The sequence below is a fragment of the Physcomitrium patens genome, chromosome 8 (genome assembly GCF_059467195.1).
Source record: "Physcomitrium patens ecotype Gransden chromosome 8, ASM5946719v1, whole genome shotgun sequence".
NCBI lineage: Eukaryota > Viridiplantae > Streptophyta > Bryopsida > Funariales > Funariaceae > Physcomitrium > Physcomitrium patens.
The window spans coordinates 975386-1046094 of record NC_143417.1 but is presented as its reverse complement, the minus strand read 5'-3'; the positions used below and the strand labels follow the sequence as shown (position 1 = coordinate 1046094).

The 70709-nt window shown below is 35.7% G+C and overlaps 7 protein-coding genes across 21 annotated transcripts in view; 4 read left to right on the top strand and 3 right to left on the bottom strand.

Annotated features, from left to right (window-relative positions):
• Positions 1–82, top strand: part of LOC149988410 (uncharacterized) — a 1029-nt gene extending 947 nt beyond the window's left edge. Inside the window, exon 1 of the mRNA XM_090252782.1 lies at positions 1–82. This exon is cut by the window's left edge and continues 947 nt beyond it. Within this exon, the coding sequence (XP_090108908.1) occupies positions 1–28 (28 nt within the window). The 3' untranslated portion in view covers positions 29–82.
• Positions 83–13118: 13036 nt separating this feature from the next.
• Positions 13119–21249, bottom strand: LOC112285470 (uncharacterized). Of its 4 annotated transcripts, none has more exons than XM_024526325.3 (9): positions 21051–21249; positions 19317–19413; positions 17109–18963; positions 16490–16818; positions 16164–16337; positions 15841–15985; positions 15342–15601; positions 13661–15017; positions 13119–13571 (listed from the first exon to the last, which is right to left on the bottom strand). In XM_024526325.3, exons 2-9 carry the CDS (start codon positions 19341–19343, stop codon positions 13372–13374), a joined length of 4347 nt encoding a protein of 1448 aa, XP_024382093.1. In that variant the 5' UTR covers positions 19344–19413; positions 21051–21249; the 3' UTR covers positions 13119–13371. The 4 variants fall into 4 exon arrangements, with proteins under 4 accessions (XP_024382093.1, XP_090108409.1, XP_024382094.1 ...); XM_090252283.1 differs by having other exon boundaries at positions 20983–21058; XM_024526326.3 differs by lacking the exon at positions 21051–21249 and adding an exon at positions 20208–20786.
• A 5613-nt stretch (positions 21250–26862) lies between these two features.
• On the bottom strand, positions 26863–30533 carry LOC112285919 (E3 ubiquitin-protein ligase SINAT3). Its single transcript, XM_024527302.3, has 3 exons — positions 28835–30533; positions 27923–28309; positions 26863–27633 (listed from the first exon to the last, which is right to left on the bottom strand). Exons 1-3 carry the CDS (start codon positions 29045–29047, stop codon positions 27313–27315), a joined length of 921 nt encoding a protein of 306 aa, XP_024383070.1. The 5' UTR covers positions 29048–30533; the 3' UTR covers positions 26863–27312.
• A 3402-nt stretch (positions 30534–33935) lies between these two features.
• Positions 33936–35114, bottom strand: LOC112285659 (uncharacterized). Of its 2 annotated transcripts, none has more exons than XM_024526642.3 (2): positions 34677–35114; positions 33936–34548 (listed from the first exon to the last, which is right to left on the bottom strand). In XM_024526642.3, exons 1-2 carry the CDS (start codon positions 34981–34983, stop codon positions 34484–34486), a joined length of 372 nt encoding a protein of 123 aa, XP_024382410.1. In that variant the 5' UTR covers positions 34984–35114; the 3' UTR covers positions 33936–34483. The 2 variants fall into 2 exon arrangements, with proteins under 2 accessions (XP_024382410.1, XP_073391681.1); XM_073535580.1 differs by having other exon boundaries at positions 34287–34548; positions 34766–35114.
• A 43-nt stretch (positions 35115–35157) lies between these two features.
• Positions 35158–39076, top strand: LOC112285657 (isopentenyl phosphate kinase). Its single transcript, XM_073535900.2, has 12 exons — positions 35158–35461; positions 36073–36291; positions 36574–36671; positions 36788–36830; positions 36940–37001; positions 37169–37225; positions 37410–37445; positions 37562–37655; positions 37743–37829; positions 38096–38161; positions 38424–38530; positions 38719–39076. Exons 1-12 carry the CDS (start codon positions 35347–35349, stop codon positions 38827–38829), a joined length of 1095 nt encoding a protein of 364 aa, XP_073392001.1. The 5' UTR covers positions 35158–35346; the 3' UTR covers positions 38830–39076.
• Positions 39077–40833: 1757 nt separating this feature from the next.
• Positions 40834–45177, top strand: LOC112285656 (dihydrolipoyl dehydrogenase 2, chloroplastic). The gene is made up of 15 exons (XM_024526635.3): positions 40834–41372; positions 41505–41651; positions 41796–41930; positions 42162–42279; positions 42372–42496; positions 42613–42738; positions 42868–42948; positions 43067–43129; positions 43263–43337; positions 43486–43564; positions 43712–43812; positions 43953–44066; positions 44278–44391; positions 44538–44609; positions 44762–45177. The coding sequence occupies exons 1-15, from the start codon at positions 41037–41039 to the stop codon at positions 44822–44824; spliced, it is 1749 nt and encodes a 582-aa protein (XP_024382403.1). The 5' UTR covers positions 40834–41036; the 3' UTR covers positions 44825–45177.
• Positions 45178–48112: 2935 nt separating this feature from the next.
• On the top strand, positions 48113–54172 carry LOC112285941 (uncharacterized). 11 transcript variants are annotated; one of them, XM_024527349.3, is made up of 13 exons: positions 48113–48956; positions 49388–49486; positions 49868–49918; positions 50125–50204; positions 50405–50502; positions 50607–50661; positions 50781–50987; positions 51187–51952; positions 52111–52649; positions 52762–52871; positions 53058–53116; positions 53256–53443; positions 53630–54172. In XM_024527349.3, the coding sequence occupies exons 1-13, from the start codon at positions 48893–48895 to the stop codon at positions 53822–53824; spliced, it is 2511 nt and encodes an 836-aa protein (XP_024383117.1). In that variant the 5' UTR covers positions 48113–48892; the 3' UTR covers positions 53825–54172. The 11 variants fall into 11 exon arrangements, with proteins under 11 accessions (XP_024383117.1, XP_090108411.1, XP_024383120.1 ...); XM_090252285.1 differs by having other exon boundaries at positions 48224–48364; XM_024527352.3 differs by having other exon boundaries at positions 48224–48364; positions 52753–52871.
• The last annotated feature ends 16537 nt before the right edge of the window (positions 54173–70709 follow it).

The window sequence follows — 70709 nt, the reverse complement described above, 5'->3', positions numbered from 1 at the left end:
GACTACCTTAAATATGAGAAGCTGCTGAAGATTGACATCATTGCCAAATAAATTAGGTAACCTTATATCTTTGACTATCTTAAATATGAAAAGTTGCTCAAGATTGACATCATTACCAAATGAGTTAGGTAACCTTACATCTTTGACTATCTTAAATATGAAAAATTGCTTAAGATTAACATCATTGCCAAATGAATTAGGCAACTTCATATCTTTGATTATCTTTGATATAAGTGATTACTCAAGGTTAATATTATTACCTAATGAATTAGACAACCTCGCATCTTTGACTATCTTAAAAATAAAGAGGTGCTTAAGTTTAACATCATTGCCAAATGAATTGGTCAATCTCATATCTTTGACTACTTTAAATATAAAAAGTTGCTCCAGATTGATATCATTGCCAAATGAATTGGACAACCTCACATCTTTGACTACCTTTGATATAAGTAATTGTTCAAGCTTAACATCATTGCCAAATGAATTGAGCAATCTCATATCTTTGACTACCTTAGATATGAAAAGTTGCTCAAGATTTATATCATTGCCAAATGAATTGGGCAACTTCACATCTTTGACTACCTTGAAAATAGAGGGATATTCAAGTTTGACATCATTACCAAATGAATTGAGCAACCTCACATCTTTGACTACCTTTGATATAAATTGGTGCTCAAGCTTGACATCATTGCTAAATGAATTAGGCATATCACAACTTTAACTATTTTAAAAATAAAAGGATACTCAAGCTTAACATCATTATCAAATGAATTGGACAATCTTACATCTTAGACTACCTTAAATACAAAAAGTTGCTCAAGATTGGCATCATTGCTAAATGAAATGGACAACCTCACATCTTTAACTATCTTTAATATTAAAGGTTGTTCAAACCTAGTATCATTTTTAATCAATATATTTTTAAAAAATATACTTTTAAAAAATATTAAAATAAATAAATAATTAAAAAAATAGTACATTTATAAGTTAGTAAGAAATGTAAAATCAAATTAAGATAAGATATGTATTAAATACATTAGTTCAAAAAAAATAGTAATTCAAAGAAGATTAGATTTAGAATATACCTAAGAAACCAAGACAATAAAATTATTATAAGTACATATTTAGATTATTTAACTTGTTTAGTTTGTAAAATCAATAAAAACTTTAAGATTTAAAATTTATTTTTTTTAAGTTGAGATTATATTGGTATTTTTAAACTAAATATTTAGAGATATATAGATGTGTTTGATTTTTTTTATCCTTTTGTTTTTGAATTTTAATTTGACCTATCTTCTATTTTTGTTATCTATAATTTTAATAATATAGATAATTTATTCTACAAGTTTTTAATTTTTTATATAAGATATTATTAAATTTATTTATTTTTATCAAATTTAATTTATTTATAATATCTTAATAATTATTAAACTAAATATGTATATTCATCATACATTGCTATGAAGTTGGATAATAAAGAGGATTAAAGAAGTCATATCAAGAAATCTTTAATGTACTTTTCAAGAGTACCAAAATTAGAAATAAGATAGATATAAAGTGTAGATGAAATAAGACACATTATTAATAGGAACCTTAGGATAGTTTGGAAGTTATAAAACCTTATACTTTAAAAGAATATTGAAATAAGGAATAAAAAAACTACAAAGTTTTCATGAAGTAAAAAATAGTCTTAATATCAAGGATATAAATTTCAAACAAATGAAACTTCAATATACTTTTGTGCCACTTAAAATGACTAAATATTCACTTAAAATCAATATAGTATTGAAACTAGAATGACTAATGCCAAAGCCAAGAAGACTAAAAAGACTTGAAATAAGACTAGAAACTAAATAGGTGTTGACAAGAGTAAAGAAAGCTTTATTCTTGCCTCCATATGTATCATTTAATTAAGAGCTAAGTAATGACATTCTATAGGACTTCCAACACGTGTTCAATTTACAACACATGTATCTTAACTTATAAGGAAAGTGTTCTATATGTGCATTATATAGTTAGCTTGTACCATAAGCTACTAACATGTGTAATATATGGCTAATTTATTGTCTAAGTGTTCAACCTATTACTCCCCTATGGATACATATGGAGGTGATTTGTTGAATCAATAGTCAATGTTGATTTCATTGTTTGAAGATAAAAATGCTTTTGCTTCAAAAAAATCATTTTTTATTAATTAAAAGTTATATCTTCTTCTTTTGATGTAAAATAAGAATGTTTGAAAAAAAAAATTGACAAAGCTTATTGATTTTTTAATCAATAAGTGAGTTTTAAATGAAATCTTCATAAAATTAGGCTCTAAAAAACTTAGTGACAATTAAAAATACATATTTCCATGAAATATTCAAGGTTCTTATAATCTGTATATAAAATAACTGGATTAGAATTGCCTTCTAAATAATGATGTCATTCTTGAAATAAATCTATAATTATACAAAGCTCTTTGTTAAAAATTTTGTAATTGATCTCTAAGAATAAAAAACTATTGAATAAAGATTATTATTTGTTCTTATTTGTGATAATATTACATCTAATATAAAGTCTAATGCATCTATTTTTACAAAAAAAAAAAAAATAGAAAAATTAGTGTAATACAAAGTTATTATAATAATAAATATAGATTTAAGGTTTTAAAAGATGTTCCAACTTCTTTGCTCCACTTAAGTTTTTCATTACATGTCAAACATGTAAGTAGAGCTATAACTTGAGAAAAATTCGTAATGAATATTTAATAATAATTGATAAATTTCATTAGCATCTTTTATTATTTTTGGAACCTTCTAATCTATGATAGATTGAACTTTTTTACTATCCATCATAAAGCTTTCATTTGAAATGATATATTCTAAAAAATAAACTTGAATAATATGAAATATACATTTTTTTAATCTAGTATATAATCATGCATCTCTAAATTTTTATAAGACATAACAAACATGAAGTTTATGCTTTTTTATATTTTCAAAATAAATTAAGATGTCCTCTAAATAATAAACAATAAAATCATCTAAAAATTCTCAAAAAACATCATTTATAAGATATTAAAAATTAATTGGAATATTTGTGAATCTAAAATATATAACATTATATTTAAAATATCTATAGATAATTAAAAATATTTTCTTGTATTCATCTCTTTCTTATATGGATATTAGATTGTATACTCCTTATAGATCTATTTTAGTATAAATCTTAATTTGATTCAATTGATCAAAAAGTCATGATATCAAAGTTAAAGGATATTTATTTTTAATAGTGATCTTGTTGAGTGTTCAATAATCTACATACATTTGCATAGATTTGTCTTTTTTCTTCACAAATAAGATGGAAGCTTCTTCTAGAGATTTTGAATGGCATATGAAGTTCTTTGCTAAGTTTTTGGCAATGTACTCCTTAAGTATAGCCAACTCATTTTGCAATAAGGAATAGATTGATCCAAATTGAAGTTGAGTTTTTTCTTGAAGATCAATTGAATAATTACATAGACAATGTTTTAGAAAAATATTTTTATTTTTCTTTTCAAAAACAACTTAATAATCTTGATAATGGCTTAAAATACTACTTGAAGTTATTTTGCCATCAAAATGAATATTGCATATATAACAAAAGATTACATTTCTTTTGTAGCATGCGTAAAAATTCTTGATCCTATTAATAAAGGTTTGATTGTTTTAAATTTATAGGTTTTTTCTTGATTAAAAAAATTTTGGATTAAACTATGAAAAAATATAAGATTACAAAAAATCTAATTTATTTGAGGATTATACTTCTTTATCAATAATAATCCTAAAATAACTAGGTCAAAAGAAGCTCTAATCACATTATATATTCTTAAGCTATTATGATCTTTGATTGATATATTTAAAGAAATCATTTCATGAATAATATTTTTTGAGGATAATAAATGAATATCTATTATTTTTATATATATATGTTTAATTCTATTAAATTAGGATATTTTTATTTTTAACAAAGTCTTTATTTATAAAATAAATTAAATTTCTTAAATCTAATAAGATAAAGATTTTATACTTTTTGTGTCCTTAACAAATTTCTATTATAAAACAAGATGAAAGATCTAATGAAAGAATAAGATCTTTACTATATATTATATAAGGTTTCAATCATATGGTCCCTATTATAGCTAGAAAAACTTGTTTTTCAATACATCATCATCTTTGGAAATCATACTCCTCATTTTATAATTATATTACTTCTATGAAGAAAGTTAAATAATATACTTAGGTTCTCTATAGTATAAGCACAAACCTTTTTAACGATATTAATTATTTTCTTATTTATTAGGTGCTTTAAAATATACCATATCAATTTGTATAAATTTTGGCCTTAATAAATAAGCTTCTAAAAATTTAGAAGTTATTGCCATGATTTAACTTGTATATTTCCAACCAAACCTTTGTTCTTAGCATCTTTTGAATAGTTAATTGTTGCATGAAATGTCTTGAGCAATAAATTATCATAATAAAAAAAATTGATATTATTAACAATAAATCTTCGACATTATCTTTTAACTCATTTTGAAATTGATTGATAAGAATTTTGTCATTGCATTTCACATTACAAGTAAGATTTTGGGAATTTTTTGCATATATAAAGGCTAAATGTGATTCTTATTATAAATATATAAGTTTGGTAATAATTTTTTTTAATTATTTTCTCTAAATATAATAGAAATAATTCTAAAAATAAACTTAAATCATAAAAAAATTATGAATCATTTTCTATCAAAGGTACAAACCAAGAGAGAGTACTCTCAAATAGAAGTTTACTTATGAATCCAACTTAAGTAAATTTTTGAATATATTGGAAATAATACAAGCATAGATAAAGCTTTACTTATTATAAAAATTCTCAAAAAAATTATCTTACTCCATCAAATTTCTATGGCATACTTATTTTTATCTCCTTTATATTTGTAGTAACAAGACTTCTTATGAACTTATAAAAGAAGTATAAGCTATTTTTATTTAAAAAATTATATTGATAATAAATATTTTATTTCTTTACTATTTTTTATCCATATTTTTTAAAATAAAGTTTCATGGTATTTCTAAATAAGCTCTTTTGTGATATAATCTTTTTATTATTTTTTCATCAAAAATCCATATTATAACATAACATAACTTTCTTTAAACTTATGTATTTTTTGGTGTATATCAATTATTTTTTAATATATTGATATAAGATCTTTTTAACTTTCTTAAATTTTTTTTATCTTCAAATTTCTTCTTAATTCTCATTTTGATATCACTTAAAAGATTTTTTTCTTCATCAAAATAAAAGCATTCATTTTTGTATCTAAATAACTTAACTTGCTTGCTTTCTTTAAGTACCTTCAATTCAATAAAATTTATTCAAATTCCTTGATGCTTCATCGACCAACTTTCATGGAATTCCTTAAAAAACTTTATTTTGAGCTTTTGAATCACATATCATCTATTGTGATACATCTCTATTTGCTTTTAATGCTTCTATAAATATCCATCATATAGAAAGTATCTATTAGCATATCTATAGATTTTATTAAACTTTTGATTTGTCCAATCTTTTTATTTCTTTAATATTCTTAAATATGTTCCAACATCTATCTATGTACTTTTATATAAATTTCTTAAAATAATTTCAATAATGTGCTTGAAATTATACTTTTTTTTTTGACAATGCATTAAAATAAAAATTTGAACTTATGTCATTTTTCAAATCAACCATATCTTCTTCATTATGGTTGTAAAATTCTTTAATTTTAAGACCGATTCTTGGAAGGCATACAAAAACCTCTATATCTCCAATGATAAAATTTAAGATAAGATATTGATTTGCAACACATATAAAGTAGGTTAGGCAATGATCTTAGTTAATTTTGCTGTCAAAAGATGGCTCTTGAATCTAAGTTAGCAAAAACCATAGATTGATTGAATAAAGATGCTCAATATTTCATAAAATAAAACTAAAAAAACTAAAACTAAGAAAATAAAATTAAACTAAATTAAACTAAAAATATAGACAACATATTGTAGAAAAAAACAATTGTAAGAATAATTTTTATAAAAATAGATTTAATGTTATATAAATATTGGTTTAAATTTTATTTTTTAAAAAACCAAGATAGCAATAAAGAAAATTAATGAAAAATTTTGAAAATATGTTTAAAAAAATCTTTCATTTCATCCACCTCAATCATTTTTAAATTTTTATTTTGTTATTGCATTTCTTTTTATCATCTTTTTTTGATTTTTTTTATATTTATGTGATTTGAAATGAATTTTAATTATTCAGTATTTTGTTTTGATGTTGTATAAATGAAATGAATAATTATGTATAAGGTACTACATATATAAGGGTGATGTCAAGCACATCACCTATGATAAAAATCATTATTATATTCATCTCTATTTTATTTCACAAATTTATAGACTTTATTATTTTTACTTCGTTTATTTCTTTTTATTTAATTTAATTGTTATTTTTTCAACCATGTATTATAACTGGTTCAAAGAAGTAGATATTTTTAGAATTATAAGTTGAAAAAAAAACATCAAATAATTTATGATTAAATTAATGATTAGAAGATGTTTGTATATAAATAGATATATATATATATATATATATATATATAATCAAGATATTTTATTTATTAAGTTTTATCCAATCAATCTATAGTTTTCTTCTTCTTTACAACCACAATATCAATAGTATAAACATTTAAATTCACTATCACCAAAAATGTATAAATTCTTCTATAACTAAGTAGTCAAGCTTTTTTTTTTTTTTTTTCAGTTTGCCAAATGATCTTTCAAAGAATTAAGACAATTTTTTGTAATAAGATTGATTTGAGATGCCAACCATATTATGCAAAATACAGCTCATCATAGGCATTGAAAGTGCATATAATTTAGATGCAAGGAGGCATGTAGATATATTGGTTCTATGGTTATGAATACAAAGGCTTGTAATTGACGTATTGAATGTATATAAGTGGGAGTTAGAAGTTCTTTGAATACAAAAAAATGCCATATTTTGAAGGAAATAAGGATTTAAGGATTTCAAGGAAATAGGAATTTTTTTTTCATATAGTTTTTGTTCCAAAGGCAAAAAAAAGTGGATGCTAATTAATTGAAGTGCATTAATTTCCTATATATGATGACATTTACCTAAAGAGAAGAATCTCAATCCATCACTCATCCATCTTTGATAATCTTTTGTATTTAGGTGTTATATGGTTTATGCACAGACTTCAAAAGTAGTTAGTAAACCTTAGAAGTTGGCTACCTATTGAGCTGCTTACAAAACTTAAAGCAGTTCAGCTTGTGTAAATAGAGCATTATTTATCATATCATATATTTTCTTTTTTTTGTTCTTACCATTACTTGTATTATATATGGAAAGAGTTTTAGAAATAGTGGTTGTATGATTGGCCATAATTCACTTGCTTAATCCAATAAATCTATTTTTACCTACAAATCTTATTGAAGGGCTTTAGTAGAGCAAGGGCAAGACTTGCAAATGGGTTGTTTAGTGAACATGTATAGGCCAATCATGTATGGAGATATTTACTTCTCATCTCTATGTCTTCTATTATAATTGGATTATTTGGTTCTTTTAGAGGTGATTCATTTATTTGGTGAAGAACTATTAGTAAGGTATATAGATTAATAAAGAGTTGAGCTATTGGAGCATCTTATTCTTTAATATCTTTAAAGATGTTTGTGAATAATTCATCAATGGCTATTTTAAGTTCTTCATCATCTAGTAGAGTCAAATTATTTATTTGTAATTCATATCTTATAGATGTTGTATAAAAACATTGTAAGAGAATTGTCGTTAGATGATTTGGTAGATGATATAGAGGCAAAAATTGCCATTTGAATTTGTTGCCTGTTATAGTCGCAAATATCCCTAATTTAATCTATAATTTCTCAAAAACCTTATGAAGTTAGACTTGTTATTCAACCAATCAGGTTTGTTAATTTATAGAGTTTCAAGAAGCCATTTCAATATGTCTAGCTATTTTTTAATCATTGAAGAGTACTATTCTTAAGCTGAATAGAATTTGGTCCAATTCATATCCGCACTTTTTGAATCTAAAGGTATTAGAGGAGTATAGTTTTTAATATTTTCTACAATATATTGGAAGTAACCATACATGCCTTTCCAAAGTGCCATGTTGATTCTTTGGATTGTATATTAAATTCAAGTAGCTACTTATATAATAGATTTGATCATGTAATATAAGTTGTTGGATTTTGACTTAAGGTGAATAATGTATTCAAGTAATTCCAAATGATGTGCGCTTTGGAGCAATTCATCAATGCATGTTTTGATGGTTTTATTGTTGGGTCATTGTAGATCTGACAATGTCCTTCTTAGCAAGCTTGGCTTTGCCATAATCCAATAAGCAAACTTTTTGCAAGTAATAATCAATGTATTACAACAATCTTTTGAGGCAGCCATAGATACCATACTCTAATTAATATCTATCAACATTGATTATTGATATATCTTTCTTCTTTCAACTTTATGATGCCTTTCATCTTGTTCTTTACTAAATTGAATATAATACAATATCTTAATTTTATTGTATATGCATAAAAGTTGTATTCTTTGACACATCCAATGTCTTTCCATTATTACTTGTTTAGGTTCCATAGAAGGTGTAGGATGGATATGAAAATAAAGAATCATATTCTATATTAGTTTTTAGAGTAGAAAAAGTTTGCTTTAAGAAAACACTGAGCTTTTGGCTGTTACTAATTACTCAAGTAAGTTAAAAATTTAAAAAAAATAAAAAAATAAAAAAAAACCAAGTCTATATGTAAAATTATCTCTTTAGTGGTAATTATATCAAATACATAAGTCTTAAGTATCCAAGAACATCTAAAATATGATAAAATATTTTAAAACCTTAAATATCCTTATGGAAAATTTTTTCTAAACTTCAATTGCTCATATCTCCTAATTAGAGTATCAAATGGATTCAAATTTTACAAAAAGTATTAATGTACTTTAAACAACTATTAAAAAAAATCTCAACTAAAAATTTATTATGGATCTTGAGATATTACCAAAATTCTAATAATAGCTTTAAATCCTTATTTATATATACCTACATGTAATTTTCTTTATACCTCATAAATTAAATTTTTAAATGCCACAAAATTTGGTATATAAATTTTTAATACAATAATTAATATTTTCTAAAAATTTGAGCCAAAAACTCGTCTAAAAAATCAAGATATGATTCCAATCATTACTATCAAAAAAATGGTTCATTTATTACCTTAAAATTGGATGCATTCTCTTCAACTTTCTATAACTCTTTCCTCCAAATGTAAGAATTCTTCCATGAAAGATGTAGATCTTAAAATTTTCCTTCTAGATGTACCTCCTGATTTCCATAAGCTGCTATAGAATTCCTTGTATCCTCAAAAGAGCAATAGTATGTCTTAAAATAATACCTTAACTTCAAACAACTATATCTTTTTTACCTTAACTCCAAATCCTCTAATTTTCATATGTAAATTCTAATCCGAATTCTAAATCTAATAATCCTTGCTTCTAATTCCAAATGTCTTCTTTAAAATCACTAAAAATCCTTGTTATGGCCGTGGACAACCTAATGGAAGCCTATCGAGCATAATCATTGACCAATGGAGATGAAGATCTCTACCTCTTTCCTTCATCACTCCATACCTTACTTTCATCCTTCCAAATAAGCTTCTTAGTAGTTTGGATCTTCATCTTTGAGTCTCAATCTTTTCTTAAACATTTATACTAATCATCTAGGTTCTATGTAATTTAAATGTCATAATCAAAATAAGTAAAAATCAAAATAATGTTTCTTACATCAATTCTCTTTATATTACCCTTCTAACCATTCTAATATATATCAAGATTTATGAATATGTTATATTAATTAATTAATTTTTATATATTATAAGCAATTAAAATACAACATCTACTTCTTCCAAACCTAGACATCCTCTATCATGAGGCAATTTAACCATCTATGTCTTCTTCATCATCTCCATCTCTTTCTGCACCTTTCATTTGATCCAAATTTAATGTTTCAAAATTTGAAAGATTACTTAGAATAAATCTACCATCCTTTCTCTTGAATGCCTTGATCTACTTCTCAGCCACAAGTATCTTCAACATTATACCATCCAACTTGTAAAGCAAATAGGTGGCATTGTCATGCACTGCTACCACCATATATGGTCCAAACCATCTTCAAGCAAACTTTCTAAGAGTGCTATGTTGATGCTCTGAACTACTATCAAACACTGGCATCCAATTTCCAACTTCAATTGGTTTGGATCTTAAATGGTCAATATTGTCAAACCTCTCTCTGTTATTCAACTTAATAGCCTTTAGTTTTTCCAATATAAACTCTTGATCTTCATGTAAACTTTTAAGTTGCTGATTCTAGAACTCCAATAATCTCTCTCTTGTAATGCCATCCTTCCAATCTAGTAACATCCGAATAGGTACAAAATCATCCATAGGCATAATTAGTTTTTGGCCCAACATTAGTTCAATAGGCATATAACTAGTAATAGTGCTACAAGTGGTTTTATCTATCCATAAAGTAAATGATAGAAGTCTTAGCCATTGCCTTGGCTTATCTCTATAAGCTTTGACAAGAGCATTAATTGTGTTTCACTAGTGCAAATTCAAGCAATTTGTATTATCAGCCATATATAACAAGTAATTTGGTTGAACATAAATTTATACATTAGTAATTTTTTTTTCTTCTTCTTCTTTTTTCTTTTGGCAAGCATTTTAGCTAAGTATAAATTATCTAATAGAGTTGCATTTAGAAAATAAAAATCTTGTCTACTATAAATTTATATTGGATCCTTTGGCAAGCAAGGATTTTGGCTACTTGCATATGTCTATACTAGCATACATATGATAAGTAACAATTTTAGATAGTTATCTATATATGGACTTACATTTATTTGCTCTTGTTAGATCACCATGTTGGAGGTCTAAAGTGAAGCATTGTTTCTTGATTTTATAATTTAAATGTAAAATTATCATATACAAGATAAGATAAAACAAACACACATTTACTTTGCAAACAGTATATTCTAGTTTGTGAATATAACTCTTAGTTATTGATGCCAATTTTTAATTAAAAAAATAATGACTTATTTAGAAGCATAGTTTAGATTATTATGCTATTCTTGAATTAAATCAAAATAGTAAGAAGTTCTTAGATTTGAATCTTATAAATATTCTTACTTGCCAAGATTTTGATGTTTTTTATATTACTCCAAGATTCTACTATAACTACTACTTAAGTAAAAACCTAATAATGCATAAATGATAAATTGACCTCCATTTTTTATTGCTTGTATAAATATCCTAATTCTAAAAAATATAAATTTGATTTTTTTAATATTATTTATTTATTTATTTATTTATTTATTTATTTATTTATTAGACAAATAAAGTATAAATTTAGTAACATAAAATATTCCATCTATTTAAAGAATATATTATTTTAACCACAATAATCCTAAAATAGTAGAATTTGTTAGACATTTATTTAATACTATCAGACTTTTATGACCCTTTATAATTACTTTTATTAGTGAAATTTTAAAAATAATATTTCTAAAAGATAAAGATTATTTATTTATAGATTTTACATATATAAATTTAATATTTCTTAATAAAACTATCTTATGACACTTAGCATGATTATAATGATAAAAAAGAATTAGAGGCATTAAGATTTTTAAAATAGAAGTTTAAACTATAGGATTTTTAGATTCAAAACAATCTTTTATTAAAAATAAAAGCAAAGAGGTAGAAAGATAATAAATAGCAATAATATTATATATATATATATTTATTTATTATATAATATATAATATAAAAAAAAAAAATGGATTTTTCTAATACAAGCTTAATCTTTCTTCACAACATTGAGTTTTTTCTTGTGTTGTAATATAATTAAAGAATTCTCCATTAATCAACATATCTTCAACATTTGATTCTATGTTTTAATTACTCTTAAGCATGATTTTATGATAAAAAATTAATAAACATTGATAAATAATATATTTAAAAAATATTATGAATTTTGGTTGTATTCCAAAGTTTTGTATAATAATATAAAATTTTTATTTTTAGAAGTATATCAACTAAAAATTTTTTAAATTATTCAAAAATAGAATGTGTTAAACTTTACAAACTTTGTGGCACTTGTAATGCAAGAATTTATGGATTAATACTATTTTGCAATCCATGGATGCCAAATGTATTTAATTTATGAATAGGAATGAACAATGTAGTAAAAAAATACTTTATAAAAAGAAATATTATTTTTGTATTTAAAATTACACATCTTTAAAAAAATAGTTTAATTTAATAGAAAATATATTACAAACAACATAGATAATACACCAAACAATTATTGTGTTATTATATGTATTTGAAGTCAAAATCTACTATTGTAATTGTTGTTTTTAAACTTTGACATTGTAAAATTGGAATTGACCTTATTGCACTTATAATTGCTTAAATGCCTTTTTGGAGAAATTTGTTACATGCACATTATAAAATATTATGATTTAATTCTATGCTAAAGACACTAAAGACAAAAGACTACATCTATAATATAGCATTTTTCTTCTATACTTATTTACATAATATTAAAAAATTGATGAATACAATGTCATAAAAAACAAAAAAAGCAAACAAAAGCAATCAAAAATAAATTGTATTTTATTGTAGTGGTTTAGGATTAAAGAATTCAAAAACAATCCTTGGTGTTAGAAGATATCAAAAAACATCTACACTAAAAACAATCAAATTAAATTTCAAAAAAAAAATTGCATAATAAAATTAGTGTTAGCAACAAAAAAACGATCAGACATTTTACAAGTTTTAGTTAAAAAGATCTGTGAGAAAGGAAACCAAAAGACAATCAAACACTTCCGAGCATCATAAGTTGGCCCTAGACAAGTATGACCAGATAACAAGGTGGTTTACAGGCCAAAGCATGCAGATCCTTTCTGAGTGAACACTGTACACGGGATCGAATTGCTGATCTGGGCTATTAAGAATTATAAAAGAACCGAAAATATTATTATACATTGCGAAGGATGGTCAGTCAGGGCCAGAATTACTACATCTTATCAATAAAATCACAGATCTTTGGTACAAATGTTGATCTGCTCGACACAACTATTTGGATCTAAGCGTCCCATTTCTGTGCCCAAGTACAAACAAAATCTGCAACAATCCCTGGCTACCTCCTCGTTCTCACATCGAGTGGTTGTGCTCACACGATCCCCGCAGGTGGTCTACGTTTGGGGCTTACAACCGCCTGCGACTCCGCACTTCATCACGTCTGTCGCTAGATCCTCTATCATGAGTGTATTGCCGAGAGTCTCCACGAGAGAGCCAAATGTCCCTACCTCCAATGTTGGGTTCAGCTACTTGCTTCACTAACTTTTCCCTAGTTGATTCTTCTTCAACTTTACTTGGGATTTCGGCTACTCCAGAGGGTTGACTACCTGCAAAAAGGACGAAGCAAATGAGACAGGGCTCTTGTTGGGTACTCAATCCAACAAATGTCTGTAACCAAATAGGAAGAACTCGTTACCTGGAGAAAGCTGTGAATTCAATCCTAGATCTAGCTCTGGAATCATAGAAAAATCCACTCCTCCAGCATTAGTCATCTCATTTGCAGTTTTCTCCTTCACAACTTTCTTTGCTTTTCTATCTTTGTTGATTATCTCCAATCTTCGGAAGAATTCGTATTCCTCACGTACAGCATCATCCAAGAAGTTAGTCTGCTGCTTCTCTTGGTCGCCACTCCAAGGGTCCTTCAGCTCAGAGGCCTTCTCTGAGGTACCAGCCTCAGAATCAGTGCGTTCATTCATATATGTGTCTTCCTCATAGTAGATATCTGCCTCAACTCCATCATCCCTCTCTAAAGTAGCAAGAGCTGTTTGTGCCTTCTTAACTAGCGAATCAGAGCCGTGCTTCGACTTCTCTACAATCCGCTTAATCAACATCCTTCCGAACATCTCTTCAGCCTCCAATATTAGATTGTCCTCGCTAAAGATATTAACATCATCATACTCTGAGTTTTCTGCACACTGATGCTCAGGCTCTGATGCTCGAGATTGGCATTCCCAATCAGCTCCTAGTGCAGGACCAGGAGTTTCTCCTTCCATTAGACCTTCCCATCGAGCAATCTTTTCAAGCACCGTGGGACTTAGTTCCCCTGGCCACTGTACAGGTGCACTTTGAGGTGTCTTAAACAATTGTTTCACCTTATCAACAGGAGTAGTCAGTCCTGCCCGACTAACCCCAACCCAGGTTGACGGGTTTTCATCAGGAGGAACTTCAGACTCAGAAACTGGTCTAACTGCGGAATTTATGTATCTGACAGGATGAGTTTCGGATGGTCTGTAATCTGCAGTCTCTATTTCTGACATGTCAGAAACAGATTTAGACGATTCCATTGCTTCAGCGTATCTCACATCAGATGAACAGGGGTCTGCCGGTGAGGTGGATTCCCCTTTATGCAGACTTGCAATGAAAGCATAGTTGCCTAGATCTGAGTTGTATGACGTTCGTCTGCTTGGATAGGGCACTAAAAGCTTTGCACGAGGAAATAAGGAATCTTTAGTAGATGTTTCTATAGGATGATCCCAAGTATCTGAGATCGAGACAGAACTTGAGAAATGACCAACACTTGGGGTAGCACTGCCCATATCAACACTCTCCGCACGACCACCGTATGAATTCAATCCATGAACAGAATCAATAAGCTGCGTAATAATCTGAGCATTATCCAATATTGGTCTGCAGTCCCTAGCAGCCACTTCAGCCTGAGATGGCCCTTCTTCTTCAAATTCAATCATTGATCGCAAAAACTCATTGGAAACATCTTCACCACATGCTGCTAATCCATTGCCATGCAAACTCACTTCTCCTAAATTTTTGAGTTCCTGGACAAAACTAGTGACTGATAACGTTAACTCTAACTCTTATGGTTTCATGGACATGCGCAGAATCAAGTCATAACCTTCTTTTATCATCACTTTTGAGAAAACCAACTCAGTAGGATAAGTGCCATCTATAACTATGTCACAATCAAATCATAAGAGTATATGCCGACAATCACTATTAACTTACTTACATGGCATGTTGCTTTGAAACGTGACAAGTCAAAGAGGACCTATCAGTTCTGACAAAGTTGCAGTTTTGAAACCACCAAGCAAAACCTTAGTCGACATGAAAAGCAATTAAGTGAAGGCAACATTTGTAATTACCTGCTTTGCAGACTCCCTGTTCAAGCGGGTTTTCAACTCTCCTTGCAGTACAGGTTCTATGTGTGAACGTGGCCCTGCTAAATCTTTTTCTGTCGCATTGCCGCCAACTGATGTGCCATTTTCCTGCAATGGAGAGTGAATGCAATCTTTACCACTTTTCCGACCACTTGATACCTCCGTAATTTCTTCATTGGGGGTTGAGATTAAGCCGACCGGGACAATGCTCAGGTTAGGTGTACTTGGAGTCGCACATTCATCACCTGCAGTTTAAAACCCATTAAATAGGAACTTCCCGAGATTTAAAAGACCTCAAATACCTTCTGTACGTTATTGATTTGCAAAGTCGTAGTCACTAACGTTAATGTTGACCGCTCTACTTCGTGCAATAACTATGATAAACTGCAAGGCGACTAAGAGCAAGCAGATTGACTTCAGCAGCTGTTGGAATAGATTAAGAATTAATGACAGTAGCCAAAAAAGATGAAGGCTGAAGAGATACCTGAACCAGGAGCAAATGAAGCTTCGGTCAACCGCCTCACTTTGTCTTTCCACATCTCAAGCTCCTTCTCCATTAGTCGTAATTTTGACTGTGATTCTTCGAGGTCCTCTTCTAACTCAGTAATTAATTCATCTTGTCGAGCTGTCTGTATGTCATCAATTATTTCAACCATCACAATAAAGCACAGTGGACGCTCATTCAGCAGAGAAACAATCTCCCAGAGTCGCCAGAGGTGATCAGCATAAAATGAAATAAAATCAAGAATTAAACCAAAGTACTGCAGTGCACACTCTTGACGATACACCGTACAGCTTTGGACTGACCTGCAGTTTACGCAATAAACGCGTGAGTTCCCGTGGTGAAACTGCATAATTATTCAAGCATGCAGGCTGTGCCGGACCTGAGGGATCACCATCTGAGTCTTCTTCTAATCCAGCAGGCAGCCCTGCTGGCGCTAAATCACCGTAAAGAACCGATGCAACACCATCCATGTCCAGCTACGGCAACCATAAACATGAAAGTTTCCATCATATTGAATGGCTTCAAAATAAACTTTGGTGCCAGATTCTTGTAATACTCGCCCATTCACGAATCTCACTAATTACAAAAATAATCTCAAGTATTATCTACAAAGTAAATGCCACAATACCTCATCCAAGACAGAATATTGACTATCCATAGTTGCAGATTCCCCCCCAGTGAGTTGATCAAGTTCAGCCTCCAACTCCGCTTCAAGCTCAGCCATATGATCCTGCTGAATTGATTCGTACTCACTCTCTCTTAGTGCCTCATTTTTATTCGTGTGTACAGGACTTTTCCTCCTAGAAAATTCCGACTTCAGTGCTTCCAAGTTCATTTGCGTCTCCTCCAAAAGCTGGCTCAACTTTTCCACTTCAAGTTTTTGGGGGCCAGCACCCAACAGTACCCCAAGGCCCAGTCCAAAACTGAAAAGCAAGGTCTCAAAAGACACTGGTGAACCTGAGATAAAACGAGACATGAACGTCGGAGACGTATGTACGAATTTCAGTCAGTATAGTAGCAAACACGCACAAAAACATACGGTGCAACAACGAACTTCAGTTTGTCACCAAATCAATCGAACTCCCTTCCACCGTGACTTTCCGTACAAATTATCGATACAAAGTGCGAGAAGAAAACTCTCGACAAGTGTAAGAGTCAAAACAAATTATTGAATAACACAGGAAAAGAATATACAAATTCAAATTAAAAAAGGCTAGATATGTTTACAAAATGAGCTTGTCAAGTACCTTCTGTGCTCGATCTGTCAAGTTCTCCCTCGAAACCATTCGAATGAATGCGCCTAGAATCGGATACTTTCCGTTTCTTCAACAGAACTGGCAAAAGGGTAGTTTTATTGACGCCATCACTAAGACTGGTCGAAGCCAAGTCATTTGCAGAAACTCGTACAGAGTAATTGTCAATGTCGCTGCGACTTTCGCGCTTACTGGATGTTGCTAGCTTAACAGCGTATTCCTTCAAGAATTTTGAGAGATTAGGCAGACTTGGTAAACCACTGGAAACCGTAGATTGTCTGGATTTGGAACTGCTTTCATCAGCAGTATTGGCATTACTTGAAAGCAATGCAGCATTGCAATCAGTCACGCTTGCGTTATCACTTTTACCTTCCTCAGCTGAAGATGAGAAATTCAGCGGTCGAATAACAGACTTGATTCGCTTTATATCCAGTGCGTCTGCCATCTGAGCCCTGAGACAACTCTCCAAAGATGACACTGGCTTTGGAGAAGCTCTAAGGCCTCGCACTTTACGAGCCAAAGCTGTACCTTTGCTTATCTTACCCGGAGACCTTCCTATGTAATCTCCGCTGATCTGATCTCCAGCAGGAACCTTCCCGAAAAAACCAGCAGCATCGAACCCCAAGAAAGGGTCAGATTGGCCCATTAAACCCCATGCAAAAGCATCAGGCTGAGCGTCCGAGGGAGATATCTCCTCTCCTTCCAAACCGTCCTTAATTCTCTTCCCAGTCGATGAACTCCAAGTCATGTCACCTGAATCCGTGAAGTTAGACTTCCGTGCATCCTGCTGCCTTTTTCCAGGATTGTTGACTAACAGATTCATTTTACCGTTCCCAGTCATACCTTCTTTAACCTCGCAAACCGGATAACCTCTGCCGCAAGAATCCCTCTTCTTTTTAAGTGCGCTTCTCTTCAGTCGCTTCCAGGTTTTGTGTTTCTCAGGGTATTTCACCGCCTGAAAGACGTAGCCATATGGTTCCCTTAAGACAATGCCTGACGCTGCTCCGTTAAAGGAATTGGTAGAGTAAAAACCATCAGTCCCAGCAAGCTTAACTCTGTCATCCTCTTCGGTAGCGACATAATTGCCATCCAACGAGGCGTGACCCTCACGCACATGCGGTTCATCTTTGTTGCATGGCAATTTTGAAGTCAGATCAGAGACACTGCCAACGTTCAAAGAGGTGCCGACACACTCAGTAGCTGAGATCTCTTCGACTAGCTCAGCGCCACAGTCAGTCGCTGAACCGGGAAGAACTTCCTGGGATGTTGCATTCGTATCTTCCGTTACTTCGAACGTGTACTTTTCAAAATTCTCACCAAGAAACGATACATCAGCAACCACACCCGCATCAAGCAGTTCACCCTCCGGAGTAATGCTAGCTGCAACAAAGCCCTCAACTTCATCCAAGTATTCAGCAAGACAAGGAGCAGATTGGGACGACAATCTGCTGCGCCCTAATCCACTTGGAAAGGCAGGACTGGCTTTGTAACTTTCTACTTTTGAATGTTGCTCACTTCCACTAGCTCCAGATTCAGTATCTTCCTCTTCTTCGTATATTATCTCTTCTCTTGAACCTCGAAGAGAACTGATACAGCTATGTATAGTATCTTGCTTGGTTGCTCCACACGAACCTGCATCATCTTTCTTGTGAAGCTTCTCTAATTCAACTAGCCTTTTGTACTCTTCAATATGGTCAATGTCCTCCACATCCTCAAGCAGAGGCCTTCCTCTGAAAGAACCTCCATAATCATAACTAAGCCTCCTAGTGAATACTTTAGTAGGTAGAGATCTACTCCGTGAGACTTTCGCAGATGGAGACCTTCTGGGAGGTGTAGAACCATATAGCGCCTGCATTATGTTTAGACCACACAGTGAGCTCCACAATAACATGTGACTGTAGGATGTAAGCACAACATTACTCGAGTTTGAGATAAAATACAATCTTCAAGGTCCATTAAATGCAGTCCACTCTTGAGGATTCTATCACCATTTTATGGCTTCTTGCATGAGCGCGAAAATGATTTCCAACAATTCAATGTTCTAATAAGCGACAGGCACTCCCAGCTATCTCATCTTCGACGACACACTATACAACTCCAGTGGATGTTTAGACGATTACAATGTCATCTAGATCTACTCTCACTCCTCCTGAAATGTAACAAATGAATTTTAGAAATAAACATATTACGTAGAATATTGACCTCTCTCTTGCTGTTCTTGCCTCCCATTCATCCCGGGTAAGAAGATTTTGGTGTGGTTAACCTGATCCTTCTTGTCGGACATCTGCAAATTTTCTTCCTGCAAGATCCATTAAAAAATCTCATTCTTTTTTTGTTCAAGCTGTGCTTCTGTAATCGAACTTATCTCCAAGTAAAGACAAAACTGCCTCACGGAATAAGTTTCAAGCAAACCAAATAAACAAAGAGTAATTTTACAATAAAATATCAAGCTCATAAACAAGTACGGATTCACTAAAGCCTGATAGGATAAAGATGTCCATTAGATCCGTTCAAAGCATGAATAGATAATAATGAATCAAAATGAATAAATTGTCGAATGATTGGCTGAAATTATAAGTGTAGACCCGCCCTTCAGGCTCTTCCTCACTACGAATCCACACTTCTATCAATGCTAGCACGAAACCAAGAATCCAGCTTGAAAAGCTCAACAGCCTACGAATACATTGAGCTTCTTTTACAATAAAGAAGCCCTACGCAACCTAACCGTCACTGTATTTAGACCGAATCGAATACTGGAACCGTCGACACTGAGCTTCCATTAACGTGATGTCTACCAACGGCTCCTCTCCCAGCACTGACATGCGGGAGAAGAGCGGCGATTTATACCAGCAATTACTCGGGAATACAAGATTGAAAATTCTCGATAATATAAACACCAAAATGGAACGAGCCCTCGACCAAATCTACTTCAACATGTGTGACATCGGATGGAGATAAACACATCCACCACTCAATCACAGCTCGAGACCTAAAACGTGTCAGTGCGTCAGTCTACACAAAAACAGAACTGAGAACTACTATATTCTCCGAATTTAGCAGCCCCTGTCATACTAAACGAAGATGGTGCTTCACCTCAATCCAAATGCACAGAATACATGAGAATGAAGAACTTCGAGCTGTTATTTCAGAAAAAAGAACAACTGCCACAATTGCTTCTGCACTCGTTCTTCTTTCAGCACCATCCCCGGTGCATCCAATTCCGCGATCCTCAAGCATAAAAGACCGTCGCATCCAATGAGATAGTCTTCAGTCGGTATGATTTTGTAAGTATCGTAAACACATTTCAGACACCACAACAACCCGCCAACCACATCGGCAATGGCTCCCACGCAAATCGTATCCCGCAAGCAACTAACTCACAATCAACGCGCTAGAAACTGGTGAGCAGCATTTGAGGTCAAAAGACGTAGGATCTTGAAACTGTAGCGATCTCTCCAAGTCTCCGCTTTCTACACTCCGTCCCACAATCGAGATCCCGCTCCAACTCAACCATGCAACCTGTTTCCCGATCACGCACTCACGCGCTCACTCACAAGACCTTTCTCACCACCCACACCACGCCCTCAACCCCCCTCAGACCTCACAACCATAGCCTGACTGCGCCGCAGCCGAGCCTTCAACCCCACGAGTCGTAACTCTCAAACAGAAGATAAATTAGAGGGGAAAAAAAAAGATTATGCTACAGGTCTTGATGCCGGAGCTATCCCGTCAAACCTCTGACCGATCCGAATCTTCGCAGAAAGCAGCTCACACAAACCTCACAATCTCAACAGAACATCTCGCTGAACACTCTGCGATCAACATTCAGCTGCCATCAAGAAACACTCAACCTTAGACACTTCCTTACTCTCTTTCTCTCTATCTCCCCTTCTCCTGTCACAACGACCAGAAACTGCAATATCGCCAAAAGCTCACCTCGCGGGAGACGACGAGGTCAGAGCACGAAGCAGCAGGGAGCGAGACAGGCGGGAGAAGGGCCATGGCCATGGCGACGGCCCAGCTAAGCTTGTTTTGCGCGTAAGCGTGCTGCTGACGACGACGGCTGAGTAGCTGCATCCATTTTCTCGATGTAAATTGTTCACTAAACCGCAACCAGGCTTCTAAGCACAACTTCCACCACAGCCCGAATTACCAAAACCAACATCTGGTATATCATCTATGGCTGATGTGTGGTCCAGTCCGTTGTGCACAGCTACGGTTAATGATCCACGCTAAGGCTGCGGGCCTAAAGCAGAAAAGTGACCTTGTCCTGCATTCCACCATTGTACCAGTCCCAGCAGCTCGTACCTCGTCCATCCGCGTCGTCCGTCGCAAGTCCATCCACTCTATCCTCCGCTCCGCTCCTCCTCGCCGTGAGTCAGTCGTTACCATCTTCGTCGTCGTCATTTGTGCGAAAGGCGCGCGACGCTTTCGCGCATCGCGACGCTTGGTTGATGCCTGCTGCCCTTGCGAACGAAGCTGTCTGTCCTTTCTTTGGCCCGCCACAGCCCCCCTCCCCGCCCCCGCCCCGAAGTGCGTCCCCATTCGAATTTTGAACTGACAGGATCACGATTCCTCGCCCAGGTTTCACTTCTAGGGATGATGCTCTCTCTCACACCCCGCCCTCCTAAAGATTCTTCCCCCTTCCTGGTGCTGACCTGGACCCCCCCTCGATTTTTCCCCTCACACGGCCCAGGCAGCATATCGGGCAGGCTACACTAAACAAGAGGCTCTACTAAATTTGAGGCTACACTATAAATTGGCTTACTAGTTCCCCTTCAAAAGCTCTTTCCAACAGTCAATCCCCCTTGTTGACTTCCACTGTCTCACATGTGAACAAAATTGCTGTCTCTCTGAGCCCCCAATCCAGCTGTATTATGTATGTACTTGTTTGACTCTTGCAAATAGGGCAGAGTTCATGGGCTGGGTGTACAATAACAATTCTACTTTGTTTTTATTCCTTTTCCTATTGGATTGGCATTTAATTACTGCTTTTGCTTCCTTTCTTATCATGAATCAATTGCAATTTATGCATTTTATTCTTGAATGGGTCATTCTATTAACCCATGGATTAGGTTTAGGGTGGCAATCTTCAAGTCTGTGAGATTCTCCAGTGGATGTGATCAAACCTTTGTTTAGAAGCCCAGAGTGATCATCACTAGAAACACCATCCCTTTTCGTATCCACATTTTTGTATACTAGGTCTAGGGCTACTAAACCATAGGAATTCTGTAGTGGAGGGAAATCTGAACTTTAACTCAAAACCTGATGTGTGAATCATATGGCATTTTAGCATTAATTTTGTATGTACTAAAGTACAATGTTTTTCATATTAATATTATTTCATATGCTGACTATTAGAGACATTTACTGCACCCCCATTTTAGAAGTGATCTCGTCCAAGTATTTGTTGGAATGTACTTGTGTGCTGGTGGGGAGACAATTCTTGTTTGACTTTCCACTTGATTGTTTGATTTTGATTTTGATTTTTTCTTTATAGCACGGATAATCAATCGTGTAAGATATTTGTATATGTTATCTTTTTGAATAATAACATACTATTTTTCATACTAAAATGTGTCTGGGGTTCAAAGTCTGTATTATTATTTTTTGTTTTCCCATCCAAACAGGTGAAATACACATCACTCATGAAGCATAAAATATAGTACATGATATTTCTGTTATGCATTTAGATAATGAGATTGCAGATGATACATTCATATTTTGCCACCATTTTATCAACTAGTTGACGTTGTGAATGAATCAATAAATATTATTAGATGTATAAGCAGAGAGCACCAGGATTCCATGTTTAATGTTTGGATTTGCACCATATTCACATGTTTATATATATATATATATATATATACATGTGTAATTAATTAAAATATCAACACAGTGATAATGTTGTTTCAATTTAATGAGTCTAGAGTGCTGCATTTAAAATCTAAAGACCAATTTGGCATACTTATCTTGTAACAAATAATATTAAATTTAAGAACTTAATATGTGTACAATAAAGTGATTTTTTTAATCTGACCTATCTCTATTTAAGAAAAAACAGATTTCCAATCATTTTCCCATAATCTTCCTTGTTTTTAATGTCCAAATATTTTTGTTGTATGGGAAGGTAGAAAATGCAACTTATTCACATGACACTTTGCCTCAACATTGGATAATAGCACTTGCTGCAACAAGAGCATGTGCTTTAATACAAGCTTGCACAAGAAGCATCATTGTTCATTGTAATAATAAAGAAAATTAGCATCAATCATAAATCAATTACCAAGTCCACAAAACATGACCCATCACATATTAGGGGCTTTGAAGTATGTTAAGAAAAAGAAGCCAAACAATTACCTCTTTCACAACTTAATTTGCTTTTCTAATCATTCCCAGCTAAGCCTATTTCTTCATTTATTAATTCAAAATTGTTTCTCTAGGAATCTTAAAAAGCAAGACAAAGGCTTCTTTTAGAGGTATAAAGGGAACCCTAGATCTTGCAAAAGACAGCAAAGTCCCACTTTCCAACGGTATCTGCTTTCGGTTTGGATGAATGAATGTGTGTGTTCCATTTTTGACTCTCTCATCACTACTTATTTAACAAAAATTTTTTTAACGAAATTAAAAAAAAATTTACAAATTTAGGAAGGGTCATGAGCTCTCAACAAAAGATAGTAATATCTCCACTCAAAATTACGAAATATTTTTTTAACCTTTTCCATTACAAATTACCTTTTTCATGTATTTCATGCAGCCAATCCCTGAAAAGCCCCACTAGACTTGCCATTGCACTGTGGTATATCTGGATATCTCTCCTGTCCAATCAGAAAACTCCAAAGCATTCCCGTTTTTGTTATATTTAATAGTTTTCGGAACAATTTTAATTATAAATTTTCTTGTTTCTTAACTGTTTAGAAAAAGTCAAGTTGATAATTTTGAAACTCCAATACACAGCTCAAGTCTCTTTAAGCATGACGTGGATCAAGATATTCGATGATGTTGCGGATGAATGATGATATGGATGAATTCTGGATGGGAAGAGTGCCATTCCTCATCCGCCTGAGGGTTCCTTAATTAGAGTGTGAACAGGGGTGCGGGTTAGGTGATTATAATGAGGTCAATGGCATGCCTAACACATGGCTTTGTCCTGCACTGATATGAACCTGTGGATGAATGATTGACGAATGTAGTTCGTCGTCTAGTTGGAGGTTAAGCACAAAGTGACCCCCTTCTCAAAAAGATGCTTTTTCTTGCACAACCAATTCCCATCCTCACTTAAGAAATAGAAAGCAACAAATAGGAAGCGGAGAGGAGAAATGAAAATAAAAATTAATATACCGTGTGATGGATAGATGCTGTTTTATCAAAGGTATGTTAATTTTGGATGATAAGGTTGGATCGTCTTTTTATTTTTATTTTTATTCCTTTTCTGTTTTGGTTAATTTAATAGAGAAGCAACTTGGGGACTCTAATAATGTGAGTTGTCTTCTGAATTTCACAATAGCACTCGATTTTAGCAGTTTGGGTGTGCGAGCATGTGTACGTGTGTGGTATGGATTTTGAATGGGTGTGTGTAAATTCCTTCTTGAGTTTTCTGATACTTAAATAAACTGAATTGTTATTTGCAAGCACGGTTTAATGAAAAGAGAAACTGAAAACAGTCAAATATGATTGAAATTGATAGATCTCACTTGGAATTGCCTTCAGTAAAACCTAAATTTATTACATTTCATTGAGTTTGTGTAGTGAAGTAATGAATGTAACATTGGTTTTATTTTATTTTATTTATTATTATTTAAAAATATTTTTTAGAACATGTACCCTGCTCTGTGCACAGTCAGCATCCAGAGGTTGGAATCTGCAGACGTGGACCCTCCCCCACCCAACACATTTGGGCCATGCTGTTCAACTCTCTTCCACCGAATGGTTCCCCAACTGCTAAAGCTTCCCCACCAGTTTGAAACCCCTCAAAGTAAACCTGTTAGGGTTGCTCAGAAGTCCTTTTGTCTACTGTTCATAATTCACCTTTTTCCGCTGCTGTGCTGATGTAAAGTGAAGATAGCTTTTTTCATGCAGTCTTCAATTGACAGGAGAGATGAAGGAAATGGGTAGGCAGACACCTCCTTGGCTGTTACGTCTTCTGCTGGCTTTTAGTGTGGAGGAGAAGATTCTTCTGACTAAGCACATGGGTTTTGCCACTACTGGAGCCTTGACGCAGTGCGAGAATAGTATCTAATTTTGCTACAAGCACCGCAGGTCTTCGTTGAGAGCATCTGCAGCATGTACAAGAAACACAGCAAATCCTTTGCCTCATTTAAAAAAAAATGAACTGATATTATCTGGTAGCTCGCATCGAGCTGGGCTCACAGTCGAACCAGAACAATGCTGGTCCTTTGTGGTGATGGTTCTGAAAGAAGAGATCACTGTAGCTCGACCTAACTTTTCCTAAACTCCCTGGACGAGGTTTGAATGTAATCCTCGACTGGTGCAGTACTTGTGGCACAATATGCGAGTCATGCCTTTCACTGACTTCGAATCCTCCGAAACGGGATTCTCGGGGACTGTCCGAGATTTAGCCAGACTCTGAAGCAGCAGTGGCCTTTGTGTTCTGCCAATTTGTGTTGAGTAGTTTGCAACACCAGTGTGGACAAGTGGCATAATCAAGGCACAGGGTGTCTTCTTGCACAATGGATTGAATATTTGTGCAGGTGAGATTTCGTTCAGATTGTGTTGCAAATGCATTCTCTGTTCACAGATGATGCACGTTTTCTGAATACTATGCTTGGCATCCTGTGAGAATTGTTGAGCAAGAGAGCACATCGATTCTGAGACATAAATCAATGCTCAGGGCAATAGCTTTATTTATCGGTTCCAAACAGCTCGATGAAATCCCAATAGCTGATCATGCAAACTAGACTATACACACATCATAGACTCCCACAAAGTAGTTGAGATAAATATAAACAATTCCACGCCTTTAGAAAATACCCACTGAGTGGGACGATGTATCAGATCCACTGGAATTAAGAAGCATGAAGGCATTGAAGCTGATCGCAAACCGTTTTCGAAATGTTCTGATGTGATGGGCAGAAAATGTATCACACATTCCGCCCAACCTCGTGATGATGAGTGAGGAATCCTGTCATAGGTCACGGTGACAGCTTCCAAGGGAATATCAGCTTCGCAAGGCTCTCATACAACTTGGAGGAAAATGATAAAGCTCTAAGATGTCAAGGTCAAGGTAGAACACTAAATTTGACATTGTGGTTGGTGGATTAGACAGTGATGAAGCTGACTTCCTGTTCAGTGATGCATTTGCAAGTTTATCAGTAGGAACACCTTTATTGATTTCTTTGTTTATTATAGGATAAAACGCGCATCTTCAGGTGGCTGCGTCCTGCCAATCTCGGCACCATCACGTCACAACTACAAATACGGACACGGCCTGCCAACTTTATGGCCAAGGACTGGTGCATGTCTCCATGCAAACTGTGTGCCCAGAAACCTGCAACTCACTCTGGCAATACGTTACTCACCACCACCACTGTCGCCAGAACAGCCGGTGTGGCAATACTCAAGGAAAACAGCGTGGAAATAACAACATAATACACGGATCTATACAATTACCGTGGACGTGAAAGTGAGACGCTGCTGGAAGTATTGCAGGCACTGAAAGTTTCATTTGAACCATCAAGTCAACTTCCCAATAATGCAATGCGCATATCATCATACAACAGACATCCCCTTGAAACAGCAGAACTAGGAGGCTGAATGTTAAGAGCCCAGAAACCCAAAGAAGGTTCAAGACATGACTATCCAGCACAGCTTACAAGATTAAAATACAGTTGAGGAACTTGCCAAAACCCATCATTTCATTGGGATTGCCGAGGAATTCAATGACAATCTTCACTAAGAACCTACATCAGGGTTGAGTTCCCAAAAACAGATTTCTGCATTGCAGACAGAGACAAAGTCCGATAGAAAGAAGAGGGAGAGAAAGGGAGTAGACCTAGGATACTGCTATATACGGAAATCAAGGGATGGGGCGAGTTCTGAACTCCCACGGCAAGCGAAAGAATCTAGAAAACATACCGCTTGCCCAAGATTTGTGCTTCTGCAACCCTGCAATGGCGTTGAGCTGAAACAGAATGCAGCAGCATCAGAAAATGCCCCATCCATGTAGGACAGAAGGAACCTACTGTTCTTTCCAGATACGTCCCGTCACCCTAAGTTTGAGTTCCTTTCGATCACCACCTGAGAAAAAAAGTGCCATATTCCTTTGGATGATGAGACCGTCATGACTATCCCGCACTTTGCGATGACTGTCACGAATACTACGTGGTACTCCTTGCCATATCAACTTTCGTCCGTTTGCTCCGACCTCCAAACTGTAGCTGAAATTTTTTGCCTCATTATCATCCCCCATAAAACGCAAAAAAGCCATGTAGACAGGGGCCATTCCAAGCTGAAAGGCCTCAAAATGAAGACAAAAATGCTGACCAAAGCAATTGAATACCTGTATCACACCCCCAAAAAACTCAATTTTATGTCAGTGCACAAGTTCTCTAGAAAAGATCAAATTCGCCCAGACCCTGCACTGCTTGCTAACTCCAGCTGTGAATGAGAACGTTCCAAACTTAATAATATCTCAAAAGAAAATGAAGGGAATCTTGTCCCCCATTAAATGAAAACACCTGATTTAAGAGTTCGATTCAGGACGTAGAAATTACAAGCAGATTATTACGCAAACTATCTTTCCACTAATTGATAAAAAGAAACTCAGAGATATGGCTTGCTGGTATTACCGTTAGCATCCAGGTTGCGTTCTCGACCTCTTGTGGGTTAGACTTCACATAGCGATGATTGAAAGTGCATCCATTGTGCATATCAACTTTGTGTTCATCTCTCAGATGAGCCACAAGCCATGGGATGTCACCAGTTACCGAGCACTCTGAACCTGCATATGGACAATTGTACGGCCGATAGGTACACTGGGCCTCGTGCTTAAGTTTACTGTAATAAGGAAATATATCTGGACACCCCAGACTTTGGTACCTACACGGCAACTCTAGAGACTCGGCCACCTTTTCAAGGGCCAGGCATCGGATATTCCCAAGCTCATATCTGCAGGTTGGGCAGCGATTGTGCACCCTTTGCTTGCAGTTGGAACACAATGTGTGTCCGTTTGGGCACTGCAGACATGAAAGGTCACAACGATGATGATAGTCAAAAGGGACTGAAATTCACCAGGAGACCAAAAGAGGAACAGCGCAAAACAAACTGACACGACCTTATCCATAACTTAACAATCGATACAAGATAGGCCACGCTCATCGCACTACAATTTCCATTCGTATAGAATGATCAACTGCGGAATCTAAACAAGATGCAGACAGCTGCTTAAGAAAACACTACAAATGGAGCTTGGCGACATCAAGACATCATATAGGGGCTCCTAGAGCGGAATATGCATACAAGCATAAAGATTTAGCACCAGTAGCAATCTGCATTGAGAGAATGCATAGATTTTGGCATTCATCCAAACACAAATATAATCTGCTTGTGGGGCTACAAATCGCATAATAGTACGCCAACCCTTTTCCCGTAACTGAACCGTAGAAGAAACATTAATCTATTGAACATTAATTTCATAGGCACTTCCAATGAGTTCCGAATCGAATCTACCCAAATTGCCCTAGTATGTTCAGATGACATACCTGATGAATGGGTGGGTACATAGAGTTGGTGCACACGGGACACTCCAGAAGTTCATGGACGCTACTAGATGGTGTCCCAGCTGATTTTCGAGTCACAGTCGAAGTGCTTTTCGGAACAACTCCGGACTCCGTCTCTGACTCCGTGCTTGAAGGAGTGTCACCCTCCCGAATTGGTGATTCTGGTATTTCGATCTTCATGTTAGACGGAGCCATTCTGATCACAACGGAATATTCCAAAAATGTTGAAGATTTGTAATTCGCCAACACTGTTCCTACTTTCCCAGTTACTAAGGCGGACTGAGCCACCGTTCAGAATGTCGGGATCAGCGAACTAGTTGGTTAGATCAAGGAAAAACAGTTATATGTTAGCACCAAAGCGTCTAAACCTGCAAACAATTTCTTTGGAACTGAGCGACTCTTACTCAGTCCATTTGAGTTGGCTGCTAATCCTGTTCCTAATATTAGGAACCTCAATGTTGTGAGACATTAGTCCGCATCACACGAATCTCGAGAGATTATGGCCAACTCTCATGATCGCATGCGGAAAAAGCTCTGCTTTGGTGGGCGACCTGATGCAGAAATCCAGTCACAGCAACTTTCCAAATCAGAATTACGAGCCCCAGCCATCCTTAACTTTAATCGGACCTTCCCGTAACATATTGAAGATTATCCAAGTATGCACAAATTCTACTTCCGGCCGATTACACTATAATTCGCGACTCCCTGCAACAGCTCTGGCACCCTGAAACACATACACAGATGTGGACTGAGTATAATGCGCTAAATAAATCCTCCCGCCTTTTCCTCCGAACCTAGCAAAACTGCTAAACCAAACGAACTCCCAGCCAACCTCGAATATGAACCACTAACCATTCCCGAATTCTAACTTAGGGCTTAATGTCCGCACACAAGTGCAAGCCACAATCCGAATTGAGTCCGGTTGATCTCACTCGTCTCTAATCGATCCAATCTACCTACACCATCAGTCCCCTACTAGCACGCGAACAATAACGAAGCCAGACATCCCACCACCAATCCACCTCGATCCTTTCCCTACTACTTCGGATCCATCCCGTCCTACCAACTGCTACTATCCATCAGCAAATCTAACTAGCTCAACGAACGGTCCCTGTAACCTTCGGCGCACTCCCCTCTCCGGACTCCTAAATCACACTTCACAGCCCCTGGCTGCGACGAGGAAGGCTCCCGCCCTACGGTCCCCGAACAAACTCCTGTTTAAACTCGTTCACATCCCAGGATCAAGCTCCAACAGCCGCAACAACCCGCTCCCGACCGGCTCCCTGTACACTCGAAACCGTCTTCCGCACCGTCAAACAGTTGAAACGAAAGGATCCTCAAGTGGCAACAAACGGGTGACAAAATGGTGCGTCCAAACCCTATCCCAAGCGCCAAAAATCTAACGCACAACCTACAGAACTCAGCTCCGCCAAACGCAGCAAGGCAACCAATGTCACAATCGGCATCTCCACCATGCGGGTGCAAAATGCCAGCAGCAGCATTAACCGAACCACGGAACAAGGGAAAGAGCAAAAGGAAGGGGCTCGTGTAGGGGAGAAGCGGCCATAGCCGGCTCTACGAACAGAATGGCCGAGGGGGGGGGGAGGGGTAGCTATGGCGGGGGACTCTCTTCCTTGCTTGCTTGCTGCTCTCTCTCTCTCTCTCTCTCTCTCTCTCGCTCTCACTCGCTTTGCGAGTCCAGTCGAGTCAAGGGCTGGGCCTTGAGTGGATTGGGGTGACGGGACCCGGCTTTTCGCCGGGTCCCAGAAGCGATAAGCCGGGTGCGGGTGCTTGGTGAGAGGTGGCCGCCCGTGCTGCGTCTGCGGGCGCCAGCCCTGCGAACCAGCGGGTAACCCTCCTCGCCAGCTCTTTCCTTTTATCGCCTCCCTCTGACGAGCGCCCGCGGCTGCGGCGCCTGCGTCTCCGCCTTGTCAGAGAAGTTCTGATACGAGCCCCCGCTGCCTGTCGCCTGCTCGGATTTCCTTTTACTTTTTTACTTTTTTACCTCCATTATTTGTGTATTTTTAAAACCCTGGATTCTTCTGTACACCCGAGTGTCAGAATGTAGCCTTGGAGAACACCAAAACCTGACTCCAAAGAGATTCTGAAACGATACTGTGTTGGCCATCAGACTATCTATCCAAGCACCCGGTTTCCACATGATGTAAGCAAATTATTTTGTGATTGGTGCAGGTCAATTGGCCTGGACCTAGTCACTGAAGAACAAGAAGACTCAGCTTGGGAATGTTGTAGATGCCATTCTGGCATCAATTTGCCAGAAAAGATGGGTCTGGACCTGGGCTCAATACCTGACACACCAACACCCACACAGACACCCATTTAGGGTTTGGAATTCCTCGGGTTCTGATAGTGGGAATATTCTGATACCAACCAGGATTTATGACCATTCCGAGGGTCAAGTTTGTGAGAGTTCCCACTTTCATTTTGTGGGTCATTGGACAATGTTGCTGCTCCACCTTCGGTTAGTTGTTGGCCCACTTGGGGATATCATGTTGAGTCAACCGCAAATGTTTTTTGTATTAGAATGTGGTCACAAAAAGGGTTTTCTGTCTCCAGTGGTCACATGACTCTAAATTTTTATTATCTCATTGGAACAACGAGTGATGTGTTTCAAGGTTTGAGCATTTTGCTGACCTTTTAGTGGTTGTTGAAAGCTCTCCAAAAGTGTTGTAGCAGTAGTTGGCTTAGGTTCTAGTCAGTTAGTACATTGAACTTTTTGCATGCAATTGGTTTAGAGTGAACTAAGGTGGTTGTGTGTTTGTAGCAATGGCATCAAATCGTACTTGCTAAGATCATGATGGTGATTAGAATATGAGGGAGAAATGTATCACTCAAAAAGTAAAGTGAAGATGCATAGAGGTGTTCTTTGTCATATTTCTAAAAAAATTAATAACACTTTCTTTTGTATTTTTTTGGCCTCTTTTATAATGTATAAATTCAGCATAGTTAGTTTTGTTATTTTATTATTTCAAATAATCAAAAAAACAAAAAAACATATAGTAATTCTTAATGAGTTATTAATTTAACTATTGAATTATTAATCAATAGCTTTTATATCTATTTGAAGGTCTGCAAAATAATCCAAAATTTGTTTAATAAAAATACACTAATTAAATATTAATGATTCTTTATTTTCTAATACAAATGTGTGTTTATATATTTCAATCATACTATTTTATAAATATCAATTAAAAAGAAATATACTTATATAGTTTGTAAAAACTACAAAACTTAGAAGATTCATTTGATTTTTTTTTTAAAGTGTATTGATGCTTGTACATTATTATTATTTTTTATAATCAAGTGATTAAAATTTTTATAAACATATAAAAATATATATATATATAACAATGAAATCAATAGATTAGTTGATTAAATTTTAGTACTAATCCATCAAAAGTTTAAAGATATTTATTTTCCTAGTCAATAGAAAGTAGATGTTGTATTTCATGTGACTCAACATGGTTCTTAAAACATTAATATTTACTAAACTAGTCAAAAAAATATAACATACCTACACATCCAACCTTGTAAGATCTTTGTGCCTTTATGATTTTTTAATATCTTAATATAATTTATAGCATAAGTCTTACACTTCCAACAAGATAGATTCTATTAATGTTATATAATCTTACAAGAATATAGAAGATATTAAGGAAATAATAATATTATTATCATTATTATTGTAATTTATAAATTAGTGATTTTATAATATAAAACCAATAAAATTTGAATAAAAAATAACCAATAAATCTTATGATTTTTTTTATGTTTTTAAAATTATATTATGATCAACACATAGTATTTAAAAAACTAATAAATGACTTTGTAATTGGTACAATGTTTATTACTCTTGGCAACATTTAAGTTATCTATAAAAATATCTAACAAGTTGTTTTAAAACATATATTTTAGCAACTTGTGTATTAATTTTGTAATTGATATTGTTTAGTTAAAATTCATATTATATATATATATATATATATATATATATATATAAACCACTATCTTTCTATTCAAGAATACAGAAATTACTTTAATAATTTTAATTAAAAATTAATGTGAAGAGTATTACTACAATTATATGGAAGTCTAAATTTAAGTCTAAAATAGGCAATTGGAGTCTAAATAATATTCTTTGGCTAGAAATAAGAACAGAGTTGTTTCGTAAAATTTTATTATGAATTCTTGTTTATACAAATTTGGTTGGAAGACAATATTTCCACATCATTTGTTTGTTTGTTTGTTTTTTCTTTCTCTTTCTGGTCTTGTAATCCTTTCAAATATTTTAAATTACTACTCAACAATAACTATATAAGCTTGGATTACAGTTGAAATCTGAGTGTTTAAAAAACTCAGAAACAAAATTGCGTACCTCCTTAAAATAAAACTTTTCAAATTTATTTAGCCCTTTGAAGTTCATCCACAACTATTTTTTTATTTATTTTTCATTGAATATAAATTCTTGTCACCAGTCATAAACACTTCTGTTTATATCACATCTTTTTACTTTTATGAAATAACATAAAAACACAAGCTATTACTTTCAACCAAATCTTATAATACCGGCTCATACATTGACCCGGGTCCATAAAACATTTTGATATATTTTTTTAATCTTATTTCTATTGTTACAGATCATAATCACATAAAACTTGCAACATCTATGAACATTAGAAGTAATTCGCCTATGTATGGAATCTCAAATGCTTGTCAGCTGGGGCATAATCATAAGACAATACAAAAAACCACAAGAGACTAGCTTGTAAGTTTGCAAGGTGCTGTAGATCACAACCTGCATTCAATTTGTGATAATTCTCTCAACTCAACTGCTCAAAAAGAATTGCAGATAGGTGAAGATACCTTCATTTAAGACAAAGAATGATTGCTTCAGTCAAATCTGCCTTCACTGTAGAAATACAGGACATCCTTACACATTCCCTACAAAGATACACAAAATAACAACACACTGATTACAAAGGAACCCAGATTTGGTAAATGGTACAACATGAATCTACACGGCCAAGTATGCAAGCAAAGTATGTAGGTGTAGGCTTCAGTCTTTCTGACATAAGTATGTAACAATGTTGAGTAGAGCAGGTGACAAAGTTAGGTCCCTCCTCAGCCATACAATTGTGACCTCATAGAGCTTACAATCACACAGATTGATGTGCATTCAGTGAGCTCAAGTGCTTCGTCACATTGACAAATACAAGTAGTGCCAGTTGGGTAGTCGTCTCTTGAACTAAGTCTACACTGTGGGTCAAATGTACTTCTCATTTTGACACATGAAGCAAAGCGAGAATGGTGGAATAGTCTTCACAATTGAATGAAATCAACATACGTAATGAGCTCAATTGATTTTGATGACCTAGCTTTTGCGACTTCCGCTGAAGAAGCATTCCAGACTCAGTTTTGTTTGATGGGGAAATGAATATGGCAAAAGTGCTCAAACCTTGATTGCTGTCTACGCCATTGGTGGGTTTTCCAAAGCATGAATGCACAGAATCAGCTGCCAATTGCAGTGCAGGCGAGCCTGCTCTCAGTGCGCGACTGTTTATTTTACTTACCAAAACAGGGCTGGGGAAACTCTGGCTTGGTCATTGTATCTTAATTCGTCATCACGACACCAAAATTTTGGACATCGACGTCACGAATCCTACAGACAGAAGTCTCTGCATCAAACAAACAAGACGCTCACGATCAAGTTGTGAATACTGTATTCTACTGGAACAATGAGACACGCTATATATATATATATATATATATATATATTGCTTTTATCCCGGTGAAAAAGACTGACCGAGACAAGCGTGCGTATCAAAGGGAAACTTCATCGCCAAATTCACACAAATCGCGAAACATGTTAATAACCCACATAGACTTCTGTACCGATCCAACCGCATTTGCTCGCTAATCTCAGCAGAACACCCTGGAGCTCTGAACTGGGTAAAAGCCATCAAGAAACAAATAATTAGAACTGCACAGCATGCATCGAAACCACACAGCTCGGACTTCGAGCAATGCGCGAATGATAAGCTGCACTGAACACGAGAAAATAAGATCACTTTAGGGTAGAAGTCAATAAAGGGAGCCTGTAACCGCGACATGCAGCCGTAGATTGAAAAATCAGGAGAAAGTCTGGAATCTTTCAGCGTACGCAGCAATGGCAACCACTCCCACAAAAAAGACTGCCTTAGAAATCACGCTTTCAGTTTCTAGATCTCGGAAGCAAACTGTGCATATAATTGTAAAGCGGGTCCAGAGCCATAGATGCGTTTTGTTTTTTGGTTCCGTACTGGGTTCACTTCACTGGAATATTGTTACGGAAGTCCTATAACAGCTTGGAGAGGGTGGAGAACTTCTGGCAGTTTGATGCATGTGGACTTGAAGAAAGAGTGCTGTAATTTCTATAGTGAGTTCGATCGGAAGACTGACAGTGGCAGTGGTAGTGAATCCAGTGGAGTATCAGGATGATACCGGCTCAGTTTCCTACGCCACCGGAGTCTCAGGCTTTGAATATAGCTACCTCTCAGTTTTCGGCACTAGCTAACTCGCACCGCTATGTCCATTGCATAGTGAAGCTTGGTGAGCTTTCCTGCTGCTCTCAGCATGAGTGCTCTGCGCTAAAATTGGGTTTTATTTACGCTTCTAATGGTTTGACTTATTTTTTATATTTTATGTCTTGGTACATTGTATCGACAGTGATCGTTTAACATTTCTTGTCATATCTGTGAACTGGCTTTGGATTTGAAGGTCTTTGAGATGCTTGACAGAATTGGGGACAGCTGCAGTTTAAATCTGGCTTCATAAGATGGAGAGATTGAGCATGAGGGAATAATGCTGAGACTTTGGATTTACAATGTCTTAAACGATCTGAGTTGAAGATTGAAAGGGATGAAAATGAACCTCATTAAGCAGAAGAAAGTGGTGATTGTACAAAGTTGAAAGCAAGTGCATGCAAATTTTCGTAGGAGATATGAGAGATCAGCCATGGCACCAGGCCGTGCTTGATGCATCTTCGCAAGAGACTTTTGCACTGTGAATTATAGAATGCTTATTTCGTTGATTTCTTCTTGTTACAATTTGAAGTGGTATTCATAAGTTGCTGTCAGTATGGAGTGCGTATTTGTAAGTTGCTGCAACCTTGCGAATTTCTGTTACCATCGTTAAAATTGCAACACGTGTTCTTGTGTTAGGTGGGGCAGCTATCACTCGGAAAGACGAACTGGAGACAGTGAATGATCCTGTGCTATCAGCTACAACATTGCATTTAAGAGAGGCTATGGGACTTTCCTACACAAATGTGTCAATGGATTGGAGCAGAAGAAATGGCTCATCGATAGTGGATCTCGTTCCCAACAGCACTGATCAACATTTGGGCTTTCAAAATCCGTTTGTCGTTGTTCATGGTGCAGGTTGGTGAGTGCCTCCAGTGAGATTGCGACTTTATGTGGATCCTCCGCATGTACATAGAGTTTTCTGAGATTTTCTGGGTTGGCATTTGTTCGCTGCTTATTGAAGGAGTCACCTTATCAACATCATGTTGCCTCAATTTCTTGCGATCAACACCGCCACCTGCTTTGAGTTGGTCTCTATTTTTTCCTTTGCCTCTTATTGGAAATTACTGACATCTATGAGAACAATCGATATTTTACTTCGGTTATTGGGTGCCGCACGCTTATTTCGTATTTGAACAGGTTCTTATGGTCACTTCCAAGCTAGTAAGTCAGGAGTGAACAAAGGCGACCTGAAAAATCCCTTGGTGAAGGCTGGGTTCGTTGCCACCCGCATTTCAGTAAGTTTTCACATTCACGGTTTTCTGAATGGTTTCCTACCTCTTCGTCATGTCTCTCTGCTTTCTATCGGCTTTAGTTAGAGCTTATGTTTATTCATTACCTCCTCGATTCACAGGTGACTAAGCTGAATCAGGGTGTCGTGCGATCCTTGGCTTTAGGTAAAGATTTGCTATCCATGCACTTTCAGAATTTTTTTTTTTTTTTTTTTTTGAGAAAATCGAGTTGTAAGCAACTTCGAGTTGTTTCATCTATCCTATTGTGGTTCAGAGGGCATTCCTGCTGTGGGCATATCCCCCTTTTCTGCCGGCTGGTCCACTCAAAATAAAGCGGTATCTATCTTATTCATTTAGCATTTGTTTCCCAACCAACGTTTCCCATCAATTGATGTTACGAAATACTTGTGACTCCATCTTAACATCCCTGACGTGCTGCCCCCGATGACATGACAGTTGGTTTCAACATTTTACTAACGACCTTTTGTGCTCCATGCTGGCAGTTGAAACGTGACAATGTCTTGGAAGTTCAGCGAGCAGTCGATGCAGGCTTCGTTCCTGTACATCTTCCTCTTAAAAACTTGCACACACCTCGCTCTGCACTAATTTACCGTTGTGTTTGCTTACAAACTTTTATTTTTAAGGGCACATTGAAGATTACTTTCAAAGTACGCAAAGAACCTATTTCTTATTAATACGTGACACAGAGCAAATGTTAACCATTTACCTCGTTCTGAGATGCAGGTGGTTCATGGAGATGCAGTACTGGATAGTACCCTGGTGAGCATTTTGAGCATTATGTTTTAATTTAGTTGCAATCAAATAATCAATTAAATAATCAAAAATCAAATAAGTAATTCGTATTATCGGATGCGGCCTGGTTGTTTGATTTGCAGGGGTGCACAATTCTTAGTGGAGATGTTCTCGTCAGTCGACTTGCTCAAGTCATAAAACCCAACTTCGTTGTTTTTTTAGTATCCTGCTTGGATTAATGCAATCTCTGCACAACCTCTATTTGCTGGTTCTGCACTTGAGATAGGTCATGAAGTAAGAACATATGAATCCCTGTAGGATGAGACCTTGACCAGAATTTTCATACCAATGTTCCTGGTGTATTCGATCGCTCCCCTGAGCAACCAGGTGCTACGCTTCTGAGAGAAATTGGTGAGCCCTTTGTTTCCTGTGTACTGTGTCTTGGAGTACAGCTCCAAGCAAAGCTGTCTTGCCTCCAGGTGGATATGCGCAGCTTCTTACGTAGTTGTTAGTGTAATGTGTTTTCTTGTAAGATTCTAACTTTGGGTCTCAAGCCAGATCTGATCATCCACACAACACTAGCGAATAAAACTTCGTGAAAATATCACGGCATTTCCCAGGAGGCTGTATATATGCTTAACGTCTTGATAATTGCGTTGTATCATACTTTTTGGCAGTGGTTTATGAGGACTCTAGTTGGACAATTGTTGATCCCCCTTTAGGGATAGGCAGCAACGGTGGAGGTATGATTTCTGGGATTTGTTCGAAGTGTCAGGGTTTGGTGCATTCTGAATGTACACGTTCTATTGTTTATCCGCTGAAACTGTGTGTGATTTTTGAACTCGTATTTATTGCTTCCCGTACATCGGACCTTTCTGGTAGTAATATTAGTTAAATCAAACTGCAACTTAAAGAACCAGCCAACAGTAACTTGCTTTTAAAATCTGTGGTCAGTATAGCTGAGACTACTAACACACCAGTATGTTGTGCAATTTGTCTCGATAGCAGTGGAAACAGCTGTGGCTGCTCACGACACCACTGGAGGCATGTCCACCAAAATTGCCGAAGCTGCTTCAATTGCTGCTATGGGTATTGACGTCTTCATTGTGGAGGTAATTAACGTTAACTTTGTTTAATTCTGTTTATTTGGTAGTTCATATTACCAACAAATTGCAATCTTCTCCCTTGGAAACTTCAAAATAATAAACTCTCAAACAAGTTATTCATGTTACATGTGCTTGCGTTCTTCACTTGTCTTAAAAACACTGATAGAATTCTTTGTTCACCTGGTGCTTATTAGGCAGGAACTCCTCATGCTTTAGAAGCTTTGAGAGGAAAGGTGAAAAATCTGAAGAGCAACAAATCCTGGACTGGTACTCTGATCAGAAACGCTCTCGGTCAAACCTCCTGATTAGTACACTTCAGTGAAGGTCGTATCCAATGTTCCTCTTGATTATCGAAGTTCAGGAAGATGATGAATTGAATATGTATCACCACCGCGCCAGCTCATTTATTGTGGTTGTAGGAGTGCACTGCTTCAGTCAATGTACTTGATGTTCTGCTCAATCAATTACTTGATGTGGGTCTATTTCTAATTGTTGACTTAAGCACGCTATTTATTATCTTCTGATATAAACTACAATTGAAAATTGTAAGTCTATCGAGCATGAATTATAGATGTGATGATTCCACAAAAAAGATGTTTTGGTGTTACTACGAGAGATTGTCTTGTGAGATACACTGCCATTCCAACACACTGAGTTGCAAAATACAATTTTTCTTGTTGTATTTGGGAATGCATTTTTAAATTGAGAGGCATCAAAGGATGAAAATAGATTGGAGGTTTGTTTTCAAAAGTTTTATATTGAAAATAATTTTCTTATGTGGGGATAATTTTTAAAGGATTCAATGTGTTCAATAGGAGGGAGAATGGAGGAAGTTAATGTATGAAATCTCTTTGAATTATTTCTTTTAGAATGCGCAATTTTCTTAGATGTGTTATTAAGCATTCATACTTTTTCATCTATAGGTTTTTTGATCATTAATAGCATTTTATTTTATTTTATTTTATTTTTTGTTGTTGTTGTGAAGTGCTAATAAAAAGAAGGGGTCATTTAAGGTCCAATTTAGGTTAGAATGCATATATTCTTAGGTTTGTTAATAATTTATTAATTTGATTGAAGTTATCAAAATTTTCTTATGTTGTAATATCATATATGCACATGTTTTCATTTTATCATTCTTTATATTTTAATGTTCAATGTATACAATTCTAAGAACAAGATGAAGTTTGAGATTTAATCAAATAATAATTATTTTAGTTAAAATAAACAATGTCTTTTTCTTTTGTTGCAATAAATACTGTATTCAAGTGAAATTTATTACACTAAACATTGATTATTTTTAGTATTCTGCACTAAAAGTAATTGATTTTCTTATTATAATCTACCAAATGAATATTATAAATAAGTGCAAAAGAATGAAGTACAAGTTTACACACTAATACAGGCAACAACAATTTTTGGGAATATATTAAGCATTCAATAAAATGAAATTGAAAGCAAAAATACAGCATTGAAGGAAAAATGTAACGAATCATAATTTATCAAGTTGTTTTTTAAATAAAAATTTCAATAAACATGTTGACATCTGTGTTTGCAAAATACAAACTTTGTAACTTTAAATATTCAAAACAGATGTTTAAAGATTTAGAGTTTTCATATATAAAAACTTTGATTTGTGCAACCTAAATTTTCAAGTTTGTTTCTAAAATAAGACGTGTTTTTATTTGTGTATTTTATTTGTGTAATTAGATAATGATTTAGGGTTTAAGAAATTATTTAGTTGCCAAGAAATTTTAAGCATAAATTAGAATTTAAAATATGTAATATATGTTGTAAAATTAATGTATTATTTTTTAAGCTTTTTTAATTTTAATTTATTTTTTAAAATATTATTATTTTAAATTAAATTTTTATTTTTGGTATTTTGATTAAAGATAATAAATAAATAAATAATTCACTTAGAAATATTAATCCTATATTTCTTCAAAATTTTCTATGCCAAATCTTAAATTTGGGATTTTTAATATATTAATATAAATAGGTAAATATGTTGAAAAATAATTTTACACTAATTTTATTGCAGGGTTCAATATTCATCGACACAAATTTATCACAATCAGCCATAGAAGCAAAAGGAAAAAGTGAAAGGAGCAAGCAGCAGTAGGATGAATGTATTTAGGATGACATCTTAGAACTTAGCATCAAAACGGATGGAAACATCCCCTGAACCGCGTCGGAAGCTTCAGAGGACTTCCGACACCATCCATCGGACGCATAGTACTTGCAATATCCGACCGGCGGTCGGAGTCGGTGATGGGTTTTGACTGCAGCGAGATCGCAGGTTTACTTTCAGCAGCCTATGATCATCGCAGCCTGAAGGAGGAAAAACCGAGGCACTCGCTCGCTTTCCGCCCCTCTTACAATTCCCGATTTTGGCCATTTGGGTCCAACCGCAGACACAGATTCTCACTTGGGTCGTGTTCGTTTACTCGCAGAGAGGGCGAATCGTTTGTGGGTTTTTTTTTGCGGGGATAGATCCCGAGAGCTGTGCAGCATGGAGGCAATGCTGACCTGCGGAAATTGGACGCAGACGCTGGGATGTGTGGGTAAGGTTAGGCTGGGAGGCGGCGGAGTTTCCTCGGACAAGACGGTGTTTGGCGCTCACAATGGTTTGCGGAGAAGTAGCAGCGCTGGGTTGAGCTCAGTGGCGAAGGAGCTTCGTGTTGTGTCGTCTTTTAGAAGACGACAAGCGGCGAATGTTGGGGCGGGGGATTTGAGTGTGAGGGCCGCGAGTGGCAATGGTGCAGCGCCGAAGCAGTTTGATTACGACGTAGTGATTATTGGTGCTGGAGTTGGAGGGCACGGCGCCGCTCTTCATGCTGTTGAGAAGGTGCGCTGGTTTGATCCAGACTTTGCTCTGTTTGTGGGGTGCCTCTCATTGTGTCACATTCCTTGTTGCTGCTGCACGAATGGACGTGGTATTCAACGTGGGATTGGTGCATGATGGGCAATGACAATGTAGGGGTTGAAGACGGCAATCATCGAGGGAGATGTAGTGGGCGGAACTTGCGTGAACCGAGGGTGTGTACCTTCGAAAGCTCTCTTGGCTGTGAGTGGACGGATGCGCGAACTCCGAGATGAGCACCATCTCAAGGCCCTCGGAATCCAGGTTTGCACACATGGTTGCTTTCACCAACTTTTCTCTGATATATTCGCTTCTTTGATTTAAAGCTTTTGGGAAAAGAGGATTCCTAAAAAAATTATGAAGGAAGGCAAGCCCTAATTTTATTTTTCTTCAATGTGCTTTTGTTAGGTGGGAGCGGCAAATTTCGATAGGCAGTCAGTTGCTGACCACGCCAACAACCTGGCCACTAAAATTCGAGGAAATCTCACCAACTCTATGAAGGCACTTGGTGTTGATATTCTGACTGGTGTTGGCTCCATCGTGGTATGTAATCTTTGAAACCCGATCAGTGCCTAACAATGACTGACTGTATATGAAGATGTACAAATGTTTTCCGTTGCATAGGATTGTCAATTTGAACTGGTTTATGATCGGGAAGTGGTGATGTCGCCATCCATCTTCTACTTGAAACCCCAAAATTAAGCAGTCTACAAGGCTATATTGCTTATGAAGACCATTCAATCAACAAACTTCTTGTCTTGACATTTCTTACAGGCTCCTCAAGTTGTGAAATATGGAAAAATTGGATTTTCTGACAAAACTGTGACAGCACGCAACATTATCATTGCAACTGGTTCGGTGCCTTTTGTTCCTCCAGGAATTGAAGTTGATGGTAAGAAACTATCATCGTTGATACTTTAGATGCTTTCAAATCTTGTATTGCCGCGATAAGAACAAAATCTGATTCATATGGAGGATGCTCAGGAAAGACGGTGTTCACGAGTGACCATGCGTTGAAGCTGGAGTGGATTCCCGACTGGATCACTATTGTCGGAAGTGGTTACATTGGTCTTGAGTTCAGTGATGTTTACACTGCCCTTGGAAGCGAGGTACAGTTTTATTGAAAGGACACAATATTTTTAAAAATAAAATGGATATATTGGGTTCTAGTTTTAAAAAGTTGTCATCTAGTGGAGCTTATTTTCCTCTTGCTGTGGGTTGGCAGGTCACGTTTGTTGAAGCTCTTGATGGTTTGATGCCAGGCTTTGATCCCGAGATCGGCAAGCTTGCACAGAGGATCTTGATCAATCCTCGTAAAATTGATTATCATGTTGGAGTGTTGGCCAAGAAGGTGATTCTTACCCCATACACTGGATCAGACGTTCCTCATTTTGGAAGCCTTATAATTTGCACCTTTCGTCCCAGAGTCTTCAGCATGTATCGATTTTGATCATGGTTTCGCTTATGGTTTGTTATGCAGATTACTCCGGCTAAAGACGGGAAGCCAGTGCAAATTGAACTTGTTGACACAAAAACCAAGGAACCAAAAGACATTCTTGAGGTATAGAAGACGTACAGTTTTCTTGTTTCATTTTTTACATTCTGAGTTGATGCATTTGAACTCCGCAAGCTTGTCTTCTTGAAAAGCACCACGTGCCTGATCCTCGTTTTTTATGCAGGTCGATGCAGCCCTTATCGCAACAGGGCGTTCCCCATTCACGAAAGGCTTGGGGCTCGAAAAGGTAAATTGAGCATTGACATATAAAATTTCCAATTAATGTGATGGTTTCGTTGGTATACATGATGGAATACATATCAGTGAGTCCTTGTTTCACTTTGCTCTCAGATCTTGAGGAATCCTGTGATGGCTTGCAGATCAATGTGACTACACAGAGAGGATTTGTACCAGTTGATGAGCGCATGCAAGTGCTTGATTCTGAAGGCAAGCCGGTGAGTAGCCTCCTACTTGTGGTCCTCTACTGAGTCTATCTTGGATGCTACTTTTGATGTTGATCTGAATTGCGTGAGAGTGAACGATGTCAATGGGCGTTTTGTCTCAGAAGTTGTAATTATCTTATCATTTGTAGCGGTGGTGCAGGTACCACACTTGTATTGCATCGGCGATGCAAATGGCAAGATGATGCTTGCTCATGCAGCAAGCGCTCAAGGCATTTCGGGTGGGTCATACGACCCTGTTCCTCGGGATTGAAGCGCTAACATTGGATTCATAACATTATATTCATATTTATTTTATTGATTATGGGCAATCTCACTCGTCCCAGTTTCTCACATAAAATCGATATGCGTTGGTTTTTTATGAACAGTAATTGAGCAGATTGCTGGCCGAGATAACATTTTGAACCATAATAGCGTGCCCGCGGCCTGTTTCACGCACCCTGAGATCAGCATGGTTGGCTTGACTGAGGTACAGTGGTCCTGTTGTTTTAGAAGCTATCGTGGCAGTGCCTTAGTTTTGGATCTTCTTGTGATGTTATTGGCATGGCTCAAGGCCCTTAGTCCATTTCCTATTCTGGTAAGAACGGATTTCTTTTTATTTCTTTGCAGCCACAAGCAAGAGCGTTGGGAACGGAAGAGGGTTTCAAAGTAAGCGTTGCAAAGACTAGCTTCAAAGCCAACACCAAGGCGCTTGCTGAGAATGAAGGCGAGGGACTAGCTAAGGTAAAGCTTCTGTTTTTTGTTTTTTTATTTTTTATTTTTACATGTATTTTCGATTATATATATATATATCACACACACTGAAGTAGTCTCAGCATTCAGTTCGTATGATCCTATTGTAACTCTCTCGATCTTTCATGCTTTCTTTACCATGTACTTCTTCCTCAATTCCTTGTTTTTTTTCTGAACTATGTGGCTGTTTGTTTGCATACAGATGATCTACCGGCCAGACACTGGCGAAATTCTGGGTGTTCACATTCTTGGTCTCCATGCCGCTGACCTTATTCACGAAGCCTCAAACGCTATTGCGATGGGCAACACCATCAGGGTGAGTCCATGAACTCATTTGATTCACAGTTGCTGCTGAACCTTTTAATTCCCAGCTAGGATCCTTGATTTACCAATCAATATTCGTCACGTCTTGCTATCGATTGCTGTGTATTCCTAAAACAACTGGTTGTTCTTCTTGAATAGGACATCAAGTTTGCTGTTCATGCCCATCCCACCTTATCTGAAGTTTTGGACGAGCTGTTCAAGGCAGCTAAGGTATTTCTTTCGAACTCAAAGTAGTTGGTGTAGCATTTTGAATGAACCTCAGTGGAATTCAGGATTGTGCTTCATGTGTTTCTTCTTCATGGGACGATTTATCCTGCTTCATTTTTCTGCTTTCTAAAGCTTGTTGGTTTGAGGGTTGGCAGCTTGACGAGGAGCATGCGGCAGTAGAAACCCCAAAGGAAGTACTTGAATCAGTGAGTGCTTGATGTCTCGGCTCAGTCGTTCTTGTCGAAGATTATTTGATTTCTGGTCGTCGTATTTATATTTATATATCCTACACAACCTGGAGTTGCGCATGATTTCTAAACAGACGTTAAGTCTGTAGAATCAAGGTTTAGTTTACTTCCAACATCCATTGACAAGCGCGGTAGTTAGGATTGATCAAAGCTTTAGTGAGGATGCGGAAATAGGTAAGAATTGAAAGAATCCTCATATTCGAGCGGTTTTTAATTTGAAATAGTTTCAACGACGGACAGTTGTTGGATCTGTCTTGTGCACAATTCCCGTGAATCTTTAGCAGGTTTAACGAACTCACAGCATGAGAATCATTCCGACATCAGTGGACGAGTAAACTTCTGTGAATTCTGCAATTAGGATCTCTTCCTTTTAGAAATAAGGTTCTCGATTTTCGTGAAACATTTGCCAAGTGCCCAAAGTGCAGTAGAGACTGCATTCTTTAATGCCTTTTCCTAAAAGGTATTACTGTTAAATACCCAAATTCTCCAGATTCATCAATTTCTAAACTACTTTATCATAACCCTATCAGAACTCTGTCGGAACTCTATTCGTATGGTATATCCTTTGCTTCTGCTGCAACCGAATAGATATTGCTCAAGAGAACATGAGGAATCCTGCGCTGAAGTTGTCAGCAGGGCTTTTGCACATCGCGGTATCTCTTAAATGGTGTGTGGAGTGGCATTTAATAACTTAACGCCCTACTCTTAATGAGGATAGAGTTATTTAGGGTTTGCCTTGCCTCCATCTCAGCGAGTTTCGTTTTATTTGGGTTTTGTACCTGTTCTGGTTTTGTGTCTTATCGAATAGTATAGCGAGCCCCAGTTATATTGGGATGTCTACAAATAGACGTGTTATATATAAAAATATAATTCAAGCAATAAAAGAATGTCTGCAACCATAAGAAAACATGTGATGAAGACTACATAAGTACTTGCAATATGTAAACTCTTTTTGGAATATTAGTGGAGTAACCTGAGATCTTCCTTGTAAAAAACAACATTTCTATCTATGTGATACTTTACTTTCAAGGGTACAAATGCCTCAAGTAAGATACATATAAAATAAAAATCTGAATGCCACTTGTTTGCCAATGTGCAACAATAGTTGAACACAATGTCCCCCATACTTGATTTTCATCTGTCGAATGCTCACTTTATCTTGAGAAAGAGTATATGATTGTTAGTATATTTTAATTAAGACATGTATATATATATATATATATATATATGTGTGTGTGTGTGTGTACAATACACGCATGTATGAAATACTGGTTTGTTCTTGTCTGTTCAAATTTATTTCAACGACATAATTACATAATTATATATATAAGCATTGGCGATAGTAAACCATGACTTTATGGTGTTGGAATTTTCAAATGCAATTACAATTTATTTTGAATGATCATACACAATAAGAAAGAAAAGACAAAAGAAAGAAATAGAAGAAAGAAATAGAAACTAATAAATAAAGAAGAAAAACAAAAAGGAGTTTTATTTTTCTCACTTTTCTTTTATTTTCTTTCTCGAATGATGGTATTTGTCATTTATTGTATGCTTTTCGAGTTTAAAAAAATGATGTTATTGACGGAAATGTTTGTGAAAGCCTTTTATGAACCATACACAAAAGCAAAATAGTTGACAACATCTAATTTAAGAAGTATTACAAAAAATTACAACATATTGGCCATAAGAAGGAGTTCGTATCAAGGTTTTATGTCATCCAAAGCTACGTGTTATTTACTACAGCCCTACATGAATAATTAAAATCTTTTAATCGACATTGGGTCCAATTACCTTTGACACGTTTTAATTTTGTACATCTCAAATCACATGAAAGAAAGGATGAAAGGTTACTACATAAATCCACGTCCTGTTTCATTTCTCATCATTTCCCCATTATTCATCATTCTTGTTAGGTGGGTCAAGTATTATCAACTCACATACGAAAAAAATAAGAAAAATAATTGACACAAACATGATCGATTAACGACATATTATAAGACGGCACTAAAGACCGCCCCTAATTCGGAACAACTGACGACCGAGGGTATCAACCATCGGTCAAACCATCAGGGTATAGATAGACATGGAAGGTATCAATCGGGGCGAGATTAGGGTTGCCGGTGTGTGGGCTCCTCCGAACACGCGCTTTCTCGAGGCTTCTCCGCAAGCGCTGCAGTAACTGGCTCGTAGATTTGCACTTGTTTCTTCCGAGCGTCGATTTCGAGAAAGAAAGTTTTTCTTCTGCAGCTCGATTCTTCGGTGGCACGCGATTAGGATGGGCCCAGCACCTCCTAAATCCGTGCTCGGACATGGGTGTACCAAGGGCAGATGGACTCGAAGAACTGTTGAGAACTATCATTGTGGAATCGAAGTGGTCGAATTGTGAAACCGATCTCTCGAGATGGTTGGATTAGGTGAGCTCCACATAATTGCAACCCTGTTGTGAAGTATGAAATGAAGGGTAGGATGATATTCGTGGAGGCTCTTGCAGCGGTCTAGGAGTGTAGAACTGTATACGTTTCTGCTTTTAAGTCATGTATTTCGTTACGGGATTTATGAAATGCCTACTATTATACTATCCACAATTGAGTTCCGGGAGGGTTATTTACTGACAGGAACTACTTACACATGTGGAACTGAGGCTTCACGTGCAATTGAAAGTACTGCTCCTCAGTTTTGCTTCCGGCAATAAATTAGACTTCAGCAGTCAGGGAACTTAGCCAGAAATTAGGATGCACGATATGCTGGGTGCTACAGAACTTGTTCGCGGGGAGGAAGTGTCATCGAAGGAGCATATTGAGCAGGTTTCGGAAATAGCAAATTAGCGATGCAGCTCGCGCCAATTGCAAATTCCAAGTGGCACCGCTCCAATTCGGGCACGGGCTTGCCGGTCACCAGTTCACGGTGACAATCTTTGACAGATGGGTGCCCCTCGGATCCCAACTTTGAATTCAAATTTGGCGCCGTCGGCGCCGAAGGTTGCTCTTGTGGCGTAGGCTGATCGGAGGCCTCCGATTAGGGATCGTGCGGTTGAATCCGTACCCACGCTTCTGAACGGTTACTGCTCGCGCACCTGGTTTCTACGAAGCACCAGGGCTAGAACATATTTTTTTATAACCTCAATTATCACCGCAATTATCTCGGTTGCGATGAATCACCATCGACGGTCCTCGATATTTCTATTTTGAAACTGAGTGGACCGACCTTTCTTAGGTCACTTTGTTACCTTCGTCGATTTGAAATTTTAATCACCGGGTGGGAAATTCGGCGAGTTTCTGTGCAATTGTTTTTGCCAGAGTAACTTGCTTTTCAAGCTTGAGGGGGCGCTTCACCCGCCCCATTTTGACTGTTAGATGTGGGCGAGGTCAACTGTTTTGTCTGCGGTCTCTGAAGCCTACGTTATCGGGAGCGAGTGCCGGAGGCAGTGACTTCGTGTTCCTTCTCGTTTGTGATCCGAGCGGAAGTTGAGATTGTGGGCACCGTGATCTGCTTCAGAAGAAACTTCAAGTGTGCCTCCTCTTCTCGCAGCTCCTTTTGCTTCCTATTAGCTCCCTTTCTTCCTTGTAGCTCTTCCATCGAGTTTCTGTGACTTTGGGCTCTTCTTTCACAACACCCACTTTCGATTTTTCTGGTTGTGTTGGGCTGTTTCGGTACTTCTTTGGGCGCTTTGAGACGAGCGCCACAGATTGAGTGCGTAGTCTTCCCCTGATCTACCTCTCTGCCCTTGCGCTGCCCAGATTTCTACCTATATTGGCAGAGTCGCTGCAGTTTCTAGGGTTACTTTGCGGCGTTTCGGAAGGGACAATACTATCAACGTCAGAATTTTAGGGTTCTGCTTTTGCGCGGAGCAGTCGTTCTTGCTGCCAAGGGGCTTGCGCCTGCGTATGCCGCGTAGTGTGTGAGTTTACAAGAAGCAGAACATAGACCTTTACGGACAAGGATAACAGGGTGCGCTGCTCTGCTGTTAGCTAGAAGCAACAGGACTATTGGGCTGGACTTCCAGACCTTGAAAGTCTCTCTCGAGGTTGATTCAGGATGGTACCCCCTAGGAAGAGGAAGTTGATTCAGACATGCCCTGTTACTACGACGCTTTCCATAGGTGGGTCTTCAGTTTCCGAGTGCAGAGTGGGTTCTTCGCTTGTCGCAAGTCATTGACGCCTCCGTTCGTGTCTCTAAAAAGACTCTTATCTCCATGTTGCAAGTTTATAGAAATGTCTTGATGTCTAGTTTGTGCCGAAATGGAACAGTTCATCCTAGATCTTTCCATGCTGCGTTTTCCACTGGAAAACTAATAGCTACAACTGGATTCTGAACGTATAAGTCGCGTGACTCGACTTTTGATTTTTTTTGTTTTCTTCGATTCAGAGAGACCAATTTTAAATTCGTGTTAAGACCCGGGAAAGGCCCAACTTTGTGACTGCAGAATACGCACCCACTGACTTTAAGTGCTCGACTGAAGATTGTTTTCTCAGGATCCCTAGTATCGCGTAGTTAAGGATATCTGAAACACTATTTTCTGTTGTCTTGCAGGAAACTGTGTAGTCGAATTCCCTAATGACGTGGAGCAAGATTATAGCCCTAACACTCTAAGTCTGCAAGTTCACAAGTCTGCTTCAATTCGAATTTCCGGTATACCGCTCGTTTTGAATAAACACTAGAAGTAGCCATTGAGTTTAAATAAAGAAGGATCTGCTAATTTCTTTGCGTGGTTCTATTCTGTACCTCAACTTTTATACGGCTCTGTGAGTTCGAAACTCACTCGCCAATGACTTGAGTGTCCTTTGGATTCTGAGGAGGCGCTTTTGGCTTTGGGAAGTTGGCGGTCATTTAGTTTTTTATTTTTTTAGTTTTTTAGTTTTTTCTAGATAGATCCTTAATTCTCACTTAAACGGTTGAGTGTAGTCATCATCTCTTTGGAGGATCGCGTAGTTCATTTCACCATTCTTGTTTGGTTCGTGCGCTTGCTTTGTCCTGCCTTGACGTTTATGTTCTGGGGTCTGGGTGTTGCAGTTGATTCATCCAAGCATCAGCCCTCTGGAATTCTTAGCCATTCTAGCCCTGGTAATTCTTCTTCAGAACTTGCTACTGGGCTTTGTCTTCTTGATTTAGCAAAACATAGAAATTCCCTGTTCTCATGAGATTGTGGAGATAGCCTCCTCGTAACGTTTAGTGAGCGCTTCTGTGTTAGATATCACCCATAGAATTTTTGAAGATCTTGCTACCTGATTTCAATTCCACGCTGATTTGTGTCTGCTTTTTAAACTCAGGTCCTGGTTCCCGAATGGGCATTTCGTTCCAACTAATTAATCCTAAAAGTCTGGACAAAGTCAATGATGAGCTTCTGGAGGTACCATCCTTGCCCAATCTTCAGAAGCGCACTCACTTTAATACCCCGGGGATGTCCAAATCGTTACCATTAATTATTTATATATTTCTAGCTCAGATATAATTGAGCCGACGGAAAGTGATGTGTAAAAGTGCCGGAGGATTTTGCGAAAATATGCACAAACGCAATGACTTTAACTAATTGCTCTATGTTGGACTCAGGGTGTCACCCAATTGTACAAGCGGGAACTACCAGCGATGAGCTATGCTGCTGGTACTGGAAAGGAATCTAATTTTCTTGAAAACTGCACGACGAGTGGGTGAGTGCTAACTGTGTATCTGTCAATGATTCCTTGAGATCCTCAGCATGTGCCATAGCGTGTGTCTCGGGTAGGAACTAACAGTTGGATACAATCTCCCGCAGGAAGTATTGTACGCTGTTAATGAAGAAGACTGGCGCTTCTCTCGCTGACCCTGAGGTGCTTATTTTCCTTTATGTGCACACTGCTCCTGTTATTCCTTGAAAAGCTCAGCTTTGCACATCCTATCATGTAAATCCTTACTCGAATGAAAGTTTAACTGGACGGACTTGCTGCAGGTTGTCGTAGGAGCTATCACTTACCAGATTCTGCCTTCTAGTACGAACTATGTTGAAATTCCCCTGGCTGCCGTGGATCAAGCTTGTCAGCGCCAGGGCTTGGGTCAGTTGCTTGTCGGCGAGCTAGCACGCAGGTTGACAGATGTGGGTGTGTTGACGTTGTTTTGTTGGGGCGATCAAGAGTCTGAGCAGTTCTGGAATAAACAAGTATGTTCGCTTGCTACACACTTTCAGTATCTGTACATTTCTTGTTCGACAATCTTCTTTGCAGTTGATCGCAACATCATTATACCTGGGACTCTGATTTTTTACTCTCCAATTTATCATTGTTGCAAAATTTGTCCCGTTGTCTTGGGTTAGCTGTCTCTTCTCAGCCTTTATTGCTCAAGACGGCAATTTTCTGCAGGGCTTCTTGAAAATTGCGGAAGTTGATGCCCAGGGTAGGCCCCAAAAACTGCGTTTGAAGAATGAAATTCGGAAGGCTATGTCTTTTCCTGGAAATTCAGCTCTTATGGTTTGTCATTTGACTAGGGTGAATTCGCCTTCACCACTCACTTGTGCTGGTGAAACCACTCCTCTCCGGGACTCTGCTTCAGTTCGCGCTGCAGTTCAAACTCCCATCGCCTACAGTGACGTATCGGATCCGTGTCCGTCTCCTCATGGTAGTACGCCCTGTGAGGCACGTCCCTCAGATGCGAGTCAAGATCAAGCAGTCACCTCCACTTGCAGTCCAATTCGTAATAATGCTTCCTTGAAAGGGAACTTAAACAACAGAGCATCCCATAGGAAAGTCACCGTTGTGACTAATTCTACTCCTGGCTCTGAGCCCTCTTCAGTTAGGTCCAACCGCACCCTCAAGTTTTCAAGACCTGAAAAAGATGTGTCCTTGGAAAAGGAGCCGTCGGAATGCGCTCTCCGTACATCGTCAGTTGATTTTGATGGGACTTCAGAGGGGGAGAAGATTCCACCTACCAGTTCACCTGCAGATGCTACTTGTGTGGAGAAATCATCGTCTTCATCCGAAGTGGTTTCGCATTGTAGCAGTGCATCAAGGGTACCTCTAAAGAATTTGAACATAGCCCCTGTGAAGAAGAGGCCGTGGAAAAGTACTCAATGTGTTGATCTGAACGTTGTTTCAGAGCATCCGGGGTCTCGACTGTCCTCTAGCATCAGTAAGTTATAGCTGTTATCTTAAGTCGTATGGGTTCAGAATTACATGATGTTATCTAGATGGCTAGATTATAGTTAACTTACATTGAAATCTCGTGACGTTCCTTTTATTTGCGCATCTTTTGGGTCGTTCTGAAACCCCGATTGTTTGGTACCTCAGACTGCGGTCCCGAAAAGGAGAACAACCAGCCGGCTGTTGAAGAAGTCTCTGAAACTGAACGTGGACGAGATGATATTACTTTGAATGCTGGCTTAAAGCGCCCTCGGCAAGATACATTTCCAGTTAAAACGGTTGGTAGAAGATCAGTGAGGAGACGAAGAGGCGAGAGTCCGTCATCTGTACTCTCTATATTGCAAGCTTCTGAACCATCACTAGTCGAGCCAACCCGAAATCTTGAGCATTTGTGTGATGTTCAAAAGGCTAAACCGACCGTACCAACCATTCGAGAGTCTAAAATCATGGATTGTAAGCAGTCAATGGCAGATGAATCGTTTTCACCTTCGGGCGTGGGTGATGAACATTTGGATCCAAGGTTCGACAAACAAGGAAAGGATTCTACCATCCGTAAGCGGTTAACGAACCGACTAATTCATGTGCCCGACGTTAGAGAGGACTTGGCTTCTCCAGCGAAGACATGCACCCCAGTTGTGTTCCTTATGACTATGCCCAACGACCCTAAGAAAAGAGCGCTTGCACAGGTTCGCTCCTGAAACGTGCTTTTGGTAATGTTCTTCAAATTATAAAGCTCATTACACAAGTAAATTCCTGAAGGATGACAATCGTTTTGACTCTCTAAGGTAGTATTGGCAGTTGGTGGAGAAACTTGGAGGGAGGGTTACTGGAGACGGAGGTGAATGTACTCATATCGTCACCTGCGAAGCGAGAAGGACCCTAAATTTCTGCTCAGCTATTTGCAATGGGTAAACCTCGCTTCTGTGATATCCGAAGTTATCTAGAGTGCACTTGATTATCATGTTGGCAGAACCTTAATCGAGTGCACACAGCCAGGAATATAATTTTTCATTCTTAAGGGAGTATGCGGGTGTTAAGATTTGCAATACTTGTTTTTTTCTGCTTCATGTTAATCTCATGTTTTCAATTCGCAGGGCATGGGTTGTCACGCCAGACTGGTTGAAAGCCAGCAGCAGATTGAAATATTTTGCTGGTGAGTACCATCTGCCATCCTGTTGCTCTGAATTACGGTTCTATTATTGTTTGAGTTAGTGTTTAATACTAGTCTAACCTAATTGACGGGGCCGCTAATACTCGCATTCTTACCCACAAGTTTTTTGTGATTGTAACAGATGAAAAGTCGTATATTCTTAGAGACAAGCAGTTTGAATCCAAGTACAAAGTTAGTATAGCAACTGTGATTCAATTAGCACAACGAAGGCCTTGCTCCTTGTTCACTGGATTCTCTCTCTACCCGACATCTCATGTGCAACCTCCCCTAAGCACTATCACCAAATTAATTCAGGCCTCAGGTGGAAAGGTAAGACCTGCCCCATCATTACTGCTGTCACTTTTCTTCTCCTTTTTCCCTCCTTGCGTGAAATTTTAATTTTAATTACTTATATTCATATTTAATGATAAGTTTTGCTCGTCTTAATCATGCAGTCTTTGTGAAAATATCAGGCCATATTTAAGTCCTGCTCTAAAAATGGATGTGTGTTTGCAGATTCTCTCAAGCTTGGACCAAGCCATGCAGGAAAGGAATGCCTCGCACTCTATTGTTCTGTCTGGTGAGGCAGACAAGGCAGAAGCTGACATAGCATCAAGGGCTGGACTTCGAACTTTTACTGGCGAATGGTTTATGCAAGCCATTGTGAGACAGAGAATAGATTTCGATGCCAAAGTGTTGGATGACCATTAGCCATTCTTGTGTTATCCGATTTGCATGTATAGTAGTACACGGGTCGAATTCAATCGGCTCAGTTGGACAGAGAATGAATTGTCGAGTTAGGGAAACGCGGTCCGATATACCATTGTGACGAAGTTTCCGACATCCAGCATTTTCTACCAGGATATTGACTTTTAATAGCGGCCTTCGGCCAAATCATTTACTAGGGGATTTTTCATGTTTCTGTAAGTAGAACCCCTGAAATTGAAGATGAAACCAAACAGTTCTGATTGTACTCAAGGAACACCGGACGTGAGTGAGCTTTGTATTCCTGTTCTGAATATTTTCGATTAAAGCTGCTGGATCAACTTTTATAACCAATCAACGATGTTTTTCGCATTTGATCCATCTCGATCCGCCATGGTTGGTGTATAAGAAGCGTTGAGTTGGTGAGCAGTAGCAAAAACAGCCTAAATCGTCTGCGACTAGGTACACTGTCAGCGTCATGCGTCCCGTATCCATGGTGGCTGTTGACGTGTAGTTGCCATGTGCCCCATCACGTTTATTTCGGAATTTCTCCTATCAATACAGCAAACGGGGTGTTGGCCTCGTAGTCAACTTGCTGTCGGCAACAGTCCCTCCGCACGCCCCAGCCAATGCAGTTGCTGCTCTCGTGGAGCCGCCTCGTGATATGTTCACTTTGTTCACGTGTACATTCCGCCTACTTGCCACACGCGTATTACAGTAAGTTAAACAGCACTTGCTGCAATAATTCGTGAACGTTTGCTTCCAAATTGATCTCCAATTCTTTCTCACCATTTGTGTAGCGTCTGGTGTGACACAAATGCCATATCCTTAGCAATCCATCTCCAACCGGCTCTAGAAACATTGTGGTCTGCCTGCGGTAATCCTTCTGAATCTGCAAGGTTGATTTCGTAGTGGGTTCTAAATCAGAGCCCAGGTTCCTTTGCTTGGGTGAGTATGGAATGATTGTGACTTCCTCATAAATTTTTATTGTTTTGTTTCTGTTGACACAAGGTAGTCTTTTTGCACAAACAACTTGTTCTTTTGAGAATGCTACCAGGGGCCATGTTTACGAGGGTTGATCACTTGTTGAACAACAATGTGATTAAAATCCATAATTTTATGTATAAATGTATAATCCCAAAAATGATGTAACATTATTCAATATATCTTAAGCGAACATAAGTCATAATAATTACAGATTCCAACATTAATTTCCCTTTTCACATATTGATCATTACTCCTTGCTAACAAATCATCTACATGACAGCTATTTCTTTTTTGGTACGCATCTTGAAGCAATGCCTTTCCAATCACTCTATTTGATTGTAGCTGAATCCTACTGCATGTATTACATGTGTGGAGCCAATCAAATTAATGCCAAGTTAAGTTACAAAATTCATAATATTAGCTCTTAATCCCCATCTATAAGCTAGGAAATTAAATTAGAATGCTTGTCATAAAATTCTTTATAATCTAAATAATTATATTTATTTACATTAAATTTTACAATATGTTCAATCAAAGTTACGTCTTCTATTCTTTCTATATTATTTATTTATTTATTTTCCTCATTTTTTATATTTTAAGTTAAGAGATTTTTGAAAAATATATTATCTTCTTTTAAGGTGTATATAATCCTATTTAATTGATTAGCTTAGAATTAGATTATATATTCACGTATATATGTAGATTTTATTTAGAACAAGAAATATTCAAGTAGCTCTAAACATCTTAGTCTTTAAGAAGAACGTCACATTTTGTTCAATGCTAAGAATAATTATTTACAGATATTTAATAAATTAATATATTTCATTATTTGCAAGCTATTGTATAAATCTTTTCAATCTAATTTGATTAAAAATAATTTTTTATTTGTAAGAAACCAAAGTTGCACCAAAAAAAAAAAGTTTTGTATCTAATCAAATGATTTTAGAGATATTTGGTACAAATGACTATGCATTAATGTTTTTATTTTTAGACTAATGGCTTGATTTATAATATAAATTAAGTATTTAAGTAAAACAAAACTATTGCTTTTCTTATGTTGTTAGCAAGACCAACAAAAATATATATATATATATATATATATTTTAAAACATTAGTTAAATATGGTTATAAATTCACAAAAATCTATTTGGGAAACAAAGTTATTGTAACCTTCTATGGATCTATTAAGCATAGTTCTTATATCTTTTAGATTTGTGGCATGTCTTCTATGCCACTTAAATCTAAATTTTTCTTTCTCATATTTGAAGGATTCTTTTTGGCTAGTTTTTAGACACATATCTCCAAAATTGCTTCTCCTTATGGTACTTGTTTGAAGAATAAACATTTTCCATTCTATTCTTGTGATTTTTTTTTGAATTTGCATACTTGTCATGTTTGTTTTCTATAAGAAATCTGTAAGAAATTAACTATAATAGGTTGATTTCTTATAGAAAACATTTGGACGCCATTTTTCTAGATCTAGTTCTACGACTAAAACACTTTGTATCACCCCAACCTCCAAGTACCCTCACATAAAACCTACAATTTTTTGCTCACTGGTAATTTTCCAGAAAAATGTATAAAACTGCACAACATTACCTGACGTTGTTCCGATGCAAACTGTGCTTAACTAGACATGGGTGGTGGTGCTAGATGGACTCTGGACCTGCAGATTGACTTTGCAGCCGATAACAAAGAAAAATGTTGAGTAGCAGTCACTGAAGACAGCCTTCCGTTGCTTCTTGAGAGTTGCAATGGCAGGAAGTGCATCTGAACCAATCTGATCTGTTGCTATTTGCTGTGATTTGCAGTGAATCTCAAAGACAGACTTGCTTGCAAATATGTTTACACACAAACTGCCCCACTTGGAAGCTCATTTCACTGGGTATATTTCTTTGTGCCATTCCCAAGTCAGCTCCCCCATTTTAAATGCAAGCCTGCTGTCTGGGTTGGTGTACAGTTTTCCTTGAGAATGACCCATCACTTTAGTTCTGCAGGAATGGGTGTGGTTTAATTTTTTTATGTATTTATTTATTTTTAAAATCTGGACGACGTTTCACAGAATGGAACGTAATAGAACAGTATGTTAACAATCTCTGCTCCAAATACTTACACTATTTTCTGTGTTAAATAATAAACTCATAACAATCTCATTTTATTTTCATTTTATTCATTATGTGTTTTTTGGTTTTGTTTTGTGATTGTTGTTCATCTTTGAACAATTATGTGTGTGATTTAATCCCCCCTACCCCTTATTAATTAACTTATTCTTTGTATGCAAACACAACACAAATCATGTGATGGAAAGTCATATTTACTGCATTATTCAAAGCTTGTTACTTGTCATACTTGTCTGTCTATTTTTGAAATTTGTCATTTGAAATTTTGGAGTTGTATCATTGTGGTTCTAAGATTTGGTCGATTTCCCTTTGTTGGAATATTGTTATTATTTCAACACTTTTGTCATGATAGAAAGAATGTGTTTTAAGAAAGCATTGGTCTTTTGGCTGTCATTAAATGTTCAATCAAATCTTTACTTTAAAAAAACATCAAATTCATATATAAAATTATTCCTATAAGAGCAATTACATCAATACATAAGTTTTAAGTATCAAAGATTATCAAAAATGTGATAAAAATATTATAAAAATTTGTATATCTTTAAGATATATTTTTTTCAAACTTCAACAATTCATATTTCATGATTGGATTGTCCAAACAAATCTAAATTATACATGAAGTATTGATGTACTTTTAACAGCTATTACAACAAATTTTAATTGTAAATTCGTCACAAATCTTGAGATATCATCAAAACTCTAATATAGCTTCAAATCCTTGTTTATATACATTTGTGTGCAATTTTTTTCATATTTCACAAACTAAATATTCAAATACCATAAAAATTTAATATATAGCTTTTCAACTCAATAACACAAACTTCTAAAAATATTTAGCCAAAAATTCATTTGGAAACTGAAGATATGACTCTAACCATTACTATCAACAAAACAACTCATTTACTACCTTTGAATTATATGTGCTGTCTTCAATGGTCTATAACTTCTTCATACAAACTCTAAATGTAGAATCTTTTTCAGAAGAGGTGTAGATCTTAAAATCACCTTTGCGACCGAATCTTCCAAACTCCAAAATCTATTATAAAACTCTTCGTATCCTCAAAACAACAACAATATATCTTAAAAAGATACTTTAACTTCAAATGGCTATAACTTCATCACCCTAATTCCAAATCCTTTAATATTTGTATAAAAATTGTAGCTCAAATTCTAAAACTTATAATCCTTGCTTTTGATTCTCAAATGCCCCTTTTGAAGTCGCCAAAATTCTTATTATGGTCGTAGATAGCTTGCTGATTGCTTATTGGGCATGGCCTTTGACCAATAGGAATAAAGATCTTTACCTTTTGCCTTCATCCGACCATGCTTTGATTTCATCCCTCCCCATAAGCCTCCTAGTAGTTTAGATTTTCATCCTTAGGTTTCCACCTTCTTTTAAAGCTCTATACTAAACGTCTAAATCTTATATAATTAAAATACTATAATAAAAATAAATAAAATTTAAAATAAAGTTTCTTATATCTATTCTCTTTAAATTAATATATTAACCATTCTAATACACATCAAGACTTATAAACATAAAATATGTTTTAATTAATTTTTATATACTATAAGCATTTATAGTACAATACAATAATGATGTTTCAATTAGAGAATGGAACATAGACACTGTCTAGAAGCCCTTCATTACTAATCGAGAGCTTACAAGTCCTTATTTAATTGCAATTGGTGACTCGAAGTTTCACATTTGAGTCAAAAGGAGCTTAAAATAATTGAACAAGGCATCTTAATGTAACATTTAAAATTGGATTAGGTTTTTTGGCCAAATTTGTGACAAAGGTGAAATAGTAGTGTGGGAAGGAGATGAAGGCGTGGATGTAATTGGATCTACAAAGAGGTGGACATATAGAGTATTAAGACAAATTTTGGCCTTACGATCATATGATGGATATCACAACCTCAACAATTCTATTGATTTTTTTACCATTTTGTTTTAAAAAATATAAAAGGTTTAGAGATTTAGAACTCAAGGTTAGAAGATTGGTGTGTTGGAATAGGATCTTTATTGTGTTGGAGGTAGAATACATAGAATTTTTTCAATAGTACACAAGTTTCTTAAGGATAATCAAAAGGTTCAAGGAAAGGTCACCAAGGATCTTCAATTTATTTTTGATTGATATTTTTTTGGGCAACATTAGAGTTCTTGTCTATTCGTGATATCAAGAGAAGAAAGGAAGAATTGAATTGATATTGAAGATTCTGTAAAAAAAAATAAAAAAAATTAGCAAGTATTTGGATTACCAACCATTGCTCTAATGAATTTGACCGTGCAAGTTTTACAGGCTTTGATTTGACGTGTTTATAATAAAGACAGCTATTTATCCTATTCTTTCCATGAAGTTATTTAAATTTGTATCTACATGAATTGTGTGGAAATGGCTTGATTTTCTTCATTGTGTAACCGCACTTTACGCATTGATGTGGCAACCAAATGTAATAATTAAAGAAAATTTTACTGATACTTTAAATCATGGAAAAAAATTATTTATATTTTGGATTATTATTAGGATAAAAGAACAAATTTTATCAGGCTTAGAGGCTAGCGGTCCACTAGTTATATTACTTACTCTTTTTCTTAGAAGCGCCATAAGTGGGAGTATTCTTTTAGAGCTCATTGAAGTATGATATTACATGTAAAATGTGAAGCTTGCGAGGAGATTTGTAATGTGCTTCCATCTTCATAAGCAATGCATCCATTTTTTGATGTCTAAAGTGTGATCTTTTCTTTTCTTTTCATTTTTTTTTTTTTTTTTTTTTTTTTTTTTTGTATTTGAGGTATATTGAGGTATTTGTTTGTCCGAGTGCTAATATACAACTCAAAATATTCAACATGAAATGAAAGTTTCTTCTAATTCTAAAAAGCTTCTAGTGGCACTATCCAAAAAATTGTCATATCTCTATAGCCTACAAAACTATAATCTCAATTGATAATTTTGTCCCTAACTGTCTTCAACTTAGTACTTAGTGCCCTTACAAATCATGAACTGCTCACCAAGAGCTTGACTACTTAGATTAGAAATTTGAGCATAGATTGTAAGTGAACTATCTGTCATGTGTAAATTCTACATTGTTATGAGATGTGTAGCTTTTAATGATTTGATTGATAGTTTGAAGTCTTTTATTCCTATCTCAAATAGGAAGTAGCATGTAGTAAACTCATAATCATAGCATATTGCAATTGAGTACTTCTATGTCCGAGAACTTAGTGGTGCTTCTCCATATCTGAGCAAATATTGAAAACCTCTTTAGTGGTAGTCTTTTGCTCGCTATTCTATGAGCAATGAAGAATTTATTTAAGGAGACTTTGAATTCTAGCATATGCATGTGGGTGATGTGAGTAATATTGGGATAAATTATGATTTGAAGTAATCAAAGAATGAAAATTGCAATATTTCAACATTCTAGTGGTTTGCTTATGTCGGTGTTGTTGGAATCAACAATGATTTGAGGTAATTAAGGAACAAGAATTGTGAGCTCTCAACATTGTAGTAGGCTTGACATTGTAATAGTCAATAGAAATCATTTAATATTTTTGGATAATAATTTAGGAAGAGTAATTTTCATATCAAAGTTGTAGGTTGAAGTGAAGTTATAAAAATGTGTATAAAAATTAAGTGTTGGTTTAAATATTGTTTAAGATTTGTAGTTTAGTTTTAAAATTATAGATTCAATTTTTAGGATAAAAAATTGTATGGTTTGTAGATCAATGTTGAAAAAAAAGTGTTTGATAAATATTTTTAAAATAGAAAAAAATTTAATATGTGATTTTTTACAAAAAATAAAATTAGAAATTATTTTTATTAATCCATTATGGAATATTTTTTGGAATTATTCAAAAAATATGTATTCATGGTTTAGAGCTATTTACATGATTTTGTTATATCATCATGTTCAAGCATTATGGATTAACATGATAAAATATCAAATATATAAGGTATATGTAGAGATACTTGGAAAGGATCTGAAGTCTATATTAGAGCATTTGAGGTTGTATTAAAGAAGAATAACTTGAATAGAAAGAAATGTACTAATTTATTCAAGAACATTGAATATTTTATGAAGATTTTTAATTAACTAATGACTTGCACCAATAATGGATTAGAGTTTGAACCTTTAATAAATGAGTTATTTTTTATATTAAATAAATCTTATTGTCTAATAGAAAATTTTAGAAAATAAAATTGGTGTGAAGAAGCTATCTCCCAATTGAATAATAAAGAGGCTTTTAGAGAACTATTATTGGATTTAAAATATTGTTGTAATATAGTAAGTGATGTGGTTTTGAAATATTATCTCAACAAAGTTGAAGAAAATACCTTTGCATCTTTTAATATTACAATACATGATGAAGTGGAAGAAGATGTTGAGTTTTTACGGAAGAAATTGATCTATATAAATGAAGAAGAAGTTTTTGAATACTTTGGAATAACAAAGCATCTACTACAAAGATTGGAAGACTTACTTTACATAGAATGTGGGGAATTGAGTGATTTAAAACTATTGTCAAATATGAAGAGCCTTGAAATTACATAATGCATAATTAAATGAAGTTATGATGAAGTTTAGAAGTGAAAGTGGTTGGAACTTGTGTTTGCAACTAAAAAGATGGAGGTTGAATTTGATAAAATGTTCATAAAAGAAGTGAGTATTCTAGCAAGTTGGAGTCATCATAACTTGATAACATATTATTTTGCAATAAAAAGAAGTGACAATGGAAGTATAGAATCTTTTGTAAGAGAAGATAAAAATGAGTATTTGTACATTGAAATGGAATTGATGCAAAATAATTTGAGAAATATGTTAAAAGTAAAAAGGATGTATAATATATTTTTCTTATTGATGTTATGCATCAAATTACAAAAGAGATGAGTTACTTACATATCATATACATTGCACATCAAGATATAAAGACTAAAAATATTTTGATTAATATTGTAGAGTCAAAGATTATGAATAAGAATGTTTGATATACCATTGTATCATGGACATACTCATATAAGCTAGTAATTACATATACAAATAGGTGAAAATAAATAAAAGTAGGTAAAAATAAGTTAATTCTATAGTATTTAATATGAAAGCTTCTTAGAAGCTTCATAGATGCTACTTTGACTTCATAGGTGTCTTTAATTGACCTTTTAGATTAGAAACGTAGTCAACAAGTTAGGCATGTGCCACACATGTTGTTAGCTTGAAGATCAAGCTAACTATATGGCCAACATGTAGAAAAACTTGTCTTGTAAGTCAAGGCATGTGTCCTACAAAGTCAACACATATTGGAGGTCCTATAGAACATCGCCACATAGCCCCTAATTAGATAGTATATATGGAGACAAGAGTGAAGCCTTCTTCGCTCTTGTCAACTCCTTTCTTGCTTCCAGTCTAATTTCAAGGGTCTCTAGTTTTCTTGTCTTTTGGCAATAGCCATTCTAGTTTTTCTTTCAATATACAAACTTATTTATTTATATTTTGTTACCTTTCTTTAAGTGAAGGATCACTTGTCTTAATTGCTTTTTCATCAAGTTCTTGTCCTTGACAGATTGACAAGAGTATACCTACAATATCAAAGCTTTGTCTAATCTTGATTAAGAGTGGATTACCCCTTTTTCTTGATAAGATATAAGCATATTAGAAGTTATGGATTACCCTCTTCTAAACTGATATTGTCTTTAGTATTTTCTTTGTTCTCAAGTCCTCTCTTCTATTTGTCTTGACGATATTAGACATCTTCTCTTTTCTAAGTGTTATCATAACAGAACTTGTTGAAATGAAGAGTGCAATGGCACAAATGCAAGAGCAATTGAGGGAGTTAATGCTTGCGATGCATCAACTCAATTTACCACCACGAGCAACAAGATTGGCAAGAAGTGAAGATATAAAAATGGTTGGAGCTGCTTCAATATTTGCACCAAATCATGTCCTTTCTCCTATGGTGGAACGCCCTTCTAGTGTTAGAGAACTAAGAATTGTCCTATCCGAGAAGTTTGATGGCACCAGATCCAAGTTTTAAGGATTTATCAATCAAGTGCAACTTGTGATTGAACTTCAACCCCAAAGCTATCCAACTCCAGAATCGCAAGTTAGATTCATTGGTACGTTTCTTTCAGGTTCAGCACTATCATAGTTTTTATCTTTTTTTGAACGACGAGATCGAATATTGGATAGTCTAGAGGCTTTTTTGGCAGAGTTTCGATCCATGTATGGAGAACATGATGCAATTCGTATTGCAATCAATAAGATCCGTATTTTACGACAAGACAATCGATTAGTAACGTTGTACGCTTCACAATTTTGACAACTTGCAATTGATATTAAGTGGGATGATGTTGCCCTTATTAGCCAATTTCTCTACGGATTACAATATGAGGTAAAAAAATTAATGTTCAACTTACTTGACCTTCAAACATTGAGTCAAGCAATTGACTTTGCTGTGAAGTGCGACAATCGCCTTTTTGAATTTCGATCTGAGAACCGTACAAGTGGACCTTAAGGTTACTATAATTCAATGGCAATACCAACACCTCTTCAACACATACATTCAAAAGTAGAGGATATGCAAATTGATGCAGTACGTTTCAAACCTCTTACTGAGCAAGAAAAGACTCATCGTCGTCAAGAAGGATTTTGTTTATATTGTGGAGAACCAAAGCATACTGCTCAATATTGTCCAAAGAAATGACGCAATCACAAAATAAGGAATATGGCTGTGAAAGAAGACAATATGTCGGAAAATGAGTTTGTCCAGCTACAATAGGGATCGTACACCTGGAACCTTGCACAACATCTAGTAAAGGTCCTATTCTCTCCTCAGAGCCCTCTCCTTTTTTTACATTAAATGTTATTTTAGGACCTAAATATTACAAAGCCTCTACCTTCTTAGATTCAGGAGCCTCAGCGTGTTTCTTAGATGAAGAATTTACTAAAAGACATAGCATATCTTTAGTAAAGAAAACTAAACCTATTCATATAGAAGTCATAGATGGTCGTCCATTGTCTTCTGGAGATATTACTCACGAAACCCTTCCTATAGAAGTAATAATCAATGGTTATAATAGCTTTGTAATATTTAATATCATTAGATCTCCCTCTAATCCAGTCATTTTAGGTTTATCGTGGTTAAAAAAATACAACCCTCAAATAGATTGGATTTCTTGCACTCTTACTTTTTCTAAAAGTATATCTAAGAGTGTAGTTAATTGAGTAGAGAGTCATAAGTTTAATTTAATTAAACCCATATTTATAGGTGCAAAAGCTTTCTTGCATGCTGCTATGATAGAATCACTATATATTATTTATGCAACACCTGTTGCTACTGGTGGAAAGACTTCAAGTAGCATTCCAAGCCAATGTCAAGAATTTCAAGATGTATTCAAAAAAAAGAATGCAGATACACTCCTAGAACATCGTCCCTATGATTGCTCAATTGACCTTCAAGAAGGAGCACAACCGCCATTTGGACCAATCTACAGTTTATCACAAAATGAGTTGATTGAACTCAAGGAGTATATTGAAGAAAATCTAGCGAAGAATTTCATACGCCATTCTAAATCTTCGGCAAGAGTTCCAATTCTATTTGTGAAGAAAAAAGATAGATCATTGCGGATGTGTATTGATTATCGAGGACTCAACTAGATTACCATCAAGAACAGATATCCACTACCTTTAATATCTGGACTTCTTGATGAGCTGAATTAAGCTAAGATCTATATAAAAATAGATCTCCGAAGAGCATACAATCTAGTACGCATCAAAGAAGGAGATGAATGGAAGACTACATTTCGAACTAGGTATGGACATTTTGAATACAACATCATGCCTTTTGGACTTACAAATGCACCAGCAGCTTTTTAACATCTAATGAATGATATTTTTTGAGAGTTTTTGGATGATTTTGTGGTCTGTTATCAAGACGATATCTTGATCTATTTTAAGAATTCAGAAGAACATGAACTTCATGTTCATTATGTATTACAAAAATGAAGAGATGTAGGACTCTATGCCAAGATAGAAAAGTATGTATTCCACACTACTCAAGTCGATTTCTTAGGTTACATCATTTCAAATGATGGACTTATGATGGATCTTAAGAAAGTTCAAACTATTATAGATTGGAAGATCCCAAAAATGGTAAGAGATGTCCAATGCTTTTTGGGATTTGCCAACTACTATCGGATCTTCATCAAGGACTTCTCTCGAGTTGCAACTCCACTTACACGTTTGACTTGTAAAGATAAACTCCAATGGAATGAAGAAGCGGAAGTTGCTTTTGAATCTTTGAAGATAGTGTTTGTTTCTGTACCAATCTTGTATCGTGTTGATTTTTCTAAAGTATTCTTTGTGGAAACATATGCATCAGACTTTGCTCTGGGTGCGGTTTTGTCATAAATAGGAACAGTTGACAAACTTCATCTAATAGTCTTTCATTCAAGAAAATTTTCAGCAGCAGAAATCAATTATGAGATCCATGATAAAGAACTTCTTGAAATTGTGGATTCTTTTGAAGAATGGCATCTTTACCTAAAAGGCGCTTCCAATCTAGTCACCGTCTATACAGATCACAAGAACCTCGAATATTTTATGTCAGCACATGTATTAAATCATTGTGAAGTTCGTTGGAGCATGTCTTTATCAAGATTCGAGTTCCTCATCACTTATCGGCCAAAAAAACAACAAGGTTTGTCCAATGCCTTGTCTAGATATTCTTATCTTACACCAAAAGAAGGAGATGCAACTTTTGAGCAACAAAGAACGGTTTTCTTGAAGCCGGAGCAATTTCATCTTCGAGCAATAAAATCAACATTGACTATTGATTTAACTTTTCTTAAGCCAGTCCAGTTAAGTATGTCTTCACACCCTCTTGTTCATGATATCAAGAATAATTCTTCTAAATCTCATGACCCCTCTAAATTTGAATTCAAGAACAACCTACTCTATTTCGAAGGATGCCTATATGTTCCAGAAGGAGAAGCACGTTTACGTATTCTTCAAGCTCTTCCCAGTAGTGGGACATTTTGGATATAATAAGACTTTGGAGCTGATATCTAAGGATTTTTGGTGGCCTCAAATGTGGAATGTAGTCAAAGATTTTGTACAATCATGTGATGTTTGCTCAAGATCAAAAATTCCTTGTCATTGATCTTTTGGACTTCTTCAGCTATTACCCATTCCAGAACAACCATGGTCTTCTGTTTCTATGGACTTCATCATGGATCTTTCAATCTCAGATTCTTATGACTCTATATTCGTGATAGTAGATCGTTTTACCAAGATGGCACATTTTATACCATGTATAAAATCTATCACAGGTGAAGAAACAACTAAGCTCTTTCTTGACAATATCTATCCCTATCATGGATTATCCAAGGATATTATATCAGATAAGAAAACTCAATTTGTATCAAGATTTTGGCGGACTCTTTTCAAGATTCTAAAAGTGGATATAAAACTATCTTCAGCATTCCATCCTCAAACTGATGGACAAACGGGGCGTGTTAATCAAGTTTTGGAACAATATTTAAGATGTACCATTAACTACCAATAAGATGATTGGACAACTTTTTTGCCATTGGTAGAGTTTGCTTACAATAACACGGTACATTCTTCTACAAAACAAACACCTTTCTTTGTTAATTATGGTTATCATCCATGACTTAATACTTTTGACTTTTCAAAAGTTGATAATCCTGCTGCGAAAGATTTAGTGATTCATTTATCAAAGCTACATGCAACGATGAAGGCGCAGTTAAAAGAGGCTCAAGAACAACAAAAGGTCAATGTAGATGTCTATCGAAAGGAACAACCACCATTCCTCTTGGATGATAAGGTATGGCTACTTCGTCGTAATATCAAGACCACTCGTCCTTGTGACAAGTTGGACTATCGAAGACTTGGACCATTTTCTATTTCTACACAAATCAATCCAGTTTCATACCGTTTACATCTACCGGGGTCAATAAAAATCCATCGAGTATTCCACATATTTCTTCTTGAACCATACAAGACAATGGACATACCAAGAAGATGACAAGTTCCACCTCCTCCTATAGAAGTGGATAATAATGAAGAGTTTGAAATAGAAGAAGTCTTAGATTCAAGGCGGCGCCAAAATAAATTGGAATATCTTATCCATTGGCATGGATATGATATTAGTAAATACACATGGGAGCCAATAAAAAATCTTTCAAATGCAGCAAAGGCGGTGGAGGCTTTTCATTGATGACATCCATCAAAATCAAGATGAAAACCTTCTTTATAAAAGAAACAACATCTAGGCAAGATAACATTTTATTTTCAATCCTTGCTCGTAGCTTCTTTGTAGTTGTGATGCTTAGGAGATGGAAAACCAACAACTAGTCGATTTGACTCAAGAGCCTTCATTTGCTGACCTATCGGACGAGACATTACGATTATCACAATCTTTAAGATGATGCAATCGAGATGAAGATCTTCAAGAACGACATGTTCTTCCTCGAATAGATGGCGAGATACAACGCGTTTGGTATCACGATTTGAAAAGGGACTTCCGATGTTTGGTGATTTTTTTAGAGGTAGGAACAACTCCTCATGGTGTTCCAAATGTTCTATTCGAATGAAGTTATGAAGGCCTCAAAAATGATCAAATAACTGGGTGGTCTTTCCGTCGTGGTATGGGAGACTATCGATGGTTGAGAGGCCCTATCAATCATCTTCGAAGAGAACAAAGATCAGAATATGAGGAAAATATAATTTGTCGCATAATAGATTTCCTCAACATATGATAACCGCTCTTCGTGGAACTCGTCTCTAGAAAGGGGAGTAATGCCACGGACATACTCATCTAAGCTAATAATTACATATACAAATAGGAAGAAGTAAATAAAAGTAGGTAAAAGTAAGTTAATTCTATAGTATTTAATATGGAAGCTTCTTAGAAGCTTCATAGACACTGTTTTGACTTCATAGGTATCTTTAATTGACTTTTTGGATTAGAAACGTGATCAACAAGTTAGCCATGTGCCATATATGTTGTTAGCTTGAAGATCAAGCTAACTATGTGGCCGACACGTAGAAAAACTTGCCTTGTAAGTCAAAGCATGTATCTTACAAAGTCAACACATATTGGAGGTCCTATAGAACATCGCCACATAGCCCCTAATTAGATAGTATATATGGAGACAAGAGTGAAGCCTTCTTCGCTCTTGTCAACTCCTTTCTTGCTTCCAGTCTAATTTCAAGGGTCTCTAGTTTTCTTGTCTTTTGGCAATAGCCATTCTAGTTTTTCTTTCAATATACAAACTTATTTATTTATATTTTGTTACCTTTCTTTAAGTGAAGGATCACTTGTCTTAATTGCTTTTTCATTGAGTTCTTGTCCTTGACACATTATAAAAGTGATTGACTTTGGAGTATCTAATATTGAAGTTGGAAGAAATCCAAAAGCTACAAAGAATAATTTTGTTTATGATAGTCTTAAATATATGGCTCCAAAGGCATTGAAAAATAAATTTCAAACAATGACAATGTGTCTTTTTGACGTTGATGTTTATTCATTTGCAATGATATGTTCTAAGATTCTTTCAAAAGAAGATTCATTTGATGATATTCATGAGATAAAAAGAATATTAAAAAGAATTAAAAAAAATGAAAGACCAAAGCTACCTTCAAATTGTAATGACTTGAATGAGCTTATTCAAGAATTTTGGAGGTTGAATCCTTTATACCGACCAAAGTTTGCAAATATTTGTGAAAGATTGGAGTTACTTAAAAAAAAATATTTAGTTGGAATTGGTGTAAAAAATGCTCCATATTTTAGAGCATCAAAAAAAATTTGTTACCATAATATAAAATTTCAGAAAATACATAAAGGAATGCTATTGATAAGACTTGTATTAATAACCATAGAATGTATGCATTGAATTAATTATATTATAAACTTATATATACTCTTCAATGTCATAATGATGTATAGGTGCCTTACTATGAGCCTAAGTTAATAAGATTAGTTAAAATGTAGTATATGCATTATTTTGATTTTGTTTTTGATTTATGGATGAATTTTATAATTGTAGGTTGATGCTTATGAAGAAAAAATATTTGGTGCAACACAATAATTATCACAAATAAAACAGAAATGTGCAAATAAAGTGAAGATATTGTATCTTGTTAGAATGGATGGAATAGGTAAGACTACAATAGCAAAGACTATATTAACTAGTATAAAAGACATATATAATGCCTCATATTTTGGTGAATACATTGAAAGTAGTGGTGATTGTTATACAACTTGTAGTATTTTAGAACAACTTAAAGTAAATTCAAAACCAAAGAATATAAAAGAAGCTTAAAAATTATTGAAATTATTCTTAATGAGAAACAAAACCATCTTGGTCTTTGATAATGTGAAAAATCAAAGTCAAATTGAAGATGTTGTACCTATGGATGGCATATTTGCTAGCAATGGTAGCACATTAATTACAACAACTCAAGATTCAAAAACAACAAAGTATGGTGGTGAAGGAATTTGTAAAATAAATGTTGAAGAACTTGATGAAGAAATAAGCATGAAGTTATTTATCACTCATTCTTATGGCCAAGAAAACCTACCTAATGAACTTGTTGAGGTTGGCAAAAACATTGTAAGAGCTTGCAATGGCCTACAATTGAGTCTAAAAGTTATGTGAGCATTTTTGAAAGAAAATAAGAGATTAAGATATTGGAAGCAAACTTTACAAAAGTTAAAAAAAAGAGAGAGAGTTAGATAGAGATGAAAAGAGTAGTAACTACAAAATTTAGAACATATTGAAGGTAAGCTTTGACAATTTGAAAGTTAAAGAGAAGAGTATGTTTTTGGACATATGTTGTTTTTTTTTTTGTAGTGATGTGTATCTACAAGGCATGTCAAAAGAAAGAACATTGTAAATATGGACCAAAAGTAAAAAAAAACATATTTTAACAAGATGTAGAATTTATATTGGATATATTGATCTATCAATCATTGATCAAAGTAGATAAAGATGGAATTATAAGAATACATGATCAACTACAAGATATAGGTAGAAACATTACTGAAAAAGAGATGGAGTATAAATATACAAGAATATGGAACTTGAATGTAGATCCATTTCATGGATTATCAAATAAGGTAATTTTACTTAACTATTATATACATGAAATATAAAAAACTAATAATGATAAAAAAATAATTAATATTTCAAGGTTAAAGTTTCTATTTAGTTACATATATAATACAATATTTATTATATTTTTGAGATGTATGCTGATGCAAAGTTATTATATAAGATAAATTAATCTTATATTGTATTTAGATTTTTATATATATTAAAAATATTTATGCCGGAATTCTAATTTGATTGTGTTGATTTATAATTGGAAGGGTTTTTTTTCAATAATAAACATATGAAATAATATTATTAGTAAAATAAATAATACTTTTTTTCCATCTCTTCAATATTTAAGTTGTAATATTAGTGATTTTTCTCCTAAATTTGTGATAAAGATACTAAACATATTCCTTATATTGATAAAACATTCTCTAAGTTTAAAATACTTTCTATTAGATATGTCATAAGGATACAACTTAAAATAAGAATTATAAGAGAAAGCATTGTAAATTCTACATGACAAAGATGTTTGGAAAAAGTTTGAAGGTTTAAATGTCTTGCAATTAAAAAATTATTCATATATAGAAGAATTTCTAACTTTATTCTTTAGGATTGTTACATTATTGGAACTTGATTTAGAAGAATGCTTAAACTTAACCACAC

Excerpts from the sequence above, each read along its gene's own strand:
- LOC112285657 (XM_073535900.2), top strand. The coding sequence starts at position 35,347 with ATGATACCGGCTCAGTTTCCTACGCCACCGGAGTCTCAGGCTTTGAAT. Across the intron at positions 37,002-37,168 it reads GGTCCACTCAAAATAAAGCG|TTGAAACGTGACAATGTCTT; the intron begins GTATCTATCTTA and ends CCATGCTGGCAG. Across the intron at positions 38,162-38,423 it reads GATAGGCAGCAACGGTGGAG|CAGTGGAAACAGCTGTGGCT; the intron begins GTATGATTTCTG and ends TTGTCTCGATAG.
- LOC112285656 (XM_024526635.3), top strand. The coding sequence starts at position 41,037 with ATGGAGGCAATGCTGACCTGCGGAAATTGGACGCAGACGCTGGGATGT. Across the intron at positions 41,373-41,504 it reads CTCTTCATGCTGTTGAGAAG|GGGTTGAAGACGGCAATCAT; the intron begins GTGCGCTGGTTT and ends ATGACAATGTAG. Across the intron at positions 44,067-44,277 it reads AAGGCGAGGGACTAGCTAAG|ATGATCTACCGGCCAGACAC; the intron begins GTAAAGCTTCTG and ends GTTTGCATACAG.
- LOC112285470 (XM_024526325.3), bottom strand. The coding sequence starts at position 19,343 with ATGGGAGGCAAGAACAGCAAGAGAGAG. Across the intron at positions 15,986-16,163 it reads GTTTATTGCGTAAACTGCAG|ACAGCTCGACAAGATGAATT; the intron begins GTCAGTCCAAAG and ends GATGACATACAG. Across the intron at positions 13,572-13,660 it reads GAATTCACAGCTTTCTCCAG|GTAGTCAACCCTCTGGAGTA; the intron begins GTAACGAGTTCT and ends TCCTTTTTGCAG.
- LOC112285659 (XM_024526642.3), bottom strand. The coding sequence starts at position 34,983 with ATGTCGCGGTTACAGGCTCCCTTTATTGACTTCTACCCTAAAGTGATC. Across the intron at positions 34,549-34,676 it reads TGATACGCACGCTTGTCTCG|AGACTTCTGTCTGTAGGATT; the intron begins GTCAGTCTTTTT and ends TGTTTGATGCAG.
- LOC112285941 (XM_024527347.3), top strand. The coding sequence starts at position 48,893 with ATGGTACCCCCTAGGAAGAGGAAGTTGATTCAGACATGCCCTGTTACT. Across the intron at positions 50,205-50,404 it reads TCAATGATGAGCTTCTGGAG|GGTGTCACCCAATTGTACAA; the intron begins GTACCATCCTTG and ends TGTTGGACTCAG. Across the intron at positions 50,988-51,186 it reads AGCAGTTCTGGAATAAACAA|GGCTTCTTGAAAATTGCGGA; the intron begins GTATGTTCGCTT and ends AATTTTCTGCAG.
- LOC112285919 (XM_024527302.3), bottom strand. The coding sequence starts at position 29,047 with ATGGCTCCGTCTAACATGAAGATCGAAATACCAGAATCACCAATTCGG. Across the intron at positions 28,310-28,834 it reads TGTACCCACCCATTCATCAG|TGCCCAAACGGACACACATT; the intron begins GTATGTCATCTG and ends TCATGTCTGCAG. Across the intron at positions 27,634-27,922 it reads ACGCAACCTGGATGCTAACG|GTATTCAATTGCTTTGGTCA; the intron begins GTAATACCAGCA and ends GGTGTGATACAG.